General features: G+C 35.7%; 2 long non-coding RNA genes across 8 annotated transcripts; one reads left to right on the forward strand and one right to left on the reverse strand.

The window, feature by feature from the left end:
- Positions 1–11758: 11758 nt before the first annotated feature.
- LOC149779061 (uncharacterized) lies at positions 11759–38554 on the reverse strand. The gene is made up of 4 exons (XR_016415567.1): positions 36176–38554; positions 30602–30736; positions 26405–26649; positions 11759–19386 (listed from the first exon to the last, which is right to left on the reverse strand). It is a non-coding gene; the product is annotated as an uncharacterized LOC149779061 (long non-coding RNA).
- On the forward strand, positions 35560–59242 carry LOC149779062 (uncharacterized). Of its 7 annotated transcripts, none has more exons than XR_016415565.1 (4): positions 35560–35591; positions 54712–55232; positions 58041–58146; positions 58960–59242. It is a non-coding gene; the product is annotated as an uncharacterized LOC149779062 (long non-coding RNA). The 7 variants fall into 7 exon arrangements; XR_016415564.1 differs by lacking the exon at positions 35560–35591 and adding an exon at positions 38877–38944; XR_016415563.1 differs by lacking the exon at positions 35560–35591 and adding an exon at positions 44625–45164.
- Positions 59243–72089: the final 12847 nt, after the last annotated feature.

The following is a 72089-nucleotide window of genomic DNA, read 5'->3' on the forward strand; positions in this document are numbered from 1 at the left end:
CGAAAACATGTAAGCCAAGTCGGCTGTTCATTTGCAGCCAAAGTTACGCATTTGATTTCCAGTGCTAGTCTAACTGTAACAGGCAGTCACCAAACAAGCTAACCCATTTTCAAGCCTAACTCAGTGTAAATCTAAACCACATTACAGATTTAGCTTTTGTGTGAATTTACAAATGCTAGGCTTATGATAATTATGTTCATGCCTTCTACCTTAAAAATTACGGAGGTGTCAAAATATGAAACTATCCAGCGAGACCTTAAGAATTTATATGCCAGTCAGATTAGGGGAACTGCTTCTCTGTTTTAAAACTTTGGGCAATTCTGAATAAAAGGCAGCCTCAACATGTGTAAAATTAACAATCGTCTGTTTCCTCTGATGTATGGCAGTTGTCAATGATCAAGAGCCATCATATAAAGCAAAAGCTATGAGACACCTTCATACTTTCATTTTACTTTCCACACTGATACATACCAATTGAATTTTCTTATAACAAGGCAATGTCTTCATTTTTCATAGCTAATATAGCGTGTAGTGTTAGTGCATGGTGATATATGTGATATCTCACAACCAAAATAGTACTATTTATGAAATCTCATATGTAAGGAATAAAAGATGCAAAAAAGCCATGCTCATTCTCCTGTAAAATAACTACAAAATGTGCATGCTAAGTACTTAACAAAATATGAATGATGCACAGCATAAATAAACTGACCAGAACTCTTTCACTGATTTCATGAAGAAGGTCAAATCTATACTAGAACAGAGAAATCCGAGGTAGACTGTAAGGGAGGCAACTCATCAGGTAACATAAAATGTATGGACCAATCTCAGTAAATTAAACCACATCTGTTGGGAAACTTAAATAATGAAATTCTATACCCAGATTCAACCAATCTGTTGATAAAACAATATGTATGGATAATGTATTTTAACTCATTAACCCCATTTCTGAATACATCCAAATACAACGTCTTCCAACAGATTTTCCATTAGCCTAATGCCTAGTTGTGTTAGAAACATCATTTTCCATTGGTTAGTTTCCTTGCATATGAGCGAAAGAGTAAAAGTTGGACTTCTTTTGTTTGTTGTTGCTTTTTTTGCTATTCGGACCAATCATTTTTATATTGAGACCATTCTTTATTCCAAATGCCCACCTTATTCTACTTTTTGCAAAGGTTCACCTATCTGTGTGCAGTTCAGACTGGTCTGCCTTAGATCCGAGGCCAAAAATTCTAAAATCCGGACACAAAATCGGTTTCCGACAACGGGTGAATTTTGGGTGAAAAAGAAACAGGTAAAAAAAATTAGGTTTTTCCCGCTCTATTTTGTAGTGCAACTAAAACTATTTGGTATTATTGTAGAGCTACATCTGCCTACCTTTCTATAATACCACCCACATAAGTGCATCATACAGAATCAAATCAAAAGCAAACAGAAAATCATGCAAACTAAAAAAGGGGAGGAGAAATAACACAATGTAAAAAGGGACATCCATTTCACATAACTCACCAAAAACTGCAATCATGTCCTTATTACCTCCATGTCTTAAATATGACAGAGGTATTCCAAACATACACGTCCAACAGATTTGATAGCACTTAATCATAGTAGAAAAAGGGTGTTACCTCAACACTGTTAGAGTTACCAGGTATTGCTTCTGATCCATATTGCTAATGTACAACAAAAGCCTTATAAGGTTCATGCAAGGTGATATTTAATTGAAGTATTTCAATACTTTATCAGTTTATCTATATTTTCAGTACATCCTTAGTATATTTTCCTAATTTAATGATGAGTGCCTTAATTTAATGCTTTTACGTACGTCTACACATGATGTAATTTTTCAATATATAGATGTCATCTTGTTTACAGAAATTTAAGTTATATTTACCTATATATATATAATAAGTTCAGGGTTTTATTTTCTTGCAGGCCTCAAGGTGTATGGGAGCACACCTGTCAAAGTGATATTGCTAGCCAGGACAACATCAAAGATTTCCTTGGGAGTCAGCTACACTAGTTGTTGTGGAGCTTTCACAGGAACAGATGTATCTGCATCAGCTTCTTTGGAGTTTTTGGTGAGTTATGTGAAATAGATGTCCCTTTTTACATTGTTATTTCTCCTCCCCTTTTTTTAGTTTGCATGATTTTCTGTAAGCTTTTGATTTGATTCTGCGTAGGTTACACTCACTAGCAAAACAAAATTTTCTAAATAACAGCAGGTTCAGCAATAATATGTGCTGGTCAGTGTGAAAATGATACAAAGGTGACCTTCTTAGTGTTCTCAACTCATTAACCTGTGGCACCGCGTTTACGTGGTAGGAGGTAGTAGCCTACTGCCGAGCTCTGTAGCGTCAAGATCATGTATGATACACTTGAGTGGGTGGTATTATAGAAAGATAGACAGTCGTACCGTCTTTAGAACTTCCAAATGGATTTCTGTAAGGGCAAACAAGAACCATTTTATATAAAAAAATGAAGAGTAATCGCCGAAAGAATTTTCTGGTTTTCCTACACAGCAAAGAAGCCGCCAGTCTAAGTAACAAAATGTATATAAAAAAATTAATGTATGGTTATATAAAATGATGTATGACTCATAAATTGACAGTGTCTTTCTTTTCGAATTAAAAATTCAGGCATCAAAGATAATTTAAGATTGAATGTCAAAAAATAAAATAAACCGAACTTTCAATCTCATAAATCTTTGCGAAGACCAAACTAGCGAAAGATTCTTAAAGGTCCCACTTGTATGACTACCGTCTGGAAATATTCGAGTTTTAGTGGGGAAAATATTTAAAAAGGTATTCTGCAGTCAGTAACCAAACTAAAGATGCCGAACCTGCAAAAGTCGTGATATAGGAAGGAAAAAATAAAACCCTACTGCACACTTACAACGCCGACACAGCGACATATATATATTAAAGACTGATTTAATTGTCAGCAGGTGGTGCCTGGTAGTTGTGTTTAAAAAAAAAAAAAAAGTCCGGCCCTAAAATAACCGAAAGACAAATTTCGTGATGTTAGTTGTACAAAAATATACCATAACCATCTTATTAGTCGATAAAAATAAATTATCTCGAGGTAAAACAAATAAGCTTATATAACGTCACTCTTATACTGCAATACGTATTGTATCGCCGGCTAATTGTATGATATACACGGTAGTATAAATTCGATGATCAAATTACCCAATCTCTCTCTCTCTCTCTCTCTCTCTCTCTCTCAAGAGCCAATCGTTCAAGTCGTTTGAACATGAATGTTCGTTCTCGAGGTTCTAATACGCGCTCTCTAAACGGCAAATCTGAAAGTTGGTTTCAGTCACATATTTCTTTCCACTCTGCGTATTCAAGACTAAAGATCACGTATTCGAGCCTCAAATATGTGAATCGGTCTTCGAATTCGTGAACTGGGTTGAAATCAAGCAAAAATAAAAATACTATTCTGATTAGCATGGGAGTTTGAATTCCACCATCGGATCGACCTGTGTCGGCTGCAGTGCATTCTTGGACAAGCACTTTCCTCGGCACTGCAATGTGCCATACAACAACCCAACTAAACTCACTTGATTATGTATGTATTCGAACTTCACAAACGGGCATTCATGTTGTTTCAAATATGTCATCGTGTTATTGAAACGTGAGGTCCAATTATTATATATTTTTTTGTTTAAACATATTTTATTACCGTAGTAGGATATAATGGGAGTGGGCACAAGTTCTAACAACTTAAAAGTAGCACTCTCCGTACATGATACAAGTATTGCAACATATTCAATATGACAATAGAAAAATGAATAATGATGAGAGAGAGAGAGAGAGAGAGAGAGATTGAAAGCAAGAGGGAGAGATAGAGATAGGCATAATAACAGTAATCACGATTCGAATAAGTTATTGAAATCATCTAGTAGCTGTTATATATTTACAGACATGATGCAAAATTCTATATTTTTCATTTGCAGCGCCTTTTTCCCCATAGCAGTAACTCTAAGCTAATAGTTGCATATGACATTGAAAATAAATTTCTCATCAACTCAGCTCCTTCTCTACTGTACTTGGGACTGTACTTGGGACAGAACATGAAAATGTGCATGGTGGTTTCGATCCCACCGCATGAAAAAATGAGTGTCAGCATGTTGAAAACGATAAAAATCAGCTTTTAATGAACTTACATTGTGTTGTAATCTAGTATAGATAATATCCAGTGTTCGATTAATAAAACTTAGCATTTTGCTAGATACAATTTTTGGACACAAACACTTTTTCAAAGCACTGTAAGACATACTACATCAATTATCCAGTTTGACACACTGTTGACAGCATACAAGATGATTTGGTAGAATTTAGCCTGAAACTCTCTCTGTGTGTGTGTGATTTGGAATTTTAACGTAGCTTTAACAATTTTTCAGTCATATCGCTACGATGTCTGCAGTGTGGCAGTCTATAGTTATGTCTAGAAATGGGGCATCATGCCGCAGATATGTAGCATGATGTCCCACCCAGTCATATTATCCTGACACTAGGCCGACCAGTCATAACACTAACCTCTTAATGCTGAGCGCCAAGCACGGCAACTGTTAGAACCATTTTTGTAAGACTTTGGTATGACTCGGCCGGGAATATCAAACCCACGACCTCCCGCATCCGAGGCGGACGCTCTAACCACTGGACCACTGGAGCGGTTTCCCGAAACTGAAAAAGACCGCATTCTTTGAACGTCGAATGTTATACATTATTTACTCGGATACAGGGGGAGGGAGTAATTCAAAGATATAGTCTGGAGTTTGGCTCATTTTAATGTTGTAGAGTGTTAGTAACTTTTGTCTTTTTCTTCTAGACTGCAGATATTCCTACCTTGTTTAAAATACAGATTGCCTGCTAGTGTATTTTGGAAGTCCTGTAACTATTCTTGCCGCTTCGAGCTGTAGTTTTGCCAGTTTTTCTGAATCATCAGCGAGCATCCGTTGGAGACTACATCAGCATATTCCAATATAAGCCTGATACAAGTTATAAACAGTTTTGACAAAATTTGCCAACTTTGTTTTTGTTTCAGTTTCGTTGATTCGACATGATGTTTTTAAAATATTATCAATGTAACAAGTCCATTTGGTATTTGACGAAAGTATTAATCCTAGATGGCGATGAAAATTCACATATTTAAGTTCGATATTATCAATAACAAATTCAGGATTGTTTGTTACGTTTTTGTTCGTGAAAAACATAGCCATTCCAATTAGTTATAGCGATACCGTGCATTCAGCAAAACGTTCTAAGGTTTATGTGCCCTTCTCGGTCGTTACACCATGTATTTCGTCTGGACGAGTTCAAATTGAACACGGCAGGAAATAAACAATGTAATTAATTCTAATTATCCGAGTACCTATATTACACTTTTGTAATTACAAATAGGTATAAAAACCAACTGCAACTAAAACCAGCAATTTAATAGTCTTCCTTTTATCCCCCCCCCCCATTGAATTAAACATAATAACATAAGTTAGCACGAGGCTACTCAAACTTTATATATCACACACAATGGTCTGAATAGCGTGAAGACAACCGTAAATATGCTGTAATATATACTTAAGAGGGTTGTGTCAAAATACTTTCCACTCTATCATTTCCTGGAAAGTTTTAAAAGCATAAATGAAGAAAACAAATACATTGCTTGTTCTATGTAACCTGAAAACATATGTTTACTTATTTGTAATTACAGTACTGTAATCTAGGTACTCCTATTAGTTTAAAATTAATTACAATGTTTATTTTATGCAGTGCTAATTGAAAATAATTAGACCAAAATGTATGACCAACAAGGGCACATAAACCGTACTCTTATGACCCCGTTGGTTTGCCAGACAGTTCATTAACGCAAAGTGAAAGTTTGTATTTCTCATAATGCAGAATTCGAATACGTGATACAGAGTCCAATTTCGCGCACTGGAGAGACCAAATGACTAAAAAGTGCCTTAAAACGAACTTTCTTGAGTTCGCGTATTGGCGTTTTTCGATCGCGATTCCAATTTATACATGCATCGTCTCGTCATGTGACACTACCTCAGATGAACATTTCAGTCATTATATTTTATTATAGAGTACAATTTGTATGCTTTATTATAGAGTACAATTTGTATGCGTCATTGGCACGATTTTATGAAGATGTGTGTACAGTATCAGGTGCTGGGGATGGTGTATCAGTTTAACGTAAAGGAACTTAAAGTTTTTCACCTTTTGGCACGGATGGCTTGCCGCGATCCGCTGAGTCTCGATTCTCGCACAGAGGCCTTACCCTCCCCCTCCCAATTCCACCCAACTTTCTTATCGAATTGACTTTGAAATTCATAAACGATATATTTTAGGAGAGAAAAAAACCGCAGACAACTCGCATCCCTGCCACATTCTTGCTATGGAGTTCTTCGTCGGGAGTATTTGCCCTGCACAATAGCTGACAAAGGACTAGTACTAATATTAGTACCCTTACTCGTACCTAACCACAACAAATCAAGTTCAGGCTATGACATAGTAGCTAACAAGGGACCACCTATTAAACTTTAGGGAAGAGTGATTGTCGTTTTTATATCTTGATACTTTTTGTTTCTTTTTCTCAACTAATATAATGGACATGTGGTTTTAATTTTTTTAAACAATCTGAACAAGTAAAAAAAATTGGCTACGTGAGGACGGGATATGTCTTCACGAAATTTACACGACAGTCCCCCAAAATTACAGGCCCTGTAACAAGGAGAACACTGGAAGAGCTAAATAATTTTGGAAGAAACATTAGGGAGCGGCTGTTTACAAAGGTATGGTTACGCTAGATACTGATGATAGTTTAATTATAAACATAAGAAAACCAGTGTATCCACGATGTCATAGTTCACATCAACTTGCACTATTCTGTCGAGGCCTCGGGTGGCATTCGCCTTTACAGATACTGACATCTCACCTTACCTATGTGGGTTCGAGTATCGGCATGACCTACGTAAGTATGTGTGACAGCTTACCAGCACCTTCCCGTGGGTCGGTGGTTCTTCTCGGGTTCTTACTTCACCAAATATACAGGCCGCTATGTATAGCCTATCATATGCTGAAAAATGGCGTAAAACTCGCAATCAACCGACCCATCTACCAGTCCAACCACCTACCTAGTGTTACTGACCATGAGAACATTATTCTCTACATCACAAAATTTGAGGTAATAAAATTTATTAGGAACAGATTAGTGCTGCTTTTATTAACAGTTAAAAAAACTGTGTTTGAAAGTCTACTAACACTGTCCATCCATTGTAGGGAACAGCGGTAGCTCAGTTTATAGAGATGGATTCGTAATCCATGATCGCGGGTTTGATACACACCCAGGCCAACCTGTATCAGATGCCTCAGTACTTAGCTCCCAGTTCAAACCAAACTAAATGCAAAAGCTTTAGCAAAGTCAGTGAAATATAATATCTGACAAGCCTCATTTGTTCTAAGAGTGTGGTAGTAATAAAGATGTATATCATCATCGATTTTACGATTCTAACATTAACAGTGCCTAAGAAATGAACATAAGACACAACACTTAACTAAGTCAGTAACGCAGAAAATGTGGCTGATAGTGATCTACTACTGCAAAAGGGGAATAATGCTTATAAAGATGCATCCCCAAGTTTCCTGATTCTATATAGGGCAGTATGTACAGCATGTCGTTACCTAAATTCTTCAGTACAACCTAAGGTAGTGAAATATAGGTAGCAGTGACCTTTTCTTATAATCATAAAAGTGATGTATATAATTACCTACTTTAATGATTATAGCATGAAAATAAAAATACCAAACTGAATCAAAGTCAGTGAAATGTGAAATATGGGCCACAGTGACCAACTTTCAAGATCCTGGTGTAGTTCTTCTGACGATGTATCTTCCCATCATGTTTCATGACTCCAGGTGTAGCAGTATCATACTGTGGATAAAAACATCAATGTGGTCATGAACTAAAAACAAATATTCAATATAACCCAGAAAAATGTTAAATGTAGGTCATAATGTCCATTGTTGCAAGAGTATGGCGCTAAAAGGGATGCATACAATCATCACGTTTGATGACTCATAAAAACGGTGCTTCAGACTGAAACCAGGGTCACAGTGGCTTATTTTTTTTATCGGGATCTAGTATTCAAGATAAATCCTCCCACCTATTTTCATGAATCATGGTATAACAGCAATATACAGTATGGTTAAAAGATCTAGTTGGGTTTGAACTGAACTACAAATCCTAACCTACCCAAACAAAATATGAAATGTAGGTCATAGTGATATTTTTGTGTGCATACAATAAGCGAGTCTAACGAGTCTAGCATAAAAAGAGCTTGAGAAAAAACAAAACCGCACAATTTAACTAAAGTCAGTTAGGGATAAAATATATAGGTCACAGTGACCTACATATATGATGGGGGTATAGTAGTCATCAAGATCCATCCCCTTAATTGCCATACCACAGTAAATAGCAAAAGATTGGGACTTGTGAGGTGCAATAATGAATTAAGATCATTGATTCAAAAACTGAATAAATTTACTCCTTGTTTATCATGTTGTTTACAAAAAATGTTTTAGAATTATTCAGATCCATTTGAAAATCTTACCAGATACCACTCAGCAGGTTTACTTAATTTACTAGTTAATCATTTCACTATGCAGGCTTAAGTTGGATTTGAAAAAACAACGTATATATCATATAAGTATAGGCACAATCATATGCACATGCTCTTAATTTTATTCAAACTCATCCAAGATGTTGGGGATATAAACCTAAATACCAAGTTTTATCAAAACTGGGTAAGAAATATAGTCTCAAGATCTAGAGAGTAACGAGTTCAGACAATCAGAAGATCATTTCCTTAATGTGTTTATACAGCTCTCTAAGTCTGCCTATCATTAACAAAAAAATTCATAAAAATAAAATACATGAGTGAGGTCAAAAAGGTCCATATTTTTGAATAGGTATAATAAAAGAAAACATAAGAATATCATTCACTTGATCTGACAAGTCAATGGAAATTCACAGAATAAAAAGCTGGTGCACCCCACCCCCAAATTTATACATGCAGTTTTCATTTCCAAAGGCCATTTTTGAGAACATGTGGAGCTCACAGCGCAAATACAAGCCATTTCCCTTGGCGATAATTTTGAAAAACATTATATACTTAGTAGTTTGATGCAATTCAAAATAGTTGTCATCCAATCAGTTTTTAAGATATTCTGCTTGCCCTGAACCAACGTGTCCACTGCTATAAGTAGCTAGCTCTGCTTCTTAGCCAACTATTGGTATTTCACTGGCAACATACTGTGTAATGACTAGATGAGGTTACATGCCTAACATCAGTTGCAAGAACAATACAAGCCAGAAAGAACAAATTCACAATTATGTTCACATCTTTGATTATTACACAATAATAGATCAAAGAGTCACACCATCCCCTTAAGTTACGAAATTTGCCAAGCGCCAATATGCGAAAATGTCCCCTGCCACCTTAAACATTTTGTGCAAAATAATTTTTTTCAAAACTTTTGTACATATTTAGACATTATCTAGCTTTAAATATACCAGATTAAGTTAATGTTGTCTTCTAAGGAAAATAATATGTTTTAGCAGCACTCACTGAAACCAAAATCAATGCTAACCATGGTGATAATCTATTTCACTGTCAAGGCTACAATAAATCATTATGCAGGGACAGAGAGACAACAAAGGGAGGTCTTATTGTATACATTAGGGAAGATGTAAATCAGAAAGGCGACTTGACCTGGAGTCACATGAAATTAAGAGTATCTGGGTGGAAATTTCTCAAAATAATGCAAAATCATTCCTAGTTGGTTTCATTTGTAGACCACCTTCCTCCAAAGCAATTTGGAATGATAACGTTTTGAAACAATGGAAAATGTTCTTGCACATTTGAAAGAAACATATATACTCGGTGATATAAATAAGGACCTTCTGAATACTGAAATAAGAAACAACTAGATGGAATTTATTGAATCATTAGGCCTAGTCCAGCTGGTAAATGAGCCCACAACGGTAACAGAAAAATCAAACACTCTTATTGATCACATTTATACCAACCTACTAGACAATATGGCTTGTGTTAATGTACCGAATGTTGGTCTTAGTGGCCACTATCCTACTTTTTTTTACAAGAAAGGTTAAATGCAAGAGAAATAAGAAAAATACAAACAAAATGATCACTTACAGATCGTTCAAAAATTTTAATGAAGAACACTTTCTCACTGACCTATATAAAGTTCCAAGGAATATGATACAAAATTTGGATGACAAAGATGGAGCTCTAAGGGTATGGATCGATTTATTGATGGATGTAGTCTCTAACCATGCACCACTGAAAGTACATCGAGTAAAGAATGAAATCCAACCTAACTGGCTTACTTCTGAAATCCCAGATGCTATGAAAACATGAGACCAATTCAAGGCTATGGAAAACCAGGCACAATATAAAGTATGGAGAAATAAAATGACAGGTATGATTAAAAAGCTTTAAAAAAAACTTATTATCAATCATTGCTTGAAAAAAAGAAAGAGTTACACAAACTGCATTTGGAAAGTTTTCAATGAACTCACTGGAGGAACACACAAAGATCAGACAAATAAAATTCACTCACCTCTGGTATATGACAAATTAGTCACTGATGACACTGACATTGCAAATGTTTTCAATGATTTGTTCACCAACATTACCATAAAATTAAAAGAACCAGTGAAAGAAAGCAATTTTAATGAACTGGAAAGTTTTGCCACAGCAAAATCTCTAAGGAGGTATGTTTCTCTATTCCACCAGTATAAAAAATCTTTGTTAAAAAAATGCCTCAGTGAATGTGTTACCAAGAAAGCTAGAGGTATATGACAAATTAGTCACTTGATGACACTGACATTGCAAATGTTTTCAATGATTTGTTCACCAACATTACCATAAAATTAAAAGAACCAGTGAAAGAAAGCAATTTTAATGAACTGGAAAGTTCTGCCACAGCAAAATTTCTAAGGAAGTATGTTTCTCTATTCCACCAGTATCAAAAATCTTTGTTAAAAAAATGTCTCAGTGAATGTGTTACCAAGAAAGCTACAGGACTGGATCAGATTGGTCCACAACTCATTAAATCTTCTGCCTCTGCTATTTTAGATAGTATAACATTCATAATGAATTTAAGTATTGCAACCTCATCTGTTCCCAAAATATGGAAAACTGCAAAAGTAACTATTCACAAATCTGGTTCTAAGGATGTCTAAGAATGATGCTGACAACTATCGACCAATCTCAATACATGTACTACCAAACTTGTAAAAATTTATTAAAAGACATGTCCATGACTCATTCATGTCATATTTAACCAAACACTTGCTGTTACACCCTAATCAATCAGGCTTTAGACAAAATCATTCATGTGAGACTGCCGTGATCTCTCTAACAGATAAATGTAAATGGCTTCAAGCACTTGACCAAGGTAGAATAATAGGATCTGTAAACATGGTGGATCATGAAATCCTTTTGAAGAAACTGAAAATCTACCAATGTGATGAAAGCACAGTTAGATAGTTTACTTCATACTTAAGTGAGGGAACACAACATGTTTATTGAGGCCCTGAGTGGCCATGTGGTCTAAAGTGCTCTCCATTACGGATCACTGCCATCTCACCTCTGTCTACATGGGTTAGAGTCTTTGATTCAGACAATGTGGGTATGTGAGTAAGCTTGCCAGTAGCTTCTCGTCGGTCGGTGGTTCTTTCCGGGTTCTTCTTCCACCATTAATACTGGCCACCATGTATAGCCTATCGTATGCTGGAAAATGGCATTAAACCTATAAAAACAACAACAACATGTTTATATGAATAATGTTCTGTCTGAACCTGAAAAAATAAGATATGGAGTACCACAAGGCTCAATTCTAGGTCCATTGCTATTTATTTTATTTATTAATGACCTACCACTTTCACTAAGGGACTAAATATCATCTACAAATCTCTATCCAGATGATACAACATTGTCAGACATCCAAAACACAAAGCATAAACTCGAAATTTCTTTACAGAATGCCCTAAACAAACTGGACAACTGGTGCACATATAATGGAATCGTGGTAAATACTAGTAAAACTAAAATGTTACTTACCTCAACATGGCAGAAAAGGACAAAAATTTGCAAATGATCTGTCATGATAGACTACTTGGTGTTCTGATAATAACCTATCATGGACTGAACATATCAAACATACCAGTAAAAAAAGTCAATTCAAATTTATAGCTTTAAAGTTGGATATGACATTTTCCCCCTGAAAGGCACAGAAAACTATTTAATAACACTTATATACAACCCTATTTAGAGTACTGTTATACAGTATGGAGTAATTCAAATGATAAAAACAAAGTAAAGCTGGCGCATCTTCAAAAAAGAACATATGGGTTAATATTAATCCAGAAAGAAAGCAAGGAAAATTTAGCTGGTAAGTTACAAATATTACCAATTAAAAACCGAATCTGTTTGAGAAAAGCCAAATTAATGTACAGGATATCCAATAATAGTGCTCCTGAATATTTACGATCACTATTCTAGTATAGGCTACCTGGCAATACCCCACCACCTGCAGTCCATGTCTACCAAACAGTATAAAATTCCCAAACCAAATAAAACCAAATAAGTAATTATTTTTTAAAAAGTTTCCAATAATCTAGAACTTTGCTTTGGAATAGTATTCCAGTTGAGATTAGAAATGCCCATTCCATTTCCTTCTTCCAAACCCAATATATCCAGTGGCTTCAGAGATGCAGCTAAAATAAATAAATTCCTTTGTATGAGGGCCTCAAGGTTGATTAGTTCTTAGCTAATTGTGTTACCCTCTTTAAATAAAGTATTATTATTATATTATTACTATTATTTTTTTTTTTTGTCTTTTTCTTGGTGTTGTTCTAGGGTTTAGTGCCATTTTTCAGCACACGATAGGCTATACACGGCGGCCAGTATAACTGGTCGAGGAAGAACCCTGGAAAGCCCAGGGAAGAACCACCAACCCACAAGAAGCTACAGGCAGGCTTTTCCCATGTAAGCATGCTAACCGAGCCTGAGACTCAAACCCACATAGACAGAAGTGAGATGGTAGTGATCCGGAACGGTAAGCGCTTTAGATCACTTGGCCATTCGGGGCCCCATTATTATTATTATCATTATTATTATTAATGGTATGAAGGAAATCATATTTTATGCAAAAAGTAATGTTTTTATTCTTTTCGAAAAGTGACCACATTGCGGCAAAAAGCAATGCATTGTGTATAATGTTTGCTAAGACTGCCTTCTTGAAAAGAATTAAAATTGTCTGCAATGGAAGATGTTTTCTGTCTTTTTTTTTGCTGTCATAATCAGGAAAATACTAAAATTCCTTGACAAAGGTGACTGACTATGAGACATGCTCTCAGTTGTCAATAATAGAACTTCTCCAATCTGGAAGCAAATATCTGTTGAACATTTTTTTGTTGAAAAGTGTACACAGTAAGAAAAATGTCACCAGACATTTAAATTTATAATGTACTTTAAAAGTAATTTTATTCTGACACACAGATGGAATGTGCTATACCTGGATTCCTATAGAAGAATGCTTGATACCAGTGGAACTGGGTTTGAATCTCCGTAGAGTATGAGTTAAAAATACTCTAACCTGTATGACAGTATTATATGTATTAAAATATTAATTCTGCCTACTATTATCAAGCATTCTTCTATAGGAATTCAGGTATAGCATTTTCTGTTCTGTCTGGTGTATATGTATAATTCTCAACAATTAATTCTATATACCTTGATTTATTTCATGGAAATCCGGAAGGACTGTGTAGATACATGAGAATTAATTACTAGGTCGTCATGCGAGTGTGTCTGCTACACACAAGTGCATATTGTTCCAATTGAGTAACATGATTTTTTGGTGATGTGTGCTTAGTTGTGAGGGAATATGGGCTCATGTGTGCAGGCAAGGCAATGGGTGCTGTTTACCCGTGGACCTGGGTTCGAACCTCCATAAAGTACGAATTAAAAATTCTCTAATCAATATGATAGTATTATTTGTATTAAAATATTAATTCTGCCTACTATTATCAAGCACTTTCCATTCTGTCTGGTGTATATTTATAATTCTCTCCTTCTCACTTTCTCTGTATATATAAACATGCTAACTCTCACAAATATCTGTTCCAGACCATCTGCCACCCCCAACATTTAATAAAAACTAAAAATCTCCCTTACGGTATGTACGTTCAAACCAAATACATATGCTCTAATCCTAAAAAAGAGACTAAGGGAGTCCAAGGGGCACCGGAGAAGGAGATGAAACATTGAGGAGGCTATTAACAAAAGTAGATGCTTCAACAGAGGAACCCTCCTGAAATATGAAACTAAAAAACAAAACAAGTGTGTCTGCTTCAAGCTAACTTTGAACCGTGATGCCCCAAAGATAAAACAGATTATAAGAAAGCACTGGCACCATATGGAATCATTCAAATGTCTCGTAGGTATATTTAACAAAGTTACAATGGTTGTAGACCTAAAAATCTCAAGGATCATCTGGGACATGCCAAAATAACTTTAAACAAAACCAAAAATTCAGGCACATACCACTGCAAAGACAAGCACTGCCAAATTTGCAAACACAGTCTAAGACCAAATCTTTCAGAAATTCAACAACAGGAGTTAACTACACGATAAATCAGAAGTTTGGATGTCAAGCCAATAATAGTTTATCTTCTGACATGCAATATATGTGCCATTCAATATAATGGATAAACTGATTTAAAAAAGTAAATGAATTATCACAAAAGTCATATTCACAACAGTATCAAAATTAAAGTCACCAACCACTACAACTTTAATGTCTGTTAAGTTGAGTACCTTGAGATGTTACAGACCGAATCTAACCTTGGGTAGGCAGACACTGAATACACACGTAAGGAACAATCCATGAAATAATAATTGAAAACACACTGGGAGTTTGGCCTAAATGAAAAACTTTAACCTTTTTTTAGCCTTATAAAAATTACAGCCAGTCATCAGTTTTGCACCCAACACAAATTCTTCACATCTACCCAAGTAATTACATCTTTTATGATTTTATTGTCTTTATTATTTTTATTATTATTATTGTTATCATTATAGTTCTTGTTCATTATCCTGACATACAATTATCTTAACAGCTTTCCATTAGAACTTCCTTGCATAACTCTACCAAGATAAAATTTCTTTACCAAATCTTGTAGATGGCATTGATCTCTCGCCACTCTGTGTATCCATCCTTTGTTTCACAACTTAGAATTAGGGCAAAACATGCTGGCTTGCTATATAATAGACACAATAACCTGCTTGTCTACTATTTTTGCACAACTTTGTATTGTGATATCTCTTGTTGTAAATTGCTCCTAGTGATTCCAACATGTAGGCGTCCAGGACTCTTCATAGACTTTGTGTTAAGTGTTTGTTTTCTATATATATATGATTACTCTCTTTTTTCAGACATTCTGTAAGAACTGCTGTAACTACTGAATTAACCAAAGTTAATACTGTACTGATCCTTGACAATGCCGGTAAGACAAAAACGAGCTGCTTAAACTGTATATAAAATAAAAGGAAAATAGTAATTAAACAGTGTAAATCTTCCTTCTGGATTACCTTTTGTGAGTAGCTCCCATTATTGTGGTAGTTAGTTGACATGCAAATTTTCTGCTTGAGTACAATCTTTGTACAATGATTTTTCCAACAATTAAATGAAGGAAATTCATATAGGAAGAAAGAAGGAAATGAAGTTTTTCTCATTGTCATGGTGTATTTGTTGATGTGGTTTCATTATGCATTTAATTGTTTAACCACTTACAACAAGTGGAAGGAAGCAATATTAACTTCATTCATACAACACTGTACATGTAATCCAAGATTAACAAGTTCATCACAGACCCAGACCAGCTGAGGTCAACTGCTTCTGTGTCTTTGAAAAAGTAACTTAACTCACATTTCCCTAAGGGCGTCCATGATGGCTGAGTGGTGTAAGGTACTCGCATTTACAGATCACTGATATCTCAACTTTGTATGCCTCTGTTCAAGTCTCAGACTGGGTGTATGTGAGAAAGCTTGCCAGTAGCTTCCCACAATATAAACCCAAGGTTCTTCCTCCATGTATAGCCTATTATGTGCTGAAAAATGGTATTAAACCCCCCAAAACAAATCATTTCACTTTGCATGATATAACAATTAATGTTTAAAGTGTCATTAAATTCAACAAAATAAAAAAACAATGTAATAAATAATCACATAACCAACCTCAACTTTCACCAATTTCCAGTAGGAAATTCTGGCTAAAGTTATCTTGTCTTCTTTTCCAAGCCATGATTTGTTTCCAATCCTTTATTTTCACTTTTGACCTTTATATCATTTTAAAATCTGAATGTTTAACTGGCACTTTATGGCACTATTGTGCAGATATACAGTGAAGCCACCTACCTACCTACTGTGACAGAACTTAATAGACAGAATTAAAAAAATCATATCAAAGTAGTGACAGCAAGCTGAAAAAAACAGCAAATTATTATTTTTTGTATTAATTTTTTAGAATTATTGTTCTTGAAATCTACTTGGAAAGCTATTATCACTGACCATCCCTAGAAGCTGGATATTACTGGGTGACTATCACAGGCTTTAAATATGCTTGGCATGACAGCCAACAGCACATAGTTTGTGCATCAATAATCACCATGGTTAACCACATAGAGGCTTCATACGAAAACCATGCAGTATGCAGTCCACTCACCTATTGGTCCTAAACGAAAATGGTACCAATTCCTGCTGGTTCAAATGAACAGTACAGAGTTAGCCTGCTGAACAAAACATATCTCAATATACAGCACATGGGCATTAACACATTAACCCCTGGAGCTTTTGGTCATTTTTGCCTGAAAATCGAGTAGGAAACACATTTTCAAAGCTATTTCTGAATAGACTCGAAACCACCAAACCCCTGGTCATCTTTCAATAACATATTGCCTAGTTGTGTTAGAAACATCATTTTTCACTGGCTCTCTTCCTGCACGAGTGTGGAAGCAACAAATATGCATGTCACCAATTTCTTGCCTGCAGCATAAATAATCCTGAATAATGACCAATGAAATACAAATTGTCTCAAGTGGAACATAAAATATGGTTGATATTTCAGGACCAAGTAAACATCATAAGAATTCTTTCAGTATAAAACATCATTTTGGAATGACCATCCATTCAGGAGAAGTAGCAATGATGGCCATTGTTTGGCAGCCATGATTGATGTGAGATCAGCACCGTATTCATTTAGGACCAACTGGACATTATAAGAAATCTTTTGGTGAAAAACCCATGTCAATATAACTTTTTGTTCAGGAGGAGTTGCAAAAAAATTTTAAAGATGGCTTCCATGGCAGGGATAACAAGATTTTCATAATGGCTGCCATGATGGCCCTACTTGGCATCATAACTGTACAATTTTCATTTGGGGCCAACTAGAATATTTTTAGCAAAAACATTTTAATATGACCATCCATTCAGGAGGAGTAGCATAATCAAGAGCTCAATGCAAAAATATAATCAAACTCAGTAAAATGTGAAATGTAGGTCACAGCAGAATTCTTTTCCAGTGAGAATGTAGTATTAAGGGCAAGGCACACAGTCATATAGTTTAAAAATTCTTGCATGAACAGAGTTTGAGTAATAAACCTAAAACACACAATTTTACTATAGTCAGTCACACATGAAATATAGAAAACAGTCACCTACTAAGTAGGACATAATTCTGTGAAAAAAGCATAATAATTACACCAAAAGTGTAATGGTTGGCATGTAAGCTACTTCTGTGATGAACATGTAGAACTCCTCAAGATATATCTTGTCACCACCTGTCATGAACTGAGTATAAGAGCATATGTCAAAATAGTGCTAAAATCCTATCTGGTCTTAGACTAAACACAATGACTTATGCTTAGAAAAATGTGAAATATACAGCACAGTGACATTCTTAGTAGCCAGGGTATGGTACTAACAGATGTGCGTACAATCATCTAGTCAGATTATTCTAAAATAAACAGAGTTTGAGTAAGAAATTTAAACACATTTAAGGAAAGTCAATGAAGCATAAAATATAGGTCACAGAGACCTACCTTTGTGATGATTGTTTAGTTACTCATCAAGATGCATTTTCTCACCAAGTTTCATCAACCTATGTTGAACAGTATAATGGGTGCTAAAACCTATTAGGTCACAATCTAAAGACAAAATGTGACCAAGACAGTATAATGTGAAATGTAGCTCGCAGTGACTTTTCTTGATGGTAAGTTGTGATATGAAATAGAGATACAATCACTTATTTTGATGATTCTAACATAACCTGAGCTTGAGAAATGAGCTACAAAACAGATCATAGTTATCTACACCTATATTGAAGTTGCAGTACTCACCAAGATGCATTCCCTAACAAACTCTCATGATTCCAGGTATAACAGTATTTATACAGTGTGCACAAATCTCAAGTTAAATGCAGAAGGTTAACTAAGAATGTTCAACCAATACACATGTATCTACAAATTAAGCCACCTCTCAGCCAAATGGTGCTATGAAACCCACTTCAAACTGGTACCGAGGACCTAGGAAGAAAGAATTACTGACATTCATTATGGGTGTACATATGTATACGATTTTATGTTTGGATACAATTCTGACACATGGGGTTGTACAACAGCTTACCTCTGCTTCAAAGAAGTGAGCAACAAAGCATATGTTTTTGTAAACTTACCCGTATTAATGCAACAGCTTCTCCTGGAATAGTCCAACAAGATGAATAATATATCCACATGCGAATAGTCAGATTCAAGTTTTAGATCACAAGTCATTTTATGATATGGACTATGCCAAAATTAAATTCTGAATCAGAAACCATTCCTAGATTTGCACTTCAGACTAACACATGACAAAAATTTCCAAAAGCACATTATTCTGAAAATGGAACACATCATCCAGTCCAATTTATATTTAGATAAATTTCAAAGAAACACAGAATCTATTCTTGCAGCTGCTGCACCTTCATGACGATGGAAAAGTTTATCAGATTTCAGCTTCATAATTTAAGATATAAATTTGTTGTAGATAACAAGAACTCAATTTTTTCAAAGTATCCAATGTACAGTTTTTACAACCTCTGTAAACAAATGAAGATGAACACAGAATAAATCCAAAACATGTATGAAGGATTCATCTGATGAATACATATTTGAATCCAATGTAATGTAGTAATTAATTTCTTCACTCTCTTATTCCTCCTGATTGCTGTATGACTTTCATCTGGCAGCTTGAACCTGGAAAAAGATTGATATATTTATATTATATTATACTATATTATCAAATACACACACATACAGATATATATATATATATATATATATATATATATATATATATATATATATATATATGAATACATACACACACACAATGTATATATAGAATGTGTGACTACGGAAGCTGTTAAAATATAATACGAAAAAAAAGTGCAGGTTTGTCTTTTATAGGCAAGTGACCCACTTGGGTATATTTATAGTTTATTGTGTATTATAGTTCTTTACATTAGAAAATGCACTTAAATGGTAAAACCACATCCAGTACCTACATGTAAATGTTAGCCATCTTGTAAGCAAGTGCATGAATATATTATCTATTTTATTGTCAATAGTTTTTTTTATGGCCCTGATATATTTAGAATGTGTTGAGAATAATAATATATTCTGTTAAAGTATTATATTAAATATTGAACATGCAACACCATACAAATATGCTAAAACTGAACTTCATTACATAATGCAAAGCTTTTGGTAGAAGATACCTTTCTTGGCTAAATTACATTTATGAGTAAAATGATGTACAAGGAAAGAAACCATGCAAAGTTTCAAAACAATGTATAATTAAGAAACTTTGTTCTAATCTTTTTGTGCATTAAAAATGCAATTCTTGATGATTATTGATTGATAATTAAATACTTCATTAGTCTAATATGTTTTCTAATCTGGCAAGTGCAAGAACTAGAAATTCTGATGTTTAAAATAACAACATTCTTATGGTTCTTCTTCCTATTTTAATTTCAGACTTGTGCCACGTGTGAGGCAAATGTTGACAGAATAATGCGATTGCTGCGTAATGCAATGAGAGATGAAAATACTGAATCATACGATCTGCGAGTCCTTGAACAAATTAGATGGAACCTGTTGCATCTTATAAATCAACTCCCAGCTTCTGCTTTACCACCAGGGATATTTCCATATAATGGGGTGTGTATCCTTTTCAATTATTGATTGCCTTTTATATACTTTGCATTTCAGGATTAAATTAATGGCCTGTAATATTTAATGAAATGTTATCCACCTAGTTCCAAAATAATATCAAATATTTGTTTGACAAAAGATGACTGAATTAACAGTTACATATCTAATAATTATAGATGACTTTTCATCAGGCAAAACTAAAATAATTTGTGCATGGATAAGCTTTAAATTAGCTTTACGAGACATCAAGACAAGCATAACTAAAATTTATAGTTTATCATTACAGGTGGAGGACCTCTTGGCAAAACATCACAGAATTCTGATGACAGTTGCAAAGATTTTGCATTCACATTACTGGACGGAAGAAGACATTAATGAAGCATTTATCATTTTATGTAAAATATAGAGTGAAGAAGACCAGCTCATGGTTTTGATGCCAGTGAATCTCCAATGTGTTTTGATCAACAAATAACTTTTCGATTAGTAATACCATAATAACCTTGAAAATCTCTCTTCATACATGATTTCTACTAACAACCTCTACAAACAGCACAAAACACACACACCTTTTTAGAACATTTTGAAGAAGAAGAAAAAAAAGTAAGAAACACCAGACAAAGGCAACAAGAAACCAGCAAGTAAAGCAACCAGGACTGTTCTCGAGCTCTCCTTCCCACTAATGACAGCCAACCATTCAACTGTAAGGGTCCATTATGGACCCACAGATTGAGGCCAAACTATCAGGGTTCCTTGAACCCATAAAAGCCTGGGGGAGGTGGCACCATCCCCTTCCCCAGGAACAACTAGCAGGCTGTGGTGCAGTCAGAAAAAGTGGCACATGCATAATTGTGTGCATGCCACTATAATTAAACTCAACAACAACAACAAAGAAAAAAGAAGACAATTTGAATATTAACATATATTTGGACCACTTAGTCAATTTTTAAGATTTTTTTTCTTCTTTTCACCTGCCGGACTTTTTGGGTGAAAATATATTAGCATGATTCCACAAAAATGCAAATGGAATTATATAGTCTTTTTTATACGGAACTACATGTTTACATGCACCTGCAGATAAGCCATTAGATTTTGAAGTCATTTTCTTCTATAGTTATTTTTTGTCTTTATTTTTCTAAAACTCTGATTATTCGGTGGGGGGTGTAGTGGTGATTTTGTACAGTTTGCTTTATGCAAACCTGCCAACCCTGACAAGTCCATCTCAGTAAGGCAGTTGATTTGTTTCCATAAGTTTGACCAGTTTTCAGTAATATGTAACAAAATACCATAAACTGTTATTGTAAAGCTGGAAAATGTAATTAAAAGTTCAGTATTTGGAACATGCAATGACAATAAACAGTATGTTCAACTGAAAAGTTTGTTAAGTATGTGTAGACTCTATTTACCACTAAAACAGTTGCATAAACTTTAGCCCCAAACCCTATGGAGCTCAATGGCTTGTTGCTATCTCTCAACTTTATGTAATTCTTGGAAATTCTTTTTTCGATTTCACATGACGACTGCAATCATATTTCCTGCCATGAGTCATACTCAAACTGGCACATGGTGTCCAATGAACATAATTGTGTCCCTTCCAGCTTTTATTCACAAGAATCTGCATATTCCTTTCTATTTTTCTGTGTTAATTATTAACACTTTTCAAGAGGCTTATTTCCCCTTTTGTCTTAAACATGCATCGCTTGCTGGACGCCATTTTAAACAAATTCTATGATCAACAGTTTTATCATGTAGACGCTTCGCATGAACAAATATTTGAAGTTTAAAGCGTCTGATGTGCTGCTGCAAAGTTAGTTTGGTTCGCTGACCAATTTTACTACTTCTAATGTGAAACCCAGATCCAAATAAAACACAGATGAATAAATTTTTCCCCGAGTTTTCGGCAATGATCATTTTTCCATAGGTTTTGCTTGTACGTCAGAAGTCCGTATTTTAGGGGTAAATTTTGTAAGACTTAGGGCAAAATCTAAGAGTTGGCAGGTCTGTTTATGGAGTATATAAAAAGCTGGATGAGGATCTAGGACGACAAGACATAGCAGAACATAGGACAGACAAACGGGATAGTCTACCAATTAAACCAAGAAAATACAAGCTTCCTTTCACAGAGAGGATGTTATAAATCAGGTGCTGGATTTATTAAATATGGACATAATACGACCTTCAACCAGCTCTTGGTTATACTGACCGCTCCAGTGGCCTAGTGGTTACAGCGTCCGCCTCGGATGCGGGAGGTCATGGGTTCGATCCCCGACCGAATCATACCAGAGACTTACAAAAATGGTACTAACAGCTGCCTCGCTTGGTGTTCAGCATTAAGGGGTTAGTGTTAGGACTGGTCGGCCTGGTGTCAGGATAATGTGACTGGGTGGGACATCATGCTACATGTCTGCGGCATGATGCCCCAGTGCTAGACATCACTATAAACTGGCACATTGCAGACATCGTAGCGATATGACTGAAAAATTGTTAAAGCTACGTTAAAAATCAAAATCACATCACATCACTTGGTTATACTAGTCAAGACACCAGATGGAAAATATTTCACGATTGACTATCACATCCGAATTCCTTGTGCAAAAAGGCCATCTAGCCCCTCCCAAACAAAGAAGAAATGTTGTTGTTGTTGTTGTTGTTGTAGGGTTTAACACCATTTTTCAGCACAAGATAGGCTATACATGGGGGCCAGTATAATTGGTGGAGGAAGAACCCTGGAAAACCCTGGGAAGAACCACCGCCCCACAAGAAGCTACTGGCAGGCTTTCTCATGTACCAACGTTAGCCGAGGCCGAGACTCGAACTCACGCAGACAGAGGTGAGATGGCAGTGTTCCGTAACAGTGAGCGCTTTAGACCACTCGGCCACCCCAAAGAAGAAATGCAAGAAGCTTTCAGCAATAGAAAGTGTTTGTGAGACTAATAAAAACAAATCTCAAATGAAAACTGACCAAATGTACATCCTTCAAACAAGATGTCCAGTTTCTGAGACATGTTGTACCAAATGATGAGATTCAAGTTTCTGATGTCATATTTTAGTCTGTGCTAGAGTTTCCAATCAATGGACCTTACATGCATTTCTAGGTCTTGTCTTCTCTTACCACAGATTTGTAAAAGTGCTTGCAGATATTGTACAACTACTGACTCAGCTTTTGAATAATGATGTAATCTGGCATGAAATATGACAATATTTGTTTGGTCACATATTTGTGGTAGTCACAGATCACTGGCCATTAAAATAACTCATGGGAAAAGGAAAGAAAAATCGGAGTGGTCAGAAAACCAGAAGATCCTCAAAACTTCAGGAATATGACATGACAGCTGAATAAAAGGTTGGGAAATCTCATGGAAATACAGATGGGCTTAATCCAGCAGAACATAACAAGGGTGATGATATGAATGGATATGATAAAGAATGCAAGGAACAATAAATTAGAGGACATTCAACCAGGTTTACAGCATGAAGAGTGTGTGAAAATTACTGGAGAAAGTCTCAAATTTAAACACATTAACAGTTCTTGTCTAACAATACCTTACCCAATAATACAATAAATGCCTGGAAGGTGCTTTCCACAGCTCCTGATTATGAACAGATAAATGGTGTTATAACACATATGATCACCAGGGCCAACAAGAAGGCAGACACATGTAACAAAAACAATTGTGATAGTGGGCTCATATTAACTGACAAAGAAACACACTGATGACATAACTGCTGGACATCCTGGATTCAATCAAACATAACAAAAGGTGCAAGATAGGTTCTACTGGACTGGTATTGTTTAAGGAAACAGACTTCTTGATCAAATCTTGTATAGACTGTGCCTGGTTGAAAACTCCAAGGGCAAGAAGCCGGCACCATTATTCCCAACACCTGCAGATGGATCTTTCAACAAGGTCACCTTAGACATTTTATGCCTGTTAACACAGATTAATCAGGATAATAGATATATTGTTGTTTTCACAGATTTTATGACGAAGTGTACAGAAGCATTTGCCATGAAGAATGCTGATGCAAACAAATCCTCAAGACTTTTTCTTGTCACCATGGGGCCTGCTGGTACCTTTTATCAGACAAAGGGAAATAATTTACCAGTCAACTATTGAATGACATATGTCCACTAACAAATATCGAAAGGTGTTTACCACAGCTTGTCACCTTGAAATAGATGACCTCATTCAGTGACTTAGTGCCACACTGACCAATATGCTATGTTTGTTTCAGACAGACTGGGACCAGTTCATTCCTAATGCCTTATTGCCTATAACAGTAGCATTTAAGAGCTGACATAAGAAACACCTTGCTTCATGATGTATGGTCGGGATGCTCGTTTGCCTATCAACTTGGCATTATCGAGGCAGACACAAATATTTCAAGGCAGATGATTACAAAACAGATGTCCTAACAAAATTTCAAGTCAAGCAAAATATTGAGTTAGCTCAAGAACAAAAAAAAACTTTCAAAGAACTAAAATAAGTATGAGCCTGAATTCAAAGTAGGCCACACATGTTCATGCTATATTCACTAACCAGTAAGCCAGGCCTCTCTACAAAACTGTTACTGTCATAATAAATCATACTGTCAAACATATACATAGAATTTTGGAGAAATAAATCCAAACAAACAACATTGTACTTTTACATGTATAATGACTGAGGACAGTCATTTTTTGGTGGGTTGGGGTAGATTTTTCACAGTGTCCCATACCCAAGCTAATTATGAAGCTCATGGTGCACTATACCCAAGCTAATGGTGGTCATAGTGATTCCAGATAGAAGCTAAATAAGAAGCCAATGAAGGTCATGGTTAAAGATGCCATAAGGTACCTAGGTACTCGCTTGTTAATAATAACCCAGGTAATAAAATGAACAACTGGGTACACATTAAAAGAAAAATTCCTAGTTCATATTGAGATAGAATAATGATTACAGTTCGAGGTTCGTATCATGTGCACATTTATTCATCATCACAGGGGCTCATATGGTTGCTGACAGCTTACTTATCTTACATATACAATATAATAATACAAGGGAGGACACTACTCTTCTTTCTTGTGCGACCTATTCAAGAATCAACGCTGATAAGAATCTAGCTTGACCATCAGATCATCATAACCTGTCCTGTTTATGCCTCATATGCCATTTTTCTCACAACTTAAAACATGCTTACTCCGAGATCCTGATGACATTAACTAGGTCAGTAAGTTCTGTTTAAGAAATATATATATTTGATGAAATAAAATTTAAATATGTACTACAATTCAAATAAAAGAAAGCACAATATAAGTGTCCAGTTTAGCTAATGCCACTTTTGCCTCAAGTTTGTGACCCTGGTGTGAATATTAACTGTTCAGATTTGTACACTGGACTATTTTTCTATTAGCGGGGAACTCAACAGATATTTTTATCTTGGCAAAGGCAACACACAAATCTGGTTACCATAACATGCACTTGTTACACCATGTTAGGAAAAAATGAACAAAATAGACAACCATACAAAATGAAATATTTCACTGAAATATTCAAATATATGGGAAATCTTTGTTATTTAATAACACTGAAAATAAATCAGTAAAAACTGACCATGTGTAAAAATGGTAATTTTTACATTAATTTTACTTGATACAGTTCCAAGAAAACAGACAAGATTCTTGAATGTTAAACCAATTGTCACAGATTCATTCTATTTTGATATTATGTATGTAGTGGACCAGTCTAACTTGAAAATAAATAGTGCCAGATATCATTAAAAAACATGAGCTGTATCGATGTGACTGTTGGATGTTATATGACTGAAAAATATTAGAAGAGAAGGATTTTGTTAACTTAAAAACATGTTGCACTGGACCATCGTTAAGGGATAAACCAAGGCAGATCAAGGATACTACAACATTCATAATTTGTGGACTTTATGACTATTCGCAAAATTACTGGAGACATGTAGACTAGCGAAAGTGAGTGTTATGCATAAATAATGTATCCATTTTGATAAGCTGAGTTTGCTTTGTGGTTTATTCCAATATATTTTCCCTTTATTTGTACATTTTTACCATTGACTTTATTTAGGCTTCATGAGTGCTTCTTCCATGGGGAGTCAAATGGTGGGCACTTCATCCATCCAATATGGCTGCTCTTTAGTCAACTGGAAAACCCTGCCTTTCAAGATCTCTAACTTGGGTTCAAGCTGGGTGTTGTCAACAGTAAAATATTACACCACATGGCATAAGGACAGCTTATCATTTAATATGTGGCAACTCTGTGGAAAATACATATTGATGACTTCTTGGCACTTATCCTGCAAGGAAAAAGACATAATCTGGATGAGTTATGTATAGCAATGGACATACTAAAATCACAATTAGAATCAAGTTTGTTTCTGAGACTTATTTAAACAATACATGTGATGGATAGAGATTATAATTCATCCTTTTAACAAATCTGATGACTTTGGAAGACTTCAGACTGAAATGTTTAGACAGAAAAGTTACTGCTATTATCTTACTATAAAAAGGTGAGACACCAAGCTTAAAATGCAATACTTATTGAGATGGAGGAGCTATGAAAGTCACTATTATACATTATAACAAAGTCTGATGACTTTGAGAGACTTTACACAGAAAAGTGACTTCTATACCTCATTATATGCAGTTGAAAATGCAGCACTTAATGAGATTGATGGGTTATACAAGTCACTACAATATCTCACCATATACAAGTGAGACAGTAAGATATGCAGTACTTAATGAGATGGATGAGATCAATGTCATTGTATGCAAAAACCTCTTCTGCTTTGTTTCACTGAAAATCATTACCAAAATAAAGCATCAACAAACCTGGAGATTTAACTATCAAACCACCTGTACAGATATGGGCCACATGTTGAACATGCCACATATTTGATATATTTTTATTTGTTACCTTGCTGTTTGTCTGCTTAGGTAGTAAACAGAGACAAAGGCTGAAAGGAAGCTGCTGAGCAACTGATAAAAGAGCCACAAAAGACTCATAGCATGCAAGAACCAATGTTAAATTTCATGGGTGATGTTGCACTCCAGCATATTAACTGGTAGTTGTTTTTCACTTACAATATTACTGAGTTGCTGCTTTCAAACAATCTCTGCCAATGTGGTTTTCCATCGGAGACAGAATGTGTGTCCTTGAAGAACTTGTCACCCACACAATTTGCAGCAGGGTTTCATTTCTCCAATCAAGAATACTCCTGGATCTGCTTATTTGTCTGAGGTGGATATTGAGCTCTGGGATACTGATAAAAGCTGTGGGATTGCATGTTGTGTATGGGTTTGAAGATCCAGTCTGGGGTAAACCCAAAGATGGAGAACAGCAGCTGTCTGGGATAGAGCATCTCATTTCAGTCAGTGAGCATTATGCTATTTCTCAGCAGATGATAGGCTACACATGGTGACCAGGATACCTGGTGGAGGAAGAGTCCAGAAAAACCCAACAGAAAGATATTGGCAAACTTTCTCACATACCCACATTGCCTGAACCCACACAAACAGACCAGTCCATCTGGTTGCCACCCTGTAGTTCACAGTAATTCCTAACATGAAAAACTTTATTATTTTTTCCATGTCTTAAGGTTGTAATACCCATCACAGAATGGTGATGCTGATTGGGTTCTGCAGATGGGTAGCAATAAATTCGCTGTTACCAAAATACAGCCAAAATGTTGTACTATACAGGTCTATACAAAATCTCCAGCAGCTGGAGCACTATGCACATCCTTGATGCACATCACCTCTTCCAGAGCCAAGGGCATAACTAGTGGTTTGATCAAAACGACATGCACTGTCCAAGTCAGCACTGCTAATATGGCAATGCCACAAGTATTTTGTTATCAAAGCAACTCAAAATACAGCATCAGCTGCATCCTTAACAACAGTGATGCTGATAGAGCACAGACCCATGAACTTCTAACTGCTGCTCAACTTCACTGTGTACCTCTGAGATGTAGTTTTGCTAAGATCAGATTTATTGGCACAGCTGATATGTAGATGTGACCCTGAGTGGAAGAATAATGTATATAAGTAAAACTTTGGAATAGCAGACAATAAGATCAAAGTTTCACAACCTTAGCTGTTTGGTGTATACCACTAGTTATATTGTATACCACTAGTTATATTGTATACCACTATTTATATTGTATACCACTAGTTATATTGTATACCACTAGCTATAACCACATCAGTGTTCACAGTGACCTGCTTCCTGTCTGCTGGAACAGCAGGACTGCCAGAGATGGTGGACACAGCTATTGTCATTTGTTTAAGTGCTGACAATGCCACTGCTGCTGCTCAGTCACATGCATCAATAACTGACATATCTGGAAGCCACTGATGTGTTCCACTCAACGTCTAGCTGATAATGACCACATGCCATACTACCAGTCAGGCCTCTCAGAAAAAGCTGACATTTAACTACTAGGCCAGAACACTAACAAAGGGGCAAGCTACAGCACGTCTTCAGAGTTCATGTTCTGACCAATGCAGAGCTTGCACTCATGATCAGACAGCAGTACAAGGGAAAAGGTGAGTGCCATCTGACTGCTGGTTAGTGATGATCAAGAGTAACAACATGTGGAACATCAACCTAAATACACCAGCGAAAAGCATGAAGATAATGTGTATGCTCTTCCATGTTGTGGCACATAGGGCTGATTTCACATGCAATAGTATTTCTACAGCTCCCTTATGAATACGGTGTTAGTAATGACTTAGGGCATCTCAAATCAGATCTATAGCCTGTTACAACTCTTTGGTCATAAACTAAGTAACAGAAAAGTGCAAAAAGGAACAATTTGTGTAAAATTCAACAAATAATTTATAATACAAAGCAAAAAATCTGATAAATTTTTTAGTGATTTTCTCAATAAAATTTCAAATTACTCTGCAATGTAATAAGAAAGCAATCAAACACAGTTTTTTGTTCATTTGCAAATGTGGTGGTTAGTGAAACCTAGCTACACAGTGACATTTTTTATTGGTCAATGTGTCAAGTTTGATTGATAGGTTGGAACCATCCACTACCAGAGACCAATGTTGGTTCATTCTGCCATCCCAGTTTGCCCAATACGGAAGGCCATATGTTCTAGCAGTCAGGAAGGCACATTGAAAACACAAGCAAAGGTGTGATGTTGCAGAACCAAAGATCAGTGCCAAATCCATCCCCAAATTTCCTGCACAATAAGATCACACATTCTCTCCTGGTCTTCACAGCCTCAGCACCACAGTATATGCACATGCAGCTTCTTCTATATAGCTCTCTTCTGCCCAGCTTAAGCCCAATACATTTATTGTTGCTCCAAAACACTATGGCTAATCAAAGCACGTGAAATTATATTTAAAAAACAACCACCCCGCCCGAAAAAAGGAAGTCTACAACCAGAACCACCCACAGGGGTTTCCTTATCAGCCGGGAACCAGGTATCTATATGGATACCTGTACTTTACACCCAGCTACTTTTTAAAAAAATTACTTATCCCCAATGGGGGAGGTCCCCCACCTACTCACTCTTCAATGTAAAATCTAATGGAGGGCCATGCACCCCCAGTTTGACATCATCTGTGGGGCACTGCCAGCTGGGTGACAAGCAATTTGGACCAACCCATGTGGGTGGGAAGAATGGGGAGTTTGCTGGTCCAAAACCAACAGTTTGGAACCAATGCTTACTCTGGGAACTGGCTTCAAACACCTGTAAAAGCAAAATTTTCAGACCCCCATAAAAAATTTATGAAAATATTCAAGCTTAAGAAAAACAGGATTTATTCACTTCATACTATTTATGTAGTTAATTTTCTTCAAGCAGACAGTACAGACATATTTATTGCTGTGCATCACAAATGCAGACCAATTTTAGGGCTTACTTTGGTTAAGTACACCTAAGGTTTGTTCAAAGAAAAAGTTATTTTTTACTTCAAAATTAAATTGTAAGATATATATTTGTAAACAATTTCTTTTTTTACAAAATTGAATATTTGTCTGAGTACCATAAATGGAGCATTAATATGTGTGCTCCATGTTCAACAGTCCTGTGTAGATAAGAAACATGTAGCAGTAAAAATGACATGTGCTGAAACAAGTTTTCTTCCTTTCAGTCACTATGACATTCAACTCTGACCTTTTTAATCCAAATCCACAGATTATTCCCAAGTGCAAACTAGCCATAAATGATGAAGAAATTAAATTACTGTACAGAAACCATGTTTCTTCTTTCAGTTGACCATTACCTTTGAACTTTTGACCCAAAAATCAATAGTTATTCCTTATGGTAATGGCAAAGCTATATACAATGTTTGGTAACTGCAGATCAGGGATCTCAAACACATGGCCCTTGGAGTTGTTTCCTGAGGCTGCAATGAAACCTGGAATTTGTAAAATAGTTAATAATACATATTATATTTTTACAGCCAGCTAGTTTTTATAACAAATTTAATCTGTGTCATTTACTTCTGGTTTCCAACATTTCAATTAGCTATCTTTTATATGAGCCACTTTGGCTGTATGAAAAGGTATACAATGATGCGGCCATTGAGCGAAATTAATGTACTAGTCCTCATGTGGCCCTCATTGTGATTTGAGTTAGAGACCCCTACTGTACATGATGGCAAAGAAAGCTATTGTGCAGAAACCACAAATCACCCTACCAGTGGGTGACCAAGTCACCCAAAAAAACCCAATAAATTTCGCTTCCTACTAGGAATGTGAAAATGACTTCACCATGTGATTTTTTTGAGCTACACTTAGTGACAGCAGTTAAGAGCTTTTCAGATGCTCAATCAATCCAGCTCAGTGTTGTACCCTCAGTCAAAATATATGGTTCAGCCTTTGCAGGTATCACAAAAGTTAAGCAGTACTAGGCAAAGTAGGTGACTAAGTTGCCTAACAAATGTACACTTCGCCTTCTTCTGTTAGCAAAGGAAAAACAAATTCGCTGTGATGTTAGTGAGATACACTGCGTGACAAAAGGTTACCATAAATACTCATGTATAAGCCGAATAATTTAGGAAAAAACAAAGGCCTGGAAGAAAGGGGTGGGTTGGCTTATCCACGGTCCAATGTCTAAACTTGACAGCTCTAAGGTCTTTTTATTGACTACTGTAATGGCTATAAACGTTGGGACAAGAAGCAATAATTTCTTCCGTGTCCTAAGACATAGGCATGTAGAAAAGTAACTTTCGGTGACCCGACAATTATTAAACTGTTATAAAGTACAATGATTGATTTTGTTATTATTTTGCACGTGCGTATTTTCTGATTTCTCCAACACGAAATTAAATAAAGGTAAATACAAAATACAAACTTCATAATTCGCGGGCTGGTTGAGTTTACCAGGGAGACCATACTGAACTACATGTATAATGTACAGTACTTACACAGTGCAAAGCTGACAATCCTTACTCATTCCCAAACATATTAAATGCAGGTTTTGTTTCAACCAAATTGCATTCTTCCAGACAACTTTTCAGCAAGCCCTTAATAGCTGTTTCATTTATGCTGAATCATGCACTAACAATTTACTCATTTTCAATGATATAAGCGATCCCACAAATTGAGGTAATAGTTTTAAAAAGGTACGCGTGTTTAATTGTACAAGGCACATAACCAGCATAATTTACATGTTTAGGAAGAGTGGTAATAATAAAGGCTGAAATTCTCATATAGATCAACTAAGATCAACATCAATCAATTTTAGTTTTGTGTTTTAGCTGAACAAACATAACTTTCCACAAAATAGAAAGCTTGATGTTTTGGCATCTCCTATGTTGATAGTTGGCGAATTTGTCTTTTGTTCTGCGACAGCAGTACAGGCCAGTTAATCATTAAAACCCTGAAACTGGCTTGTGATAAGAGGACATTCTGACCGGTAACTCAGTACATTGATGAGTAAGTGCGTTTTATTCCATAATATAACCACGATTACTGTAGTTTTGTAACACTGGGTGTAAGGCATACCAATGAACTTTTCAAAAGCTAAGTAGGGAGACTGAATATTAAAAAAAAATAGAGATTGTGACCTAAAATCAGGAGGTTTCTTGTGGCATTTTTAAAGCCTTGTTTTCACTAAATATTGATCAATCTTCCTGGTCCAACATGCATGAAAGAAAGACTCACCATTTTTCCCATGACATGCCCTATATTCCCCCAGGATGTGCCGTATTTTCATATTCTGGTCAGCTGTGGTCAAACTGCACAATAGCTAAAGGTTCTTCTTAAATAAACAAGCAAGAAAGCCAGCGTGACTAATTAAAAGTTAATCCTTATCCATGCAACTATTTTGTGGAAATGACTAGTAATCATTCATAATTCAAAGAAACCACGTTCTACACTATTGTGTGTTACGCAAGCACCAGCAATTGATTGGCAAATAAAGGAGTCCCAATCTTGTTGAACAAAAGGTGTGTGTGTGATTTGGATTTTTAACATAGCTTCAATAATTTTTCAGTCATATCGCTACGATGTCTACAGTGTGGCAGTTTATAGAGATGTCAAGTACTGGGGCATAATGCTGCAGACATGTAGCATTATGTCCCACCCAGCCAGATTATCCTGACACCAGGCTGACCAGTCCTAACACTAACCTCTTAATGCTGAGCGCCAAGCGTGGCAGTTGTTAGTACCATTTTTGTAAGTCTTTAGTATGACTCAGCCATGGATCAAACCCACGACCTCCCACATCCAAGGCAGATACTCTAACCACTAGGCCACCAGAGCGATTATTGAACTAAAGGAACCAAAATAGCCAGCTTCATAGTACCATACATGTGGTAACTATTTTCCCCTAGTTGTATATCCAACCTTATTCCCTTATTGTCCATTCGTAAAGGATTTATTATTGTTTATTACAAATCATGTATTCTGAATTCGTTTTTTTGAGGACACATCTGCTGTGTGGGATGTATTTTCATTCCTTCTTTTAATTTAATGATGGTAATTAACATTGGTATATACAAGTTTCTTTCGTGGGAATGACACTACAGCATATGGAGTTACAGCATTCGTAGTGATCATTCTTAGGATTGAAATTAATTGTGGACAATTTTAGTGTTGTGTTTTTTTCTTGTTCTGGTTTATTTTTTTATTATTGTAGAGGTAACAAAAATCATTAATTTATGTGAATAATGTTAAACTTAACATTCTGTTTAGTGAAGAAGCAAATTCTTTATAGCAAAGTAATTAGTTTGTCACAACAATAATTCACAGGTGATACAACAGAACATGTAGGACTTTTATTATTTAGAAGAAATGAAAATCGAAGACATAATGTAATAATCAGGAGTGCTCTGCAAATATCAGAAGATATGAAATCAGGAGACAGGTGTGCAGGGACCCCAAAAATCAGGTGTTTTTTTTCTTCTCCTGGTGTGGAAGTTGACAGGCATGGTGTAAGGTAACTTACATCAAACTACAACTCGCCTTTTATGGTATTAGCATAATTTTTTAAGCATTATTTCTGAAACTTTATTATTGTATTTTGGAGATATTAAAGTTTAGCACAATGGTACCCATGATTCGACTCCAAGGGATGTACTTAATTCAGCACGTAATCAAACCTACAATGTAAATGCATTGGCGCCATTATGTAAATACGTTCAGTAACCTAATTGCGAGCGTTGAACTGAACAGTATTGTTTGTTCATTGTGTTGTCATACTGGGATTACATTTTAATGAGTTAGGTATTTACGATTTCAGAGCAAAGTAAAAACATAATTACTGGTGCACTGATATAAAATGTCCAATGCAATAATGCATGAACAAACAATAATCGAGTCAAAAGGGAGAGGTAATGTTATAGCAACTCACAACTGCTAATTCTTTTCATCGTTCGATCAAATTATACACAAATCTACATTAGAGAAAAACAAAAAGAAAACAGAAAATTAAATAAATTACTTTTCAAACAAGTTTATACCATTTCTTTTTAAATATCATGCAAGCCAACCTCGAGATAAGTATACATGTAAATATTTTTTAAATTTAAGTTTGCAAAAATAAATGCATTTAGAATTTACCTCGTGCATCTTGAGATGTATCGGAGTTGTAGGTTGGCTTATACACGGGACATGCACTTTTTAGTGTTTATATACATTCAGTCTCGGGGTCTGCTCATACGTGATTGGGCTTATACGCGAGTATATACAGTAAGTCTTTTGAGATGCTCCCTCACTAAAGCCTAGTCTTAGGCTTTGCAAGTGTCACAGGGGTTAAGCTAAAATTCAAACTGGGTGATTAAGTCGCTTAAAAAAGTGTAAACTTCGCCCTCTTCTGTTAGGAAAACAAAAACGACTTCACCATGTACTTTTAAAATTTTTTTTACAGATACATTGAGTGACAATAGGTTTGTCTTTTGAGATGCTCCCTCAATAAAGCTCGGTTGTTCCAGTGTTGTGCCCGAAGGCGAGATAATCTGCATACTTCAAACTGATTTAGATTTCTCCTGTAAGTTATCCCTGCCTGATCTCAGCAAGTTTTCATTATCATCTTAATTAAAATATAAAGGTGGCACTATACAGTTTCGTATTTTGCATAGGGTATTTAGGATTTTAAAGAAAAAGAATTTCCCCGGCTTTCCTCACTAGTTATACTGGCTATTTAAAAAAGACCTTGTATATCTTAGGTATAATGCAAAGAACCTTTAGTTCCCTTTACTTTGGTGTATGATTGATGTGTGTACTATGGGTTATAGAGTTTTCAGCTTGGCCTTACTTCAGATGTGCACCTTTCAAAAAAGTGCTAGCTCTACTTGGTCATTTTCACTTCCTGAACTTCAGAGGTAAATTGTATAAAAAGAGCCAATAACTTTTTTTTACATTTTATATATTTGGTAATTCATTCATTGCACTTTCTGAAGCTGGTATTGTCTAGTCGGCAAAATTCATTTTCCCTATTTTAATACCTGCTACGTATAGTGTACTTTAGACTAGTTCAGGCTGATTTTTAAACTCAAGGGAGCAGTAATTTTTGTTAGCAGTGTGCTTAAATCATGTAAAATTTCCAAAAGTACAATATCCAAAAGAAATATCATCCACATTACATTAACGTAGCATAGAGGTATAGCAACATTCTCTCCATTGCGCATGTTTTAATGCGAACTACTTCACCTTACATACGTCACTCTCTCAAAAGTACATATTATCTAGTGAGCGCCCCCAAAATAAAAAAACTTTTGTGGAAATAATGGCGGACTTTGTCCTGTATAGGAACCACTTCATTACACTGTAAGTTTCGTAAATTCTTGGGCAAATACATTATGGAAAATATTAAATTCATAGGGGAAAAAAGCACAAATATGTGATTGAAATTTAGCTTAAAAATGTAATTACGGAGGTCAGAAACGTACAGAACAATACGTTGTGGAATACGGGAGGCAATGTTAGGGTCAGGGTTGTTTTTCACCTAACTCATTTATCATGTGAAATTACGAGAGAAAAAAAAATTGTTACGCAAATACTATTTGATCATGTGTTTCTTATGAATAGTTACGATAATGTTTTATCTGCAACAATGAAATTAGGACGAACAGAATGCTATGAAGATGCTTGTGCATTTGCTCTCATGTAGACCAACAAACATATCTCCGTTTTATCTGTAGTGTAACTCCGTACATTTTCAGGTCATTGTCATTAAATGCAACTAAAAGTACCTAATTCGTTTTAAATGTGAGGACACATTCGTGAATTACATTTAATGATGACTAACAACAAGCCTTCTCTTACAAATTTCACTTATATGCAAACATTTTTGTATAGCCTACCCAACCCCACAGCAAACAAATCTCTAAATTGGCTTATGTCGATATTACCTTGGTTCAGACGGTGAAGAGATAATCAGGTAGTACTGTAGTTGCTAAGTTGAGGCTGCTCATCCACAACAGTGGTGGTTTGAACACTATGGTGTGAAGACAGATGTGCATGTACTCTCATGAATTAACAGTTTCTACTGTGCTCATCTGATGTTATATGGACAAAAATCATCACATACATCTCTCCATCCAAACATACACAATAAATAATTTTCAACTTCAGCACAAACTGTTACTTTAACGCTGAAAAGAAGTGCTTTCATGTATCGAGCTTCTTCTTTGGCTTGTATTTGTGACCAGCTGTTGCCATTCAGAGTGACTGAAGAATTTCTCCTATGAAACTCCATCTAACCCATTGAACACTTTGCACACCTCAATGATGTTGCCCTACCGTCATCTGAAGTACAGTGTCAACATGTTGAGGACTTTTAGTCTATCCTGATATGCCAAGTCCTTTATGGTCATTAACTAACCTTGTTGTTCTCCTTTGTAGTATCCAACTTAAATTTGGGGGTGGAGGTCCTTGGTTCTCATACTCTAAGATTGGTCTAACTACTGCAGAATGCAGTTTTGTTGGTACAGTACCATCACGATGGCTGGAACTTTTCTTGATCACTGCCAAGCGGCTATTGTCCTTTTAACCAAAGCATCCATCTTTTTGTGAAACTTTAGTTTAAAATCAATCAAAACAATCAGGTCCTTTTCTTCTGATATGGTTGCAAGCTTGTTATCAGTTCTGTCTTTGGAATGGTGTGGATTGTTGTATCCTACTGTAGTGCATCACCATCCATTTGGCTTTATTCCATATCAGGTGCCTTTTCCTTTCATCACTTTTCCATTTTGTTTACATATCTGAGTGCTTCATATTGATCAGCTGACACTATATCTTTAAACACATGTGTATTGTTTGCAAATATCCTCCTAATACTGCTGACAGCATCTGAGATGTCAATAATGAAGACACAAAAACAGCAAAGGTCCAAGGAAACTACCCTGGCGGATGCCACTGGTAACAGGAATCCAATATGACTTTGTACCACTGATTACTATCCCGGCTTTGTCCTGTTAAGAAGCATCACACCCAGTCCAACAAACCCAAAGGATTTTATTTTGGTGAGTAATCATCTCTCATGGGCCATCTGGCCAAACCTTCTTGATGTGAAAGTACAGAGTATCAGCAGGTAGACTCGTGTTCAGCATTTTTTTCAGTGCACTCAACTGGACTGTGCAAGATCATCCAAAAATAAATCGATGTTTCCTGTAATATTCTGTGGCATCTCAGACCAATGATTCCAAAACCTTGCAGAGGACAGATGCGAGACACATGGCGGTAGTTGTCTCAACTTCTATCCCTGCATTTAAACAGTTGTTTTAAATATCCAAGTTTCCAGTCTTTGGGTAACTGACCACTATCTTTTGATTTTTCACAAATTACAGTAAGAGCCTTGGTCAACACTTCACTCATCATTAGTACCCTTGAGTGTAGTCCCTCAAGGCGGGCTAATTTGTTCTGGTCCAGTTCTGTTAGCTTCTTCAAGACCAAATTCTCATTCAAAGTCAATGATACAAGCACCAATGAAACTGCTTGCAAAGATGGGTATGCTGCCATTCACATCCTCATTTGTGAATATATATATATATATATATATATATATATATATATATATATATATATATATATATATATATATCAGAGGCGTAGCTGGGGGTCAGGGGGGTACATATGTTCCCGGGCGCCAAGGTACTGGGCACCAAAATGAGGCTTACAACGTTACATTATAATAAGTAAACAAGGATAATATTCAAAAATGTGATTAAACGGGGAGGGGGCTGGGGCGCCAATTTTATAGTTCGTCCCCGGGCGCAAAATATCATAGCTACGCCTCTGATATATATATATATATATATATATATATATATATATAATTGTTCAGGCCTCAGACTCTAGTATTTTTGTAGAGGAAAGACAATCTCCGAATCTGTGTGATTCAACTGAACATCTTGTCAAAAACTTTAACTCCAAGTACACAACGTCGTATTTCTGCTGATTCGTCTAAAACAACTTGTGACTGGTCTGGAGAAAAGAAACTGTTTACTGTCATGTGCTGAATTACAGCATCTGTAACCAAAGTTCCATAGAATACGTGAAAAAGAGATGAAGCACAGAGGGTGATACTTATTTGGTGAAGATCCGCGGTTGGAAAGATTTGTGTATTTGGAGTTAGGGGAATATGGCGACAGAATAGGGGTTTGAGGATGGCGAAAGAGACGACCTGAATGAGTAAGTTGAGGGTGTTATCGGTTAGTTTTGGCGAAAAGCCCCCCAAAGTGGAAGAAACCAAGTGGTTGGTTTCAACCGGTGCGGTTTGCATATGTCGACATTAGATATGGATATGCGTATAGCGTATATAGCATGCTCAGGAAACACGACAAAGATAGCCACAGGTCCTCGACGCGAGGTTATGTTAAAAAAAAAAAAAAAACAATCATCTGAAGGAAAAAAAATCGAGAGTGAGAAAAAATACCTCAGATTATGGCCAGTTCTGACATAGGACCCTGTATATCATATACTATAGAAGAGAGATAATAGCTTTTACCTCTCTTTATGTGAATAATCGTATTGTTCATGATGGGGAAACTGGGTTTCAAAGTAGTTTCATGACTTTCACTCACTAAACTTTTCTTGAACAAGAATGAACTGAAGTGAATGATACAATTGCTTCAAAATCCAATGAACACCAAAATAATCGACTTATTGCTGTTTCTGAGGTAAAGAAGGCAAAATGCAAGCAATTATATTTACTATTTTTCCTAGACCTACGAAGAATGAAAAACCACCAGTGGAACACTTTGTTCATGCATGTTGTTACCTTGTGAAGAATAATAAAAGGTGACATGAAATACTGAAAATATCCCTGAAAATACTGAAAAGCATAATAAGGGGGTGCACAGCTCTGCATCATATTGTATTTGGGGTGGGTGTGAAATAGCTCACTGTACCTTTTGGCAGTTATATTCATATATTCTAAATAAAGTACTTGGATACCTTAGATTAAATTCTCAAGTTTGATAAAATATTTGAATCAACTTTTGTTTAATTTTTCTTCAAGGTACTGATACACCTGATGGCAGCAGTTGAAGGAATCTCCTACCTTGAGGCTGAAGTCCTCATCCAAGACAGTTGTCAGCAGAAAATTTGTTCTTGATATGTGTATATCTTGCTGTTTTTTTAAAAAAGTTTATACAGCTGTAAATGATAACACAAATAAAAGAATTAAAATAATAACCTAGTTGTCGTTTGAGAAAATGAATTCTACCTATTTTGCAGACAGTGATCCTCCTGTACCTCGCATGTAATACAACTAAATCAGTAAAATATAACCAACCATATATAAAATGGGAAACCCAATGATTACTAATAAACTAATAAAAATAATGCTCCTCTTTTTTTCCTTCCCTTTTTTTTTTTTTTTTGCTCCTCTTTCTTTTCTTGATAAAATTTAGAGGGACACAGGGAACGTGCGTATGGGAGAAGTATGAGGCACAGACGTTTCAGGGCTAAGTCTCATGCCTGTAAAAGAGTCTCAGAAAACCCCATACGCAGGATATGGACAAACAGAACAAATACGTGGGGAAATAAGAGTTAACTCTACATCAAGGGTTACCCATCGTAACATGTAGGAAAACTAACATATTTTTTACTTATTTGATTTTAGGTCATTTCTGATCATTTTTAGGATTTAAAAGTATCATCTACACCAGATATGGCCCAACTCATAGCATACTGGCCATCCATCCATCTTTCCAGGACTAAATTCCAAAATGTTGCATGAAGCATCATGCAACAACTTGGAATAACCCCAATAAGTTCAGTGGGACAACAATAACAAGATTCTTAGGCCTTTAATATGTTCCAAATATTATATTTCTGCAACAACTCCCTTGAAGACTTTTCCTAGATTTACAATAGTATTTAAAAGGATTAATTTTTTTTTTAAAAATGGCATGTATGCATCATAAAGTATTCACTGAAGTAACCCCCATAACTGTGAAATACAAGTCTTTTTCTTCCGCAGCCTATTTAAGAATCAACGCTGACATTTCAAGCTACATATCCCTTAGCATAATGAATTTGATACCGATCTTGAGTTCTACCATTCGACTTGGGCAGCACACAATATCCAATACTAGCCCAAAACTATGTCAAACCAAAAATTGTGCTGTATGTAAATCCTGGGAATAAGTAGATGTTATGAAACAAAAACACTATGTCTTAAGGAATAAAAAAGTTAATTTCACAATCACAATCAGTCATCAATACAAATCTAGAAGAGTTCAAACATTTCTGAACAATAATGTCTTAACTGCAAAAAATTAATACCAAGATGGTCAAATGGCAATAGCATGCATGCCTTGATTTGAGCAAAATGACAAATTTAAATATTGTGAGAAAAGTTGGATTTAAAGCTAATTTTAAAACCATGCCACATTCTTGTTCATTATAGCAGAGATCAACCAACAGCTAATTGCAAAAAATAGCAGACTCAGCTGGAGATTGTAGGACAAATAAACCGGCTTTTGTACTACAATATAAATGGCGGAACACACTGAAGAGATTGCATCTATCCCTGAAGAGCCAAAACATCGTGGTGCTTCAAGACATTGTTGGTTTGGACTTTGTAACAGTGATAGTAGATATTCAGATCACGAACATATGATGTGTGTATTTTGGATTCCATTTCCAAAACCGAAAAATAATCTCAAGAAGTGCGGGTGTTAGGTCCGTGTCTGTGTAAAGGGAACTTTTACTACTGACAAAATCACAAGATGGACATATATCTGCAGTAAACATTTCGTAGGTGAGAATAGACTGACGACTGATCATCCCAACCCTATCCCAGCAACACTTACACCATATCAGGTTCGTCATTTACATCTGTTTAGAAATTATAACATGTTAGATTAACATCGGGGATGGGGGATGTTTTTATTCAATAGATGTGCTAGTAATGCAAAGCCTTTCAGTTCCGTGATACAGGGGTGAATCCAAGAATGAAAAAAGGGGGTCTAGATAAATAAATAAATAAAGAAAAGTACACAAGAGCTCAAACTTTAAAGTATATATATATATATATATATATATATATATATATATATATATATATATATATATATATATATATATATATAACAGAAATAAGAAAAAACACTTAAGATTTATTGACCTGAGTAACTTTATTGCAAAGTTTAGAATTGACCAGTTATATATATATTCCTGCCTCCTCACTCATTTGTATACTTCAGAATTATATACAGGCCTGCTCATTGCATGGGGGGAGGGGGTACTTAGGGTCCCACCATCAACCCAGATATCAGAAGAAAAAAATATTTTGACAATAAATTTTCAAATGTTATCCTTGTAGGTGTCTAAATAATGGTAGATTACTACAGGCTTGATATAGAGAACTGCACAAAGATGTTTATATGCAAAATATAAACTAGTAGTTGGATCCATGGGGCATAATTTATGTATTACCAAAATTTGCAGTTTATATATTATATAGCAAGACAATGTTACTGTTCAAATGGCAGCTTATTTAATATGTAGGAACCTTTATTAAGATAATTCTTTTAAGTGTAAAAATATAAACACAAGTAAACAAACTTATAAATTTCAGACATTAAAAATTCAACTGTGATTTGTAACATATTTACTTATGTCTTCTGGTTCATTTTGTAGATACCAGAAGAGGCCATTATGCATAGAGCAACCCCTGTTTGTGATGCTGGGACACAAACTACCTAATATGACAGTGATGGGGTTGCCAGTAAAAATGTAAAGGAAACAGTGATTCCAAAATGGTGGAAACTTCTTTAAAAAAGACAAAAGTTGCATCACCAGTAGATTTTATTTTGATATTCTATTGAAAAGTCAAATGATTCATGAATATTTCAGGATGGCATGTTATTTGCTAAATGATAAACATTTCTACATTGTCATCAAATTTAAAACATCTTGTGTACAAGTGTATTATCATAAAAGAATATACAACTTTATTATTTTGAAATGATACATGTAGATTAACTCTTCTAAATGTTCTAAACACATGAATTAAAACTGTCTTCAGTATAGACTAAACCAAAACAGAGAGTCATGTCAATTACTTCATTATATTTATATCTTTTTTCTGTCATATATATATATATATATATATATATATATATATATATATATATATATATATATATATATATATATACATATATACACACACACTGTGGATATAAATTTTCCATTGTTGAAGTTTGTAAGATAAAAGCGGCAATAAAAATGCAGTTCCATACCATTGTTTTGTATTTCCTTTTACATGCTGTATTATCAGCTGCTGTCATTGTTTGTCCTACATTTTCACTTTTGTGTATCACATGATACGCATAACACATTTACATGACGTGTCGCTGATCTCTGCTATACACGCTATCTTGAATGTTGCAGATCATGGTTATTCTGGGTAGTAGTTACTCAGTTTGATATAACATGATGGCAAGTTTCAATAACAAATTTATGTGTGATTTGGATTTTTAATGTAGATGCAACAATTTTAGTCATATGGCTATGACATCTGAAGTGTGGCAGTTTAATGTGATGTCTAACACAGAACATCATGCTGCAGACATGTCACATCATGTTCCACCTAGTAACATTATCCTGATACCATGTCAACCAGTCCTAACACTAACCACTTAATGTTGAATGCCAAGTGAGGCAGCTGCTTTATCATTTTCATTAGTCTTTGATATGACTCTGCTGGGATTAGTACATCAGTAGGCTTACAGGCTTTAATTATTGGTTTTTATTAAGATGCTGCTATATTCACTTCTTTTGTGACCTGGATCATTGTGTACATTTGGTGAAAAAACTTATTGGGGGGGGGGTCATATTCTGGCGACCTATGAATTAGTGAATGGAAAGCAGAGGTCTCGGAAATGCTTAATCATGTGTATTTGGATGAACAATTTTTTTATCTAGCCCACTGAAAATCACAGGAGTCATCCTTATACACGCAATAGCTTGTGTGGCAAATTAAATGGCTTGCCAGTCCTGCTTCGACCAACTGCTGGATAAGAAAATGTGTTGAACAATTAATCACTTTAGCTGTGCTGATATTTACAATGACAGAATTCAGTGTGTCTGAAAGGCCTACAAATGTATATATTGTCATTATATGAGTACTTTAAAAGAACATGATGCAATTACTGGACATCAAGTTCAAAGACTTCAGCTAGCTGCTGAGTGGTGGGAAAATGTGCTAATATTTACAGTGACTGAATTGACAGGCAGAGAGACCCAGAGATGTACATGTGGTCATTATAAGAGTACGTCAAGTGAACTACTTTAGCTTTCATTATCTTCTTAGCTGAATAAGTATAGTAGCCCATTTGATCTCGAAATCAGGGTATGTCAAAACTTTGACAAGAAAAGGCTGTTTGCAAATTTGGATAAGCATTTTGGGGTTAAAGGGCAAATTGATGAAACCTGTACTGAGATTCAGAAGAGTACTGAAGTTGCTAGAACTGATTGTTTAGATAGAACAGTATCCAAGTGTAAGAAAGTGTGTGATGCCTGGGCTTAGTGTTCAGAATAAGGTCTTTCCTTGAATTGACAAAATTCAGTCTGATTTTACTGGACAAACAAGAGATTTATGTCAGTGCTGTAAAGAATTTGGAAAAGTAAGCTCAATGACAACCACTGGTTCTTCTCATCTGGTCATTTAGCACTTCAGATGTGCCCAGTATGCCCAGTATGCAACTTTTGCTGGTCAGACTCCTATTTTTACGAAAATAGGAGTCCTGGATTCCTAATTGTAAAATTCTAGCGAGACCTCTGGGAAAGGCAGCTTTCAGAAATCAGAATGTGAATCAAATTATTCAGCACACATTGATGCTATTCAGCCATACTGCTCAGTCTCCCATATGCTAAGAAATAAGACCTTCTGATTGGCTGATAAAATTAGCAATTATAGAAATAACATAGGTCACCATAACATGATCTCTAAGTGGTCACTGTCAGATCTTCATATAGGACAGTGGAGATCTGATAATAATCAGATTGCTTAACTTAAAGACATAATTCTTCATATACTTAGATAGTATATTTTCATTGTGTTTGCCAATTTCCATTGGTCATCATGACGTCATTATATGAAGCAAGTTTGCAAGTCAAAAAATATAAAATAAGGAAATTTTAGAAATAATAATATTTGAAAACAAAGTTTATAGATTAAGAATTTGCTTAGTTTTAAATACTGCTCTGGTGGCCTAGTGGTTAGAGCGTCCGCCTCGGATGTGGGAGGTCGTGGGTTCGATCCCCGGTCGAGTCATACCAGAGACTTAAAAAATGGTACAGCTGCCTCGCTTGGCGTTCAGCATTAAGAGGTTAGTGTTAGGACTGGTCGGCCTGGTGTCAGGATAATGTGACTGGGTGGGACATCATGCTATATGTCTGCGGCATGATGTCCCAGTGCTAGACATCACTATAAACTGCCACATTGCAGACATCGTAGCGATATGACTGAAAAATTGTTAAAGCTACATTAAAAATCAAAAATCACATCGTATCACATCACTTAGTTTTAAATTTCAAAAGCACATGCCGATTTCTTTTGTGTGTTGGTTTGATAACATTCATATGGATAAGGTTAAAATGTTCTTATTTCCAGTGCATATTTTATTTCCATTGAGTTCCATTTTTCCATTGTGTCGTACCCTGATACAAGTGCCTACCCATGTTTTCATTGGAAACAGGAGATTATCCGTTCTGCATGCTAAACTGTAATACATATATTTACTTGCAGTTACCATATTGAACAGGAGAAGAAATTGGTTCAGAATCTAAATCATCATGTACTAGTGACTATAGACAGGGATTTACAGATCAACTCACCCGACTTCTGGGACAGGCTCAAATTAAGCTCAGACAAGCTAACGGGCAAGTAAAAAATTGAGTTAGGTTTTGTTAGTGTACCATTACTAATTAATTCAGTTTTGACAAATATGGAATAAATATTGCTATCCTAAGTTAACAGTTGCATTTTAATCATACTATTTGTATGAATCTTGGATTAGCCAACGTTGGGGTCCCATACATCTCCTCAGGCAGTTTGTTAGCTGGCCGAGTATAAAGATTGATTTGATGCATGTGGCCATCTTTAGGTGAGTAAGGCATTCATTGTTTATTGTGCTGCTGTTGGGACAGTTTCTGTACAGTAGTACTGTGAGATTTATTTCCCTTTTATGATGAACTCTTCTACATAAGATGTTTCCTTTTTTAGTTCTAATACAATCCAACAGAAACATGAATACACTTTCACAGCTCACATTGTTGAATACGAATCCCACCACAGTGTGATTAACTTTGTAAGTTATAGTTATTGCATTCATAGATTTAATTTCTGCTATTGATGTTAACCAAAGATGACAATCATTTCCAATATTGTGATCATTAACAATACGCAATGTCATGTGTCCTTTTTATGTTAGATTCATCATAAACCCCTTTGTGTGTGTGTGTGTGTGTGTGTGTGTGTGTGTGTGTGTGTTATTATTCATTCTTTTTAATAACAATTTTTGTTTAGTCACAGTAAAGATGTTTATTGGGAAATACCTTACCGCAGGGGTGTCCAAAGTCCGGCCCGTGACCCAATCATGGACGTGGTAAGATGTCATGCGGCCCGCAGCTTCGGTCATATAATGTGTAGGGCTAGCACGCGAACCCTTCTCCGCTCATTTCTGCCATGGCAACTGAAAAGTTAGTGTCAGCAAGTTATCGGTTTCTTGGTCAATCTGAAATTGGGTGTTTTGAACGGTAACACATAGCTGCCAAGAATTTCACGACTTTTTCATCAATTCACGGATTCACACCGTAAGCTGAAAATTCAGGAATTTCTCCAATTTTCATTTATTTAAAATTTTAATAAATTAACCAATTTCCCGTTACGCGCTATTTGTGAGATTGGCAGTTGCCGAAACGGTCCGGTACTGCTGGTCGCTATATTAGTAAAACTACAACCGATTGGTACAGTTGGCCCGGTAGCAAGCATTTTAGCCAATTTTAATCTATATGTATAAGAGTAGTTTTACAAATGCTTTTGAGAGAAACTGGGGCCTAACCAGAATTTTTCTCCGCGCATGCGTCGCCAACACTTGATTTGAACTAACGTTTTTTGGCATCGCATGTAAGATTTTGAAAATGGCATCACCTCCAAGGAAAAAGAAATGTATTTCTCAAAAAGTGAAGTTTAATGTGGAATATACCAAAAATTGGCCGTTCATTCAGCCATCGAACATTGATACACATCATGCTTTTTGCACACATTGTGCCACACATTTTAGTATTGGGCATGGTGGCAGAGACGATGTTAGAAAGCACATCTGTTGCAAAAAACACAAATTGACAAAATTAAAAATTCGCAGATGCCAGCTCTGGAATATTTTAAGCAACTGATGGAAGACATGCAAGTTACCAACGCTAAAGCATTATTCGTTAGTTTTCTTGTTGAACATAATCTACCTTTATCAGCTGGAGACCATGCTAAACATTTGTTCCGACAAATGTTCCCGGACTCGAAGATCGGTTCCAAATTTTCATGTGGAAGAACGAAAAGTGCTGCATTAGTGAAAACAATGTCGGAGAATGCCACGGAAAACTTGGTTCTTCGCATGCAGATATCTTCATTTTCAATAGCAACTGATGGCAGTAATGATAAAGGAGCCACACAACTTTATCCAATCCGAAATTATGCAGGGTTACAACCGAGCTGCTATCCGTAGAAGCATGCAACGAAGCTTCCACAGGTAATTTGTTTACTTCGACTTTCATCAGTATTGTACGTTTAGCAAGCTCATCATAATTTTTTAAAGTATAGAATTTATGTAATTGAACAAAATATATAAAATAACCATTACAGATCCCCTTCCCAATAATTTCCTGCTTGATTCCAAATCAAAGTACACAATTTTCTTAATATTCTCAAAAATTATCATTTATCCCCCTCTTATTTTTGGAGGTTTCCCACTGTCCATATCCTAATATTATATACTCATATTTATTGCTTTTGCCTAATTTTGTATCGTGTTTTTTTGTTGTTGCTGTATTTACTTTATTGCATAGTTTATAATGTATTATTTTTGCAGGGGGAAATATCTTCAACTTGATTGATGCAGCCTTCAAAAGGTATGATATTCCTTGGAAGAATTGCATATGCTTTGGCTCAGATAATGCTGCGGTCATGACTGGCTGCAAGAAAGGAGTTGCAGCATTCATTAACAAAAAAATCCTGGCACTTTTAACCAAGGCTGCGCATGTCACCTGTTGCATCTTGCTGCAAAGAAAGCTACTGATGAACTTCCCATAGACCTGGAGGAAATCTTTACAGGTAACCATGTCATTTCAGCATGCTGTACCAGTTTTAATAGTCCTCTTGCCACTCGTGTAATAACATTTTCTTTTGGCATTTATATGGTCTTAAACTTCTAGGATAACCACATTAAACTGGTTCTTTATCTTTGCAGATATTTTTTTTTTATTTGGATAAGTCTTCCAAGAGATGTCAGGAGCTGAAAAGAGTCCAGGTAGAATGTGGAGTCACGGTCAGGAAGATTTTAAAGTATGGACCCACTCGCTGGCTGTCCTTGCTCGACACCATTACCTGCGTTACTGAGCAGTGGGAGGCTCTTAAATCATTCTTCTTGTCTGAAGTACCTTCACAATCCAAACAGGCACCTGCAAGTGCTTCTGCAAATGGAAGCCAGAGTGAAAAGCCAGGAAAGAGGGTTGAGAGAGTGGTAACCTTTTTTGATAACCCGTCGTCTAAGCTATATTGCTTGTTCCTTAAATTTGTTTTACCATTGTTTACAAAAACCAACCTTGTGCTGCAACAAGAGGCACCACTTGTACACAAAATGCGAAAAATACTAGAAGAATTGTTGATGGAACTATACTGCTACTTTCTCAAGCCAGAAGCTGTAGCTAAGGCTGTCTCTGTCATGGAAATGGATTACCTCAAGAGGAGCAGTACCAGAGAGAACAGCATGACAGGATTTGTCATCGGCTAAGCAGCCAGGGCATATATGTCAGATGCAAAAGAAGCTGGGTTGCTATCATCATCTATTGCTGTATTTCATGCTGGTGAGTTGATGTTTCCTTATTTATTTGACCATAATATTTGTAAAGTGTCTTCCCTCACTTTTTACAGTGCAGTATTGAATTAGTTACCAGTTGTAAAGTATTTTTCCATTGATTTATCATCTTTTTTCCATCTTTCCAGCTATAAGACACTTTTACAGACAAGCATGTGATTACATTTTAAAGAAGTTTCCTCTTGACTGTGAACTGCTCAAGCATGCAGAGATACTTGATGTCAGCCAGAAAATGGAAGCAAAGATAGACAGCATAGACTACTTTGTCAAGAGGTTTCCTCACCTATCACCAACAGCAGAAAAAGACCAGCTCTGCACTGAATTCTTAAAGTTTCAGGTATGAAGCTGTTTTTTCTTTCTTCAGTATGCCACCATTTGCAAAATGAAACACACATTTTATTTGTGATAATGTTTTAAGTTTTTTTCAAACTTGTATCCCTATTTCTAATTTCAGATGGATTCTTCAGTGGCTTCCCTTTTAACAGGAGTGGAAAGAGTAGACCAACAGTGGGTAAAAGTTGGGGAGATTCTTGCATCTGGTGGAACCCAGAAGTATGCCCTTCTGTCTAAATTCATGCTGCAGCTCCTATTCATTCGTCATAGCAACAGTGACAGTGAAAGAGTATTTTCTGTAATGAGGAAAAATAAGACAGACTTTAGGGCCTCCTTAGGTGCAGAAAATTTGTCAGCAATTTTTAGTCACCAAAGTCAACCTGCAGGCAAGAAGCCTGAACTGTTTAGAAAACAAATTTACAGTCAAGCAATTGAGGAAGTTCAAGTCTGCTACAGAATCATGTCTTGATAAATAATCACAAGAACAAGTGAAGTTTATGAATACTGTAATAAATAGAAATGCAGATATATTTCTGCGCATATGAAGTGTTTGTTTTATTTTGCGATCTTTATATAGTGTAGAATTGACAGTCATAGTATTTTTCACTATTTCATGTCCAAATTCACTATTTTTTATCCCAAAATTCACTAATTGCAATCCTGGAAGGTTGGCAGCTATGGTAACATCTGTCACTATTAACAGTGAAAAGCCAAAAGCACACTGTTGCACTTGGACTTATGGCACTTATTGTATTAAACTCTTGAATAAGATTTGGTTATAACTGTTGATGTTGTGTACCTGTATATGTGGCACAAACTATTATTTTCTGAAAGATCTCAAAAAAGACAAAAGCAAAATTCACTTGTTTTAAACTTTAATGATAACAGAAAACTTTGCATTAGTTTTAACTCCTGTTTAAAATGACCATGAGGCAAAGATATTTATCTAACATATGGAAATTTAAGGTATTACATACAGTTCAATGTTATCTGACTCTCCAGATATGAATGAAAGGCAGAATTGTGTTTTTAGAGTTGTTCATGTCTGTCTGAGTGGCTTATATTTAGTTACATTGCCATTTGAAAAATAAAGATAATTGTAACAATGAAAATTGTTTTATTTATTTATTGTTTACTTGTTTTTTATTTATTTATTATTCTATAACAGTGTATATTTGCATGTAACTTTTGTGGTTAAAAAACATCAAAAGGAACTATTGTCCCCCGGGCATCTTCACTTTATCAAATCTGGCCCTTTTTGCAAAATGTTTGGACACCCCTGCCTTACTGTTATTTACAAGTATGAAAGCACATGGTGGACATTCATTAGTACATTTCAAAGTATGGTAGGGCATGATGGACATTAATTCATTAGTGCATATCAAAGTATGGTAGCACATAATAGGCATTAATTCATTAGTGCATTTCAAAGTATGGTAGCACATGATGGACATTAATTCATTAGTACATTTCAAAGTATGGTAGCACATAATAGGCATTAATTTATTAGTGCATTTCAAAGTATGGTAGCACATGATGGACATTAATTCATTAGTACATTTCAAAGTATGGTAGCACATAATAGGCATTAATTCATTAGTGCATTTCAAAGTATGGTAGCGTATGATGGACATTAATTCATTAGTACATTTCAGTTCATAATAGGCATTAGTTCATTAGTGCATTTCAAAGTATGGTAGCGCATGATGGACATTAATTCATTAGTGCATTTCAAAGTATGGTAGCGCATGATGGACATTAATTCATTAGTGCATTTCAAAGTATGGTAGCACATGGTGCACATTAATTCATTAGAGCATTTCAAAGTATGGTAGTACATAATAGACATTAATTCATTAGTGCATTTGAAAGTATGGTAGCACACGATGGACATTCATTAGAACATTTCAAAGTATGGTAGCACATAATAGAAATTAATTCATTAGAGCATTTCAAAATATGGTAGCACATGATGGACATTAATTCATTAGTGCATTTCAAAGTATGGTAGCACATAATGGATATTCATTCCTGAATTTTAGAAGTGTGTAAAAGATGTAACGAACGTTTTACCCTTGACATATGTACATTGTTTTAGTAGTACGGTTACATTTGTTTAATGAAAATGTAGTAAATTCATACCTTGTAATAGTTGTATTTTCATTTTTTACAGCCTTTTACCCATTTTTAAAAAGAGTAAAAATGGTATTTGAACATAATACAATGTTTTGTCTCTTGAACATTGGAGATCTCAAGGGTTAAACCAACTGTAATTCCTCCCAAGGAAAGGCTGTACATTAATATTATAACTTGTGAGATTTCATTGACAAGTGTGTTTGGAAATAAGACACTCATCACAAATGATTAACCACCAGGATTTCGTTCAAAGCATGATCGATGAACTGAAAACGTAACACTCACACACGGTGTTTGTAGTCTGTTGTTTATGTGGTAATTAACACGAGACCAGTAAGAAAATAATTAACTGGATAAAACTAAGTGTTCTCAATCTCAATAGATGGCTTGTGAAATATTTTTATGCTTGTCTTTGATTTGAAGATGACCAGATGATAATTGTGAATATACTGAGAAGATCTTTGTTCACAAATCTTTCAGTTTCGAGTATAAATTAATCATTAGAAAGAGTCTAGCTATCATTATTCTTGGTGTAGTTAATTAAATGAGTCTGATTTCTTATTTAGGCAGGAAATGGAAACTTGACAAAGTTTCTAGCTCTAATGAATATGTTTTAAAACAAAATATTAGTATGATACTGCTAAATGTGAAGAAAGTTTCAGCCATGGTGGATAAAAAGAGCATCTATGGCTTGAGCACGACTCAGCAAATGAATTAATGTTCTGCAGCCACTACAGAAAATATCTCAAAATGGCTCAAGGCAAAACAGGATTGCAAATCCATTTGCTATAGGGACTCGGACTGACATTGAAGTGGAAGCAGACATGAGAGTGGAGATAGCACAACCCAAAGGAGCATGGTAGAGTGAAATCACCGACAGTTGTGTGACTATTTCAGTGATGGACTTATTTTTACCTTCCTCCTGGATGCTTAATTAATTCTGCATGATCATTTGAACGTTAATTGGAGAGATAATGAATAATGTTATGTATGAAAACATAAAAATTAAATTAATGCAGCACTGTTATTATTTAAATATTTTCTCTATCTATCCCTCTCTTTCTTAAAACTTTAGCTATTTTGAAACCATTTATATTTGATCATTTTCAGGGCATGCACAGTTTTCCCAAGGGCAAGTTAAATTTTCCAGTCAGCTTGCCAAAGGCAAGCCAAGCTGATTTAGAGACAGTTTTTAAATTTAGATAACTTTTTCTACAGATCATCTGACCTAACAGTGAACATTAATATTTGTTTATTTGACTTTTTCCAAGATATATTAAAGACAAAATGCTATACATAATTAATTTCTCCACTCAGATAATAAAAGTTAATTTTATTTTTAATCCTCTGCCTCAATTATGCCTATCGAAAGTGATCTGTCTTTCTGCAATCAATTTGAGAGCATGGTGACTACTTAGTGACAGTGACATTGACAAAGAGTTTGTCCAGTCCAATACCAGTCTTGAAGATTCAGACACTTGCAGTGACATTGAAATGTCCCACCAGACCAGTTCCAGCTCGGAAGACAGCATCTTCTACGATAAAATGATCTTAAAATAAGCTTCAAAAATGATCTTCTGAGTGCAGCATATACAACCATCAAAGAGAATGTAACCGTTTCCAAAGCCAAGAAGAACTTAGTCTATCTGAAATCTTCTTAACACAGCAACACCAGCTGACCACTTAGACTAAAAGAACATGTGTACATTACTTTGAACCACATATCAAATGATAAAGAAGAAAGGCAGTATTTCCCTGATGATTGTGGTGCATGGGACTCTAGTGCCAGCACAACCATTAACATTCATAGTTACAAGCAACAAGATCAAAAATGCAGTTAAGTGAAACAGCATACTTTGTGTCCGCAAGATAATAAATAAGAAACTCACATATGTTCCCATAGAACCAAAACATCCAGATATTTTGACAATCCATTGGTAGTATACTAAATTTAAAAATGACACAACTTACAAAACAAGAGTCTCAACAGTTATAGAGGTGCTCAAGCGATTGTCATTCCTAAAAACTCTGGCTTTTGTAGAATACATAGGCACCAGACAATCTGTCCAAAAATGACCCTCATGGAATTGGGTGAAGCAAACATCTAAGAACCGACCCAAATATGCTGCCAGCTGCATCTGAACAAGTTGGGATGAAAACGACCACTGAAGTAGTGAATGATGTGTTGAAAGAAAACAATTTTCTGGCTAAGATCTGCTTGTCAACTACAGGAAAAACTATACTATGAACATAAAGTACAAAAAATTGGTCATGTGCCCTCAGCTACATTGCTGATAACATGTTATGATGAAAAGAATCCATTTCTGTAAGAAGTAATTCTTACTAAGGAAAACAACCTGTAATTATTTTATTTAGTGAGAAACAGCCCTTAGATTTAGAGAAAAACTGTTTCGGTAACAACAGTAGTGCTCAGTATTGGTGTAGACAGAACCTATAATTTAGGTAAAGTGTTTGTCACCACAGTGACATACAAAAATTGGAGTATAATATTTTAAAATTCATCTTTAATGAAAACAGAGAGAGACTAGTTTTGATATCCAAGGTCCAGAATATACTATGTTAAGTATTTGTCTGTAAAATTTAAGCAAAATGTCTTAAATCAATTGAAAAACCAACTTATTTCTAAACTTAAGACTAACAACAATGCTGAATCTCTTGAGTAACCAAATACATGTAACTGACTTATTTAGCAATTGAATGGAAATAACTTAGACTTCTTGAACCTATGGATAGATTATCTACCATTGTGAACACTAAAATCGTAGACTTAAGATGATCTCAGTACTGGAGTGGGAATTATAAATTGTTTGTGAAAATATTAATTCTTTAGTATGCAGTCGTATCTTATTAATTTTGAACTGATTTATGTTTATGCTGCCTTTGAGGTAAATTAATTAAAATTATAAACCTAACTCGTAAACAGTTCCTGTAGAGAAGTACTTCATTCTGTTTGCACATGATAATTTTGAAGTTCTACTTAGCTCGTTTGATGGAATTTTGATTAGTGATGTACGGTGATGTAAACAAGAAAAATACATGCTTAATATGTCAGAAGATAAATATCTGAAACCATTATCTTCGTTTTTCTTTATTATTAATTACAATTTCATCCTCCACACAGCTTGATGACCGAAAGTAAAGAGCCATTCAAGTGTCTGAAAGATCGAAACAATGAATCATTAATTTTAGGACAAACCAACATTAAGGGGCAGATTTTGAACTTTGAAATATTGTAATCAGGATGTTCATTGCTTCCTAAAGAAGAAAAATTACATATAACAAAGCCCAAAGTTAGGGGGTTATAGACCCATATTCTGGACACCTTCATTTTTACATATTATTTCTGTTTCTATTTTCTTATTTTGTCTTCAAGTTATCAAAGGCTTTTGGTTTTGACATCTAGATTTGGGTAACATCACAATAGTTTTGGCTATATTTTAATAGTTTTGGTAGCTTTTGGTATTTCGTTCTGCAGAAGTGACTTAGTATGCCTATTTAAAGTATACAAAGCTCGCAAAAGCTGGAAATTATTTAACTTGTTTCATAAATTCAGTAGTAGATCACTACCCATTTGAGATCCTCTGTATATCAATCATTCAATCAATATTCTTTACCCTATTTGTTTTGCAGGTAATCCAAATGCTACGGTTGATGATGTAATTAATGTAAGTTAATCATGTTTTGCTGTCTAATTAGTACAAGAAATTATAGTCAATAATTTTAGGGATGGTTTCTTTATTATAGGGCCTCCTTTGCACACAAGTTTTCACTTAATAGCAAATAGCTATTTTTGCTATTGCTGTGTTTTCCTTCTTGCTAATAATAGATACAGAATGTTTATGTTTTAGGTTTAGATGATGAGCAACCAGCTGCTTGCCGCTGACCTGTTGAGGAAGGCTGTCGATGCCCTGTCTTAAGCTGATCTGTTGAGGAAGGCTGCTGATGCCCTGTCTTCAGCTGACCTGTTGAGGAAGGCTGCTGATGCCCTGTCTTCAGCTGACCTGTTGAGGAAGGCTGCTGATGCCCTGTCTTCAGCTGACCTGTTGAGGAAGGCTGCTGATGCCCTGTCTTCAGCTGACCTGTTGAGGAAGGCTGTTGATGCCCTGTCTTCAGCTGACCTGTTGAGGAAGGCTGCTAATGCCCTGTCTTCAGCTACCACAGTCCAGAGTGCTGCAAGTAGCACAAGTGGCTCAACACCAAGACATGTTTCAGAGATTAGTGAAAATTTATGCAATATATTTGCCCCATACATCCATTCCAGAACTGCTGCAAGGTTCCTTAGTCAAGATGGGGAAACGGTACAAGCAGGACAATGGAACCCATGTCATATTGGACCCACATATTTTGCTTGCTAGCAAGCACATCTAAGGTATAAAGAAAAACTGAGATATAAATTTGAGAATTGTTTCACATCTGAAAATAACTTCTTTCATTTATATAGAAACACAAATACTGTATGGCCTTTAATATTTTTTTGCAAAAATTCATAGCAGCTCTGGACATTTCACTAGGTATAATCATCCAGTTTGGTTTGGTTTGGTGTTTATCGGCACAGCAACATAAATAGGTTATTTAGTGCCAAGCCAATTGGTGTAAAGTGGGTTCATCAAGGACACCACAGTAGCTGACTTGGGCTGGTCTGATGGTAGGATTTTAACCCACACACTTTCAGTCATGAGTCTTATACACTAACCACTGAGCCACTGTGACTCCATCCAATTTGAGTGGTGGAGATGCCATGAAAAATATAGAATGAGAATATCTTATTGTTATGACCTGGGTTTTAGCTCTGACCCATTAAATTTGTCTCTCTTCCAATGCAGAAAGGCTAGTCCTGCTAGTGTGCAAGAGAGAATAAAGGAACATTATCATTATAGTACAGGTGAAATGAAAAGAACACCTTAGGGATATCTACAATAAAAAAGAGACCATGTTTTCTAAACGCTGTAATCTACCTGACCACAATGTAGACCGTGTTCAATATCAGATAATAGAAATTATCCTGTCTGACCCAGAGCTCTATAATATCAGCATTTAGTGGAAATACAGCGATTGTTGGATACACAGTCATGTACTGTGACTATAATCATGGAAGTTTGAGGATTGCCATGCCTGTATTTCTTTGGTTGAAAACCATGAAAATATTGTCATGACATTGGCTTGAGGTGGTTACAGTACCACAATGACATGGAATGATGCATAGGACAGTGCTGATTGTAACAGTTGTACTCGATTGACATGTATTGATTTTGAGACTAATTGGGGTTGGTGGGTAACAGTTGTACTCAGTTGACATGTATTGATTTTGAGACTAATTGGGGTTGGTGGGTCCTAAACAGTGTACTCAGTTGACATGTAGTGATTTTGAGACTAATTGGGGTTGGTGGGTCCTAAACAGTGTACTCAGTTGACATGTAGTGATTTTGAGACTAACTGGGGTTGGTGGGTCCTAAACATTGACATGTATTGATTTTAAGATTAATTGGGGTTGGTTTGTAACAGTTGTACTTGATTGACATGTATTGATTTTGAGACTAATTGGGGTTGGTGGGTCCTAAACATTGAGGATATTGCTGAGTTTTACTGTTCTCCCCTTTTGCTGCTGATGCCACATTGGACTTCAGTTTTGGTGGTAGTGAGAGTCTGCCTTTTTTCTCACAAACACAGAATTTTTGTTCTTTTTTCATGACAGTATTCCCAGCAGTGAAGAAAGAAAATGCCTTTATGATGCTGGTCTTTGAGATAAAAGGATTAGTTTTTGCAAGGACTGTAACCCTGCATATTTCAAAACTAAATTAGAAGAAAGCTTCCCAAAATTAAAATGTGGAGGGGGATTTGAATTGTTGTGGTCAGGAATTAGCAGTGATGTGTTCTAAGAAAGGATGTTGTTTGCATTTCCATCGTGCACAGGAGAGAGATTGTTGGCATACCTCAATGTTACTTTCATATACTGTGGTTGAAATTTCTTTGGATATTATACTTTCGGAAATTTTAAGCATACAGCTAACCAAACTGACTGCTCCCAATCCTGGAAAAATCAGCCTGAATTAGTCTGAAGTACACTATCTTTAGCAGTTATTAAAAAAAGAAAAGGAACTTTGCCAGACAAGACAATATCAGCTTCTGAAAGTGCAATAAATGAATTACAAAATATGTAAAATGTAAAAAAATTGTTATTTATTTATAATTTCACTATGAAGTCCAGGAAGTGAAAATGATGAAGTGGGGCTAGCAATTTTTTGTATAGTCTGTTGTGTACTGAAAAATGGCATTAAATCCCACAACAACAACAACTGAATGAAATGTAATAGCCACTGGGTTTTCACTAGATGTCTTCCTGTAATGTAATATAGCCACTGGGTTTTCACTAGAGATCTTCCTATACATGTAATGTAATATAGCCACTGTGTTTTCACTAGATGTCTTCCTGTAATGTAATATAGCCACTGTGTTTTCACTAGATGTCTTCCTGTAATGTAATATAGCCACTGGGTTTTCACTAGATATCTTCCTATAATGTAATATAACCACTGGGTTTTCACTAGATGTCTTCCCATAATGTAATATAGCCACTGGGTTTTCACTAGATGTCTTTCTATAATGTAATATAACCACTGGGTTTTCACTAGATGTCTTCCCATAATGTAATATAGCCACTGGGTTTTCACTAGATGTCTTCCTATAATGTAATATAACCACTGGGTTTTCACTAGATGTCTTCCTAAACAAGAAGTAGTAAACTGTGAGGTTTACTTCATTGAAGTGTTAATTTGGCAGATGAGTGAACAGCAGATCAAAGTCAAGTTGATAAAATATTTGAGAACTGACTGATGCCTGGTTGCTTATAATATGTGCCAGTCAAAATCTTGATCTACTGGACATGTCTGGCAAATACAGGGTAGAAGTAAGCGACATACTAATAGCATGCATGTTCAGAAATACATTTCAGCTTGTTATTAGAAATATTTACTCCCACCCAACCCCATCAGAGCATTGGATCTCTAACTTTGTAAAGAGACACACCTGTTTTCCTTTCTTCTCATTCTTCACATTTTGTTATAACCCCTGCCCCACCCTTGCTATACTTGACTGAGTCAGGTATATGTATTTAAGTAGTTAAATACTTGTATTGATGTCATAAAATGCATGGAATGATTTGTATCTACTGATTTTACAGTTTGCTGACATGGACCTGAGGCATGAAAACTTTGCCTTGTCAAAAAAGAGAGGGTCATCCTGCATTTATCACCTGGATACCTTGGAAACTGTTGCTAGGAATAAGGGTATGTTCCTTTTTACACCTGTTTGTTTTCAGTTCTCCATCTACATATTTCTCGTGTTCACCCCCCCCCCCATTAGTAAAGAAGGTTTGCCTTGTGCCTGACCCACCTTCAGCATCTGTATGTGTCTGTATGTTTGTCCACACATGAAAAATTAACCTAAATGTTAAATCTTATAACTTTACTTTTAAGACTTTGAATCTTACATGAATATTCAGGCTTTAAACATGAGCTGAAGAAGAAAAAAAAAAAAAAAGTCCATTTTGACTGCAGAACATGCAAGCCAGTTGAAAACAATGCCTGTTTAATCTGTTTAGTGCAAGGCTTATTGCCATCATTTGCCATTGTTTGCCTGTCTGAGTAATTGTGGTCTATCAACCAGCTGGCAAGGTTTATGGACATCATATGCCATTGTTAGCTTGTCTGAGTAGTTATGGTCTATCAACTAGTTGGCAAGGTTTATGGACATCATATGCCTTTTTTTTAATTTGAGTAGTTGTGTAAATATAAGTATGATACAAGATCTTAAATCATTAGTATATTACCATGGAATGTCATGAGTTTCTTACTTTTGGATTCTGAAGAAGAATTTGTTATGATTCAGTTTTCATTATCACTTGACCTGTCTGTTCAAAACGTACATTACAGTGCCAGAAGATTCATTTGTTCTTGTACACTGGTGTTTATAAAACATGAAGAGACATCCGGCTATTTTCCTGTTTAAAAGTAAAATGTTTTTGTGTCGATTGTACAATTTTAAATTGAATGTTATGATCTTTATTTACTGTTATTCTATAAATTTGTCTTTCTTTTCAGATTGCTTTTGATGGCTGTGGACACTTTCACTGCCTAAAGTCTATGGTTCATATTAGAACAGACTCCACAAGTAGCTTTATTTGTGTCTAATTTAACTGGATACTAGATAACTTTCCAGAATTGCCCTTAATAAGTGCATGTAAAGCTGCTACCCCCCCCCCAACCCTCCCCCACCCAGGAAATGAAATTTATTCAGAATTTGAAAGTCGTTTTCAAATACAATAAATATTATTCTGTGTTTAGTAATCAGATGTTGACATGAAATGGAAATAAAAAATAATGCAGCAAACTTAAGGCTTACTTTGTTTTCATTTTTTTAAAACTCTGCTGGTTATAGACCGGAAGAGCTTATGAGATGGCATGTTCTTTGTCATTTGTCCAGCTGTTAGCACAGGCTTTTTATTGCTATTCCTCCCAAATTACATGGAGTATTACCATTACATTTTTCATGGTGGTTAATCTTTTGTTAGTCCTAAAAGGAAAATGCTGCTTGAACATCAGTAGAGCCATCCGAGGAGTCTTGTTTTTGATACTCATTACCAGAAGGTAATGTCAACAATGGCTATTCACAAAGACTTCTTGTGATACTCAACTGGTCATATATGAAAACTGTGCCAGTCTGATATAAGTTTTTGTTTCACAACCCTTCTGAAGGGATGATCATATCAACGTCAGGCTTTCACTAAAAGATTTTTATGTCTAGTTGGTCCAAAACAAAAACATCGGCGATCTAATGTCAGATATGATTGCCACAGCAGCCACATTGAAAATTAGTATCACTTCTTCTTCCAGGTGGAATGGCATATCAACATTTGGTTTTCACCAGGAGACTTCTTTTGATGTCTTGTTGGACCTTTGTGAAAGTCATACAGATTTTATACCCAATATGGCCACCATGGTAGCCATCTTGAGAATTGTGTTATCACTACTTCTGAATGGAAAGTCATTTAAACATCAAAATTTTCACAAGAATGCTAGCTACCTAGTTAGTTCTAAATTAAAAAGGTGCCTTTCTGACCACAACTATAGTGGCCATAGCAACCATCTTGAAAATACTGTTATTGCACCTCCTCCAAAAAGGAAAGTATATTGACATGGAGTTTTCATCAGAATACATATGGTGTCTGATTGGTGCTTAATGAAAATAATGCAGATCTGAAATCCAATATGGCCACTACGGGGTCCTTCTTGAAAATCTTGTTATTACTACTCAACTAAAACTGCTCATCATGTCAACATAGGATTTTCACCTAAAGACTTCTTATGGTATCTGGTTGGTTTTTAGTGGCACTCTTAATATGAATGCCATTGCTACTCTTTCAGAATGGTCAGTTAATGCATTGTTTGCACTTTAAGAAAATTCTGTCAAGCTTAATCCAATATGGTCGCCAATGTGCCTAATTTGAAAATCTTAACACACAAGAATATTAGAGATGGTTCAACAGTTGGCTTTCAGAATAGAAAAAGGTCTTGAGTTCCTGACAAATATTTTTTTGGACAGAAGAGCATCTGACCCATCGAGAAACTCTTGTTTTATACCCCAACCACAACTGTAGTAATATTCTTATCCATCCATCTGTCAATCTGCCCTTTCCAGGTAAGTTGTGCATTTAAGTTTCTCAGAGTAGTAAATACAGATGCTGGAAGTGAAGATGCTACAAAACATGTTGTATATATGCAAACCAAGTCCGACCATGTATTTGGTAGGATGACATTATAGTTGTCAAGACATATCCAAAGAATTACTTTCAAAAGAGTTACAGACATCTTTGGCTAATAGTGTCCAAGCAACAGACCTATCTGGAAAATTAAACCATGTTAAACCAAAGTAACTGATGCATGAAATTTAAGCCAGTGATATTCTTTAAAAAAAGATGATGTTTTACTTAACTTTGGGAGGTAGTGCTGATTGAGAAACTTAAATGCACAATTTGTGTAATACAGTTAAAATGAAGGGGATCCCAAACAGTGCTTGGAAATAAAGCAAAGTGAACAAAACTATAGGTGCTGTAGTAGTTGGCATCATTTGAAAGGTAGATCAAGTAACTACATTTTGTGCACCAGAAAAATGTTTTTGTAATGGAAAGCCTAGAATTAATCTGGAAGTAGACAGCTCATGTCCAACTTGGTCTGATTGAACTACTTAATCATATACCAATAATAAGTCATAAGACACGGCTACTGTGACTGTAAGTCCAAACCCAATATATAAGTGCACAACAAATCTGAATAAAAGACAAGCCTTTAAAGTGTATTCCTCCAACAATATTACTCTTATGACTTGCTTCAAAAATGATAGTAAACCTGAATTGCATAATATAAATCGTTTTCACTGGACTGTATGTTCCTTCCTGGAAACATGATGATACTGATACTAAATTATTTACAACCATTAAGTAAGAAAAAAGTTTTAAAGTATTTTAGTAAGCTGTATAGTCGCTGCATGTAAACACAATTATGAGGCTTTCCACAGACAGTACTCAGTAGATAAAATTTGAAAAAACAATGAATAATCCAACATTAAACCTCACCTTACATACTTTTTAAAATGTTTTTCAAAGTGGTTGGACCCAGTTAAAACATTATCCTTAAGTGTATCAAAGTTTGCACACATATTAGGTTCAATGTTTACCATTTACTTGTGATTCTAAACTGGCTGCCCATTATGCTGAAGAGATAAAGTCATGCTTTAAGATTTCTGTAAATTTAAGCTAAGTTTGTTGTCATTGATCCATTTCATAGCAAATGTTAAATTTTCATTTAATTTGCTCCAGTGTTAACACCTTTGTCAGTATAAGTGTCATGCATTATCTGCATACATAGATACTGAAGAATGTTTAAAACATTTTGAAAAAACGTCATTTACCAGTATGTATAAATTGGAAAAGAGGTGGCTCCAATAGTCAATATTTATTTTTTAAATCTGAGATGATAGTACCTCTCCAACCCTCAGCTCATTATTGATTGCTGGGATGAAAACCATAAAACTGAAGCCCTGCAACATTATACATTAATAATTTATATATAAAAGTGTATGATAAACAGTGTAAAAAACTTTTATATCGTTGAAAAAAATGACTCCAGTTAATTTCCTGTATGCATAATACTGTGTAAATTCCTCTAATATATCTTCAAAGATGATGGCAAAATTTGTGCCATATATTAACCGGAACTTTTTACTAAGTTGTAAACAAAACAATATGCAATGGGTCGCATTTCCACTTCCAGGTACATATTAGTGCCAGATTACTCACTGTGCACTGCTGTCATCATAAACAGTCACACTAATCTTCCATAACTATAGGAATTATTCAATGCAATAAAAACATGAGTACAAAATATTTCATATCAGAAAATATGTTAGAAATGCAAATTTAAAACAAGAAGCAGCACAATTTAGACCAAAAAGTTGAACAATGAATGCCATATAAGACCAGTGGTAGCTTGGATCTGTTCATCTTGCAGTATCTGTCCATGGATAGTGAAGTTCAGTAATTTATGAAGTAGACCGCAATATGCCTGTTAATAGGTCTACACACTAATGAACCAAGTGCTGTATTCCAGGTTTATTATTTAAGGTGTACAGCCAGATGCTAATATAGATAATAACATAGTCAAACTTCCCATAGTGATGAGACCAGTGCCATGTTTTAAAGCAAAAGTATAAAGTGTTTCAGTATCAATAACCAACAGATAAAAAAGCTGAACAGTGAATGAGTGTGTGTTTGTGTGTATGTGATTTGGATTTTTAACATAGCTTTAACAATTGTTCAGTCTTTATGATGTCTGCAGTGTCGCAGTTTAGAGTAATGCAGTTATGCATCATGATGCAGACATATAGTATGATGTCACACCCAGTTACATTATCCCAACACCAGGTGAACCAGTCCTAACACTAACCTCTTAATGCTGAGTGCCTAGCAAGGCAGCTGTTTGTATCATTTTTAGAAGTCTTTGGTATGACATTGCTGGGGTTCAAACCCATGACCTCATGCATCCGAGGTTGATGCTCTAACCACTTAGGCCACCAGAGTGGGCTACAATGAATGATATGCAAGACAGATGGTAGCTTGGGTATGTACAACAAAGCAATATTTTGTCCTGAGATAGTGAAGTTCAGTGATTTACGAAGCAAACTGCCGTATGCCTATTAAAATTATAGGTGTGCACTCTAAAAAAATGATAATTGCTGTGTTACAGATTTATTGTGTAAGGTATGCAGCCAGATGTTACGTTAGAAAATAAGATAGTCAAATTTCCTATAGTGATGAGACTAGTACCATACTTTATAGGTAATATGGTTTAATATCAGTAATTATATACATTGACTCTGTCATAGAAATTTATACAGATAGAGGGAGCCTACACCTTAATGAACAGTGGTGTTGATCTATCTTGAAGACCTAAGCAATGTCTTTGAGATACTATATATCAATGTGGTAATACAAGTATGAACTAATCCTGGTTAGTTTTGCCGGATATCTTAGACATTTCCTATAGCGGCCCTGGTGTTGACACCTGAGTACTGGAGAACATCCAGTCTAATCCAACTTTTGCACTTTGTTTCATATACCTGGACAAACCTGAAAAGAGATAGGATATGTATGTTTCTAATCTCACATTTCACTAAAATGTACTAGGTAAATGAAGTACTGACCCAAAAGTAATAATTGTAACCAGAATCCATGTACCTTTTCCACTTTCTGTACAAGAACAGCTATATCACTTGGAACATCACTTAGCCATTTCTATCAGGTTTTGAAATAACCTTGGAAGTAGTTGTCAGAATGCACATCAATTTGAAGTTTTTGTTGATTCATCTCGGGCAGAGTGCACCACATATGTTATAACAGCTATAGACGACAGAGTTCTGATTGCTGCAAATTGGAATCCGATCACAAGTTCTGGTTCAGTTCACATGAATGTAGTCCCAGTCTATTTTTAGAGCATTTTTTCTGTTTCCTTTTGGTGGTGATGCAAGAGTTAGATTTAGGCATTCTTGGTATGGATTTAATGGTAATTGTATATTCTTTGGAACTGGAGCTTTATGGTCTGGTTGTCTATGTGTTTTTCGGTGACAGTACACAGTGAGTAATGAGGCATTGACGATGATCTAGTAGTAAAAGCTATGACCCAATGTACAGTGCTTTGTTTATAGTACAGCCTCTCAACAACAAAAAATGCTGGATAACCTATGACAACTTCACAGTAAGTTCATCTTAGTATCATTTAGACACAATGGAAGATTCTGTACTGAGAAACAAATGTAGAGAATACATAGTAAAATTAATTGTGGTACAGTTCCAATTGTTCCATGTGAACAGAAGTAGTTCAGAATATAGTTCTCTTTGGCAACGAATTACATTCCATTTGGGGGCCCCAAGTGGCCGAGTAATCTAAAGTGCTCACCATTATGGATCACTACCATCTCACCTCTGTCTGTGTGGGTTCGAGTCTCAGATCTGGCCGATGTGGGTATGAGAGAAAGCTTGCCATTAGCTTTTCGTGGGTTAATGGTTCTTTGGGTGGGGGGGTCCCGGATTCTTTCTCCACCATTAATACTGGCCACCATGAATAGCTTATCTTTTGCTAAAATAAATGGTGCTAATCCCTGCAACAACAACATTCTGGTTGGAATTTTTCTCAATTTGACAGAAAATGCCGAGGTTTTTCCAAATAGAGATTAAACATTGTTTTCTTGTCCATTTTAATGTATTGTGAGTGAATTGATTTCTAGACCATATACTATTTCTATATTCTTTTCAAAATGCTGTGATGAATACTCACACATCTCTGAACTATTTTTTTTAAATGAAAAAAGTAAATTGTACACTGTATTTTTATATAAAACTAAACCACTTGTTTTTAATTTGATAACTGCACTGTCTGTGTTAGACATCACAAGACCACTCATCATCAGAATGTGATTACATGATTTTTCATTAAAAATAATTTAGTGTGCATGTGAAGTATTCTGGGCTGACTTGCCATCTAATTTTACAGGTCTTTTGCTTTTATATTTATTAGTAGCAAACTGTCATTATTTTATTTGGTATTCGTTAAGCAGTGACATGAATCAAAGTAGCTGCTGCAATTCTAAAAATTGTCTGTAGTCGTTTGTTTTATTTTTTACGACACTGAAATTTGAATAAATGGCAAACAGTAGCAACAAGTGGTCCAGAAGTTGCAACTTGTTTACTACTGATTTTATTTGTAATCCCATTCCACTCAACAAATACTGTTTGCTGCCGCAAATAAATAGTCTGTATGACTCAGATGTTAGTGGCGCCGGGTAGTCGAATGGCCTAAGCCGCTCGCCTTTAGCAATCACTGACATCCCCGCAGGGCCGGATTACCCAATAAGCACATCAAGCATGTGCTTACGGCAGCTGCCCAACTGTTGTTGAAAACGTTAATGAATTATATATGACCATTTCAGTCTGCATTTACGAGTATTTTGATCGGAATTATGGCAATACTGGTATTTTCCCACCTTTATAGCTTTCCATTTTTTTAAAACTTTTTTATTTTTTTTTTTATAGTAGTTTCATATTTTGCCGGAAAGAGGGGAAAACCTAATATTTTAATTGCTTATGACCCTAGAAGGCATTATTCCGTCACTGCATCTCCGCGTAGGTTCGAGTCGCTTGACCATCGTAGGTATGTGAGAAAGCTTGCCAGCAGTTTATCGTGGGTTGGTGGTTCTTACCGGAATTTTATTTTGGCGGGTTCTTCCTCCACCAAATATGCTGGCCGCCATATTGTGTGCAGCAAAATGGCGTCAAATGCATAACTAGGCAAAAAAAAAAAAAAAAAAAAAAGATTTTTTTGCCCATTTTTATTACAGCTAATGTCAGTTCAGTTTTATTATCCAGCTTAGAAAATGAATAGTACACGCAATGAATAGATGCGAATGTGGTACGAGAACATTTCATTATGCAAGTCTTGGACAATGCAAGAGTTTGAAAAAATTGACCACTCTTGTTTGCAAAAACATACCTAGAGTGTAGCCGACATTTGTTGACGGTTTTAACCAGGGCCGGCGCTGGACTATCTGGCGCACTAGGCAAGGTTAGATTCTGGCCCCCCACCCCGAAAAATATCAATTTCAAAATTTATAAACAATAAAAAAAACTTTTGTATACGCGCGATTTTCACTCACTCATTTTGCTTGTTCTGGTCAGCCTGGAGTTTCGGTCAGACTGAATCTACCCGATTATTTGTCCCTGTATGAAATAATCCAGGATAAAAAACGACCCTCAATAAAACTGAAATTTATTTTTTTATCTTTCAAAACTGTTGTTGATTTGGAGAAATGCACCCCCTGAAATCAGCGCCCTAGGCGGCTGCCTAGTTTGCCTATATGGTAGCGCCGGCCCTGGTCTTAACACACACACACACACACATACATACGGTCTAAAGCGCTATCCTTTATTGATCACACATGTAGGCAAGGTCAATCTGGGTATGTGAGAAAGCTTGCCCAGTAGTTTCCCGCGAGTAGGAGGTTCTTAGTGTAGTTTTCGCGGGTTCTTACTCTACCGGTTTTATTCGCCGCCTTGTATTGCTTTCTCTTGCTGAGCTAAAAATTGGCGTTACTCTCTCTCTCTATACATACATACATACATACATACATACATACATACATTGGCGGTTTTAGAGCTAATTTCTATCTAACTACAATTCTGTGAAATAGTCATAGAAAATTCAGGTTTGTCTTCAAAATCAAATTTATATTTAAATAATCTGCTCCGCTGCAATCGCATATAGATATAAATCTGGTAGTGTGCGAGGCAAGATTACACATAATTTTTGACACATTACGCGGTACACCGCATTTGGCTAGAGAGGGTTGATCAGAGTACGTTTTGAGCAAACAGCGACAGTTTCAACAGGTTTACGACATGTATACATGGAAAATATATATTATTTGGCATGGGCCCAGACACATGGGTTAGACTGGTTCGTGGAAGTGACCTTATCTATTTTTACAAATTCGATATGACCCAGATTAGATTAAACAGGTTGGGCCAAGAGTTTAAAGAACAAGGACTATATGTAGGACAGTGCAGTTTTGAATGTAGCATATATATAGATTTCACTCCACTATTGTTTCCTGGACGTCACAGCTTCCCAACATAGCCATTCCTCCTTCTTCATGCAGACAGCTTTAATTTGCATGTATTCCTCTTCTGCAAGACATATTTCTCTCTGGACCATGACATGCTTCTCTTTGGTGCCATGCTGCTTACCATGCAGCTCTTTTCAGACATCCCATCCATACCCTTTATGTTGCTGTTGTGCCTACCATGTTGCTGTGGTTCATTCTGGACTCTGCCTCTTCAAAGCCTTTGCTGCCACCCACTTTCTACCTGTCCATGTCTCCTTATTGCTTCTCTCACATTCTCATCAGCACTGTATTTCAACATCATCACTTGACTCGCCTTCGTGACCTTGAACTCCCCTGTTATTGATGATAGTGATAACTGCTGCCGATACTGAACAAACTGATATACTATTGAAGTTCCTTGGCACTTCCACTCATTGTTGCAGATATGTACTTAACTTTATCTCAACTGCTTCTTCGGTTGACAATGAACTTGGTAAACTTGAGTGGCCAAAAGGTTCTTGGTAGAATACAGTGCTGGTAACATCGGCGGATGAGCGAGAGGGAGGGAGCTTTACCAACCCAACCCAACCCAGAAAAACTCTGCTGACGTCCATTACCATTGCGAACTTGAAATTAAATTGTCAAGTTTAAATTTCATTTTTATGTTTACCTTTAGACCTAGATAACCTAGATATGTGTATAGTCAGGTTGTATTAAGAAGGGTAGACACGCTCGATGAGTCCTGTATTATCTGACCTTTCAGACTATTCAAAGCTAGCACGCCATGTACTTGCGACTATTAATAATGATGATACCCACTTGTCAAGCCCCCCCCCCCCCGTCATATCACTTGTTTCGCTTTAAAGTCAGCTGGTCATGGCATGTTTTTAAACGAATAGGACCATGCGGAAGATAAAAGTTAATGCAAATGGTGACATACATTGGCATATGGCCAAAAGCGTGTAAGTGAGAAAAAATTCAAAACTCGCCCATGAGTCAGATCATTGCGTATTTATTTTCAAAGTAAAAGCGCACCTCTCTCTCTTTCTCTCTCTCTCTGTATTATATATATATATATATATATATATATATATATATATATATATATATATATATATATATATATATATATATATTGTTCTTCTTTTCTTTCTTTTTTCTCTCGAAATCGTTGTCACGATCTCCGTGTAATAGGCACAGACGGAACATTTGGTGGTTGTTTCAAGTGTGAACTTAATTGTTTTAACTTTGATGATTCACTAATTAATTCCGGCATAGCAAAAATCTCGAAAATCGGTTGACATAATTTTGTTAAGAAATGTAAGGACAGGATGGAATATCATAGAATGGGTTAGTGATTTTAGCTTTATAAATGGGGAGGGAGTTTTAAGGAGCCTTATAGTGGGTAGATTTTATTAATAAGGGTTTCAAGTTATAGTTTTGTTTTAAAAATGTAAACTCTTTTAAAATCCTACTTGGTGTGAATTGGATTGTAGCTTTGTTTACAGCAGAATGCGGGGGAGGCTACAGATAATATAGATATACCCATCTCTCTCTCAATATTACAAGGTACTATACGGAGTATGTGGATGGTGGTTTTGTTTTGAAATAAAGGAAAGTATGGGAGGGTGTGGACATTATAAAAGGAGGTAGAAATTGTAAGGAACTATGATGTGGTAATAGGAGGAAGGTATTTCTGTTTATAAGGGTTTAAAAAATAATATTTCTTATAAATTCTTTTAAATCCAGCCTTTGGTGAATGGAAATTATTTTTTGTTTCAAATAGAGGAGTTGGAGAGGGGATGGACATTGTTAATGGAGGTTGAGGTTTTGACTGTATAAGTTGATCTTAGGGCGATAAGTGAAGACAAGGAGGTCATTTTATTGGTAAGGATTTTTTTTTACACAAGTTATTTTAATTGATAAGCTATTTTAACATAAGTTCTTTTGATTAATATCTTGTGTGAATGGGCTGATGGTTTTGTCTAAAATTGTAATGTCGGGATAGGAAGGTGCATTATACAAAGAAGTGGAAATATGTTGTATACAAGTTCTCTTAAATCTTACCGTGTTAATGTGCTGGTTGTTTTGTTTGAAAAAGGAGGAATCTTAAGGGTTCCTGGATAGTAGATTACTGGGTGTTGATAGTAGATTCCTTTGTATTGATAACTAGTTGGTGGGTAATATATAACTGGGTACTTAATAGTAGATTACTCTGTGGTGGATAGTATATAATGGGTTATTGATACATATAAGAGTTATGAGGATGGTAATTCTGTCTTAAAATAGAGCGGAAGGGTGAGGGTATTAAAAAAGTGTATAGATTTTTACTTTATGAGGAGATGATAGGGTGGTAAGGGGAGATATAAAAAAAACTAGATTTTTTATCAAGTAAAACATAACAGCATTTCATTTAGAGTGCAGAGAAACATTTTCTTCTAAAATAAATCAAAGATCGTATAATATAAAGATTAGGGTTATACTAAATTTCAGCCTTAACAGACAGACAGATTCCTCATGTGAGTGAAACAAAATACGGCATTTCATTTTTAGAGTGCAAATAAACTCACACTCTAGTCCAAAATAGATCAAACATGATATGACGCCCATATCAGGGTTAGACTGAGTTTCCACCTAAACAAACCAAACAGATTCTATATGTGAGACGTATGATGTAATACGGCACATCAGTTTGCGAGCAGACCTCCGTCACCTCGTGCTGCACTATTAAATAAAATACGTTTCAACAGGATAGCTTAATTAAAATTTCCAGTAGCATCATTGTGGGGCTTTTGGCCCAGGTTGCTGATGTAAGCCAAAGTCGTATATACGCCATGACTTTACCCTTAAATCATACACAAGTGTATGATTTATGTAGGTGTACATGAAGCCGTGGTGAACCCCCCCCCCCCCCGTAGTGAGCCTCAAGTGAACCTACTAAACCAGGTCAGTTTATTGATATTGTTGATCGCACTGGTTTTTTTTTTTTTTTTTTTTTTTTTTTTTTTTTTTGTTCTTTCTGTGTGAGAATATATTTCACAGATAATTTTTTATTTGTGATAAAATATTTTGTTTGGATTCCGGCTATATTTCTATACAATATATTGTGTGAGAATAGTATGCCTACAATATTTGTTGTTGTTGTGGGGTTAAACGCCATTTTTCAGCACACGATAGGCTATACATGGCGGCCAGTATTAACGGTGGAGGAAGAACCCGGGAAAACCCCAGAAAGAACCGCCGACGCACGAGAAGCTACTGGCAAGCTTTCTCACATACCAACATTGGCTGAATCCTAGACTCGAACCGCCGCAAATATTTTTTGTAGAGATTGTGTGAGGATTTATTATATTAAACAATTGCCACAACGTATATTATATGAATGGCAATACATTCACAAATTGATGCCTATAGTATTTTGAAAGGGTTTAAGAGTGTGTCCAATTCTGGGAGTATATTACTATATCCATGGAGTATTTCTAACATTTCGTTTCAGTGGATAATCCGGGTTTGTCAAGGATGCCCACAAGACTTTGGAATTATCTTGAAATCACAAAAAAATTTAACTTGACCAATATTATGGGGAAAAACATGAAAAGTCATTGTATGATATTGTTCAGGGAAAATATGAAGTCTCTAGCGTTGAGTAAGCCATCCAGCATGGATCATGAGGTGAGCAGCAAATACTCTGATGATGATGTAATTAGCTAATGCAGTACATGCATTAGCATTGCCGTTTGTGAATGATACATATCTATTTTCCATCCCTAGTGACTTTTAAAGTTCATTAACTGACCGATTATGGACACTCCCCCAAGATTTCTGGCCGCATGGAAACTTGTCAATGAATTCATAAAACTGCGTATTTTCATTCCCTTCATGTTATATTAGATGGAGCTACCATAATAAGTACATTTGTCTAGGTGATTCATCCGTTCATGACACGATAATTATTATGGGCTGTTATAACCGTTTCATTATTTCGAGTAATATTCATAGCTGATCGATCATATGCATTTCTTTAGAGCGCATATAATTGATCCTAAACGAGTTGAAGGTCGGATTTAGAGCTAAACAAGTTATATTTGTAGTGACTTTCTTCGCTCTTTATCCATTGACAAGACTGTATCGGTAGGTATATATTGTTGGGAAATATTGATTTGTTTGTCGGAGATGGTGATTACAGTTACACATTACAGAAAGAAAAAGAGACTGAATAAGAAAAGAAACTAAAGGGATGGCGAGCAATGTGCTCACGTTAGCACATCTCCGCCTCTGCCTTACCCCACCTTTACCCCATGATGAAGATAGGACTATAATTTAGACAGCGCACAACTCTTCTGAAAAAAGTGTCAGTAAAATGGTGTTTTGATGATGACTATGATAATTATGTATTACGTTTGAGAGAAATCCACCATTAATCTACTAAAATGTAAGTTTAGTCGCATTATTCATACAATTCATTCAGGTGTCAAATAATATGCATTCACTCTTTTTAAAAAAAATCACGAGAGAACAAACATTTGTCACTGTGTGCTTTTTTTGGTGGGGACCATAAAATATACTAAGTTTCCCAGGAACGTGTAAAATCTTTCAAGACAAACTGTGGGATAGTTTGCATTAGCGAGATTGTATCGTACACTGCATTAAAGCTTCAAAACATGAAGGTCAAAATCTCAAACGAAATTGTTTATCACATGTACATCTTCAGGCGATGACAGACACGAAGATTACAATATACAAACCATCTCTTATCTCTCATTGTTGGAATATTTTCGTTCTTTCTGAAACAATTAAGAGGCAATCTTGTTTCTAACGAACAAATTTCATAAATGTTTAAAACAAGAAGCAAGCATCAGGAAAAACACATGTGCTACTTAATGAAATGAATTAATGTGTAAAATACTTGAAAGATTCGGCAAATTAATAACAGCATATTTCAGACTGAAGTAGACAAAGGCAATGGAGACACTTTCCAGTGATGCCTTGAAACTACGCATTGAACTCATGCCTAAAATAA

Source organism: Sinohyriopsis cumingii, chromosome 17 (assembly GCF_028554795.1).
Source record: "Sinohyriopsis cumingii isolate HCF-2022 chromosome 17, ASM2855479v2, whole genome shotgun sequence".
Lineage (NCBI taxonomy): Eukaryota > Metazoa > Mollusca > Bivalvia > Unionida > Unionidae > Sinohyriopsis > Sinohyriopsis cumingii.